Genomic DNA, 68,966 nt, shown 5'->3' on the forward strand with positions numbered 1-68,966 from the left:
CTTTGTTCAAGGAGAAATTGAATTAATAATTCCTCTAGAAATTTAGATTCTTAAAAGGATTCATTTACAAATACTTTGCGTATTCATAGTGTGTGCAATAAGTTAAGGACCATAATTTTTGTGAACATTATTTATATCCTGTGCTGCTTATGAAAGCCTTCACTAGACCGGATTATAGTTGTTTACGTTGCTTACTTCATTTGTTGAATTGTTATAGAGGGTTTTTGTGCTCCTCATTCAACAGTTATTTGTCAGTTTTACCACTGGTCTGCGTTCACCAAACGCTAATTAAGTGGAAATGCAGTGGAAAACACCGCCTGCGAGTGTCGCAACCGCACGAGATCAGAGATAGTGTATTATTCATTCTTATGCCGTGCGATTTTCTGTACATGAAATAACCACGGATGCCAGGGGCCAAAAGAAAATCTGTTTGTCCGCATCTCTCTCGGCTCACTCAGTCAGCTAACTCGTCTCTCCAGAGGGCACGAGAGGCTGATGCAGCAAAGCAGGGAGCGATGCAAGTCACTTAGACGCCCGCTGGAAATTGGAAACTCGCCGGAATCGGGTTTTAGCTGGCGTTGCAGCAAGCAAGGTTAAAGGAGTCATCATAACTCATCATCTCGGCGGCGAGCAAGCAGCCAACTCGTTTTTTGCATGATTTAGCCCTCTTGTTGGTCCCTCTCTTGCTCGCTAGCTCTCGGTCTTCGCCTTTTTGCGGTGGCCGCGCGGCACCTTCATTATTTAGCCGATGATGAAGCACGGGCTTTTTAAACACCGCGCTGCCGTTTTTTCGCATGCGAGAGAGTGTGAGTGTGTATACGCGCGCAATTCATGCATGAAGATGCTGTTTGGAAGACGTAATTGCACGCGAGGTGAAGGTCAATGCGGCTTATTAAAATCGCCTCTGCAGCTCTTTTTGCACAAAAGCGCATCAGCGCGTTTCCCTGCCCGAGGTTCGGCTTTTACGGCCCTCAATTAGCGTCAAGTTGAGCAGAGTTTTCAATCGCTTCTTGTTTCCTCTTCCAGCGGGATTCCTGGTATTTTTAATTGTTGCGAAATCGACGTACCCACTGATTGTCAGTGAGTGGTTTTCATTGAGAACACGCTTGGAATAGTGTAACAAATATGACGAGTCTGACGGATGCAGGATTTTCCTGTGGCATTTCTAGCGAAGTCCCTGCGCAGTTGAAGCGGCGGATGGGAACTGACATTTGCTGTTGCACCTCAAAATACTATTTTCAGCTGTGATCTGCCTGAAAAGTAGGCCTTGGGGTTTTCCCGTAGAAAAATTTCTGTCATAAAAAGTGCAAGTGATTTCAAATTTATTTTATTTTTCCACTAGCGTTTTAAAACCTATACAAATATTTGTGTCCTTAATATGAGTATAATCTATAGATCTATAGATTTTATTTAAAGGCAACCATCACAAATAACATGCATTGTTGGCTTCATTGAGACGCATTGTGAGCTGATCGTTGTCTTATTCCGTTTCAATTTTGATTTTGATAAGACAAGATGTATTTTAAGAGCCAGTGCTTCGCCATTTGAAAAACATGCAATCTTTGAAGCCGCTTTTCTTTTTTTAAAACATTTATTGTTATCTGGGAAAGTTTGGCTTAACTCAACCCAAGGTACAAAGGCGGGGAGGAATTTCTCGCTCCACTTTAAAAACCAATGCAACAAGAGCGCACATTTCTTGAGCACAAAAAGGAGAAATTCGCGTCAATGATCATGCGGAGCGAGACAAAAGCTGGCATTGTGCATTATTGGAACTCCCACACACATCCGAGTACAAATAGCGCGAGCAGACCGATTGCGATCATTATTAAGAGCAATGAATATTCATTCCAGCTGTGCGCTGCAATAAAAGCAAGAGCCAATAATAACAATTTAATAGCGAGAGGAAAGAACGACACGATTTCTGCGTGACCCGATTGTAAGTGAAAAATTGGAATGAATATAAAATAATGGAGCAGCAGTGAAATGCCAAGGCTCAGCGTACCCACCGACGAACGGTGCGGAGCGGATGCATGCATAAACTATCCAATACCTTTATGTGCAGTGATAAAGAGCGTTGGCAGGCCTGCGATGCAATTCAAGTCGTGCCGATCGTGCAGCCGGCGAAATGCTGCCGCTCTTGCTAAATATTTCGTCACTCTCTCTCTCTCTATTATGAATGCGCCCCCGATTGTACTAATAATTTGTGCCGCTCTGGCATCTGCGAATCGGCGAGCGAGAGGTTAATGACGATCTTCGCCAATTTGCCTCACCTGCTGTTATCAGGCGCCGATTCGCGAAGGCGCGCCGAAGCTTCCACGCCGACATGCTCGCCCTTTCTCTTTTCTTGCCTTTTAATCTTCTACAATGAACAATAAATTTGCAACTTGCGCTGCCGTGCACAGAGCTCTCGACGCAAGTCGCGTGTTTAGGGACGTGCAAAACTTATATTATACTTGGTTTTAATATATTCTAGTGAAAAGGGGTTCAGGATGTTTCAGCAAAAGTAAATTATTTTCTGGAATATATGAAGCGCGTGATAGACGAGAGATTAGCTTGAAATCAATTTTTAAAGCTAAAGCGGAAATATCCATTCTCAATGCAATGGGTAGCATACCAAGGCAATTCGGTTAACGTGGATTGGAATGGGATCCATGAACTGCAACGTAAGAATTCGGAGGGAATTGCGCGCTTAAAATGACTCATAGCTTGCTACTTTGCACTAGAATCGTATGATGTAGCTTCGCAAAGAAAATACCTTGCAATCCTGGACAGCCCCAGATACATTTTATTTTGTAACCAAAGTAAATTACTGTGGGTAGAGAAAACCAATACATTAATTAATTAACATTGTTTTAAAAATATTTTCGAAAGGAAAAATTTAATCAATAAATCAAGAGAGTTCTCGTTTCTCACTAACTTTAATTTCCCTGCAGCATTTTTTCACACCCCCCATGTAAAATTGTGATTTTATAATTTTGAGCACAGGTGTCAAGATTAGAGTTATACTGAGCAACGCCTCTTTTTGTCCACGAACACAATGGCGAGCTTTTAAGACTTTTTCGCAAAATTACACACATGGGCGGCATAATTAGCATTACAAGTGGGAGCAGCATTGCCTCACAATCACGTGCACTTGCAACATGAACTTGCATTTTATAACATCCGAGCGAGGATGTAACGATGAGGCGACTTGGGACTAAAGCGAGGAATTCGACGCAAAGGTTTGTTTGATCCACTTAATCGAAGCGTGTGTTACAGAATACGCCTGGGATGAGCGTGTAATGTATTATTGCGCTCAAGGCGAAACAAAAATGAAAGGACGCTGTGAAAAAATGCTCTCGACTATTTGAACCAGCTTAAAGCTAGACGGCATCTCTGCCGTTTTATTACATCTAGTCAGCAATAAAAAAACGAAAGCAAGTTTTTGCAATTTTTTGCTTCGGCGGAAATCGCTGCAGGAGACATGAACGACTGCACGCACGCACTTCTTGCGATCATGTAATTTGATTACAACTCTCTCGAAGTGAAAGATGCACCTCTGCGAGCTGCTGATGCGACTTTAATGAAGCAGGAATCACAGAAGTGAAATCCTGGTGGCACACAGGGCGCCTCCTCGACTTTTCACGCATTTGAAGGCGACCGCCGAGAGTCGTCGTCCGTCTGTGGTGATGAGAGAGAAATCTGCGCGCGACGAACAGGAAAGTTTTAGAGCTCCTTAATTTAAAAATCGTTTCATGCCTGTTGATGTATGAAGTTTCGCTGCTGATGTGACCCAAGGTGCTTCTTAAAAAGCATTTTTTCGTTTCAATTTAACTTTTATTGGTGCTGAACCTCTCCCAATTAGGCATTTCAACTGACCACATTCTTGCTTTCTCAATATTTTCAGTGTTCCTTTTTTCATGACAGGGATTATGATTAGAAATAGAAAAACGTTAGTTTTATTTTTATAAACACTAGAAATCATTTTATTTCATCAGAATATTATTTCCTCATACATAATGAAGCACACAAATCAATAATTTTGCAAACCAATTTCTTTCACGTCATGTAAAACATAAATCATATTGCTGGTAATGAGAAAGTGACATTAAAAAAATCAATCGATTCATACTTATACGTATAAGGACCAATCTCATGCTTGTTTTCATACAAAAATAACCCATACACATCAATCGCTTTTATTTTTTGCTTTTTTATATTTTTGAGTTGTCGTGTGAACGTGTTAGGGAAGAAAATAAATATTATGACTATATCTACATCTATATTATCATTATATAAGGCCATATAATAATAACATGAAGCGCAATTATCACTTGATTATTTTTCCCAAATTTATTCTATTTATATGGAGCTAAGAATAAATAGTTCAATCAATCAACCAAGACGTCGGAAGGTCTGTGTTATCGTGATTTTGTTGGAAGCCAAGCAAACAAAACGACATTCGCGAAAAAAATAATATTCAGTGTTTAATTTTTTTACAAAATAAAATAATTAGAACGGAGATAAATATCTAATTTTTAAATCATAAATAATAAGTTATTATAATCATTCTATAAATACACTTTTTCTTACGACACAATTCATTAATCAAGAAGAGTAAATCATTGATCAATACATTTAAATTTCAGTTCTTTTGTATTTCAAAAGTATCAATATCCTTTTTTTTAGAAAAGTGTGAAAGGGAATAATTTATGTCAACGTCTCGTTTCAAATAGAGCTCGTTGCGAATATATATACAAAGGCTGTGGTTAGTTCTTGAAGGGTAACGAAAGCTGAACGAGAGGCGTCCGAGCCTCGTGCGAAAGAAATGACAATTGAAGCTAGAAAAAAATGCATTAAAAAAGAAAAGAAATATAATTATTGCTTCACACGATGTTTATTTACTCATTATATTCTTTCATTTTTTTTTTACTTCATGTTTGTATATATCTTTTTCAAATTGAGAAGAGAGTTAAATCATAAGTTTCAAATATATCATCTATCGAGAGTACAACCTCGATAATCTTTCTTCGGTTTCATACGTCTTTCACGAGTAGTCCATTTATATCCATTTTATAAAATAAATATACACGTAAGCTTGCTGATTTTTTTCTTGATTTCCACTCGCAACTGACTAAATCGAATCCTTTTTACTATTCACTTTTTTTTTATAAAAACACACTCAATCGTAATTATAAGTCATGGCAGTTGACACCATGATGGTAAGAAACTAAACAATGGAATCCCAATTTCCGATTTTGGTCCCATTCATCTTTCCATGTAAAATGGTAGTGGTAGTTCGCTATAATTTTTTAATCAATAATCTATATACATGATATAAAAACATGGCCATTGTTGTGAGGGGTCGGTCGCTATTCCATAGCTCTATAGTTCATATAAATTTGACCGTAAAGTGAGAGGGGGGCACTACATTCTACTGGTTAAACAAAGCGGTGTTTGTTTCATGACGCGGGGGAAAAACTAAAATAAAGCAGCGGCAGATAAGTTCAGTATCATCAATCACGTTTAAAAGTTCACTTGCAAGTGCGCTTGTAATAAATAAAATTGCCTTAATTGTATTACAATGAATTTCGCGGGGGTAAAACTAATCGAATGTCAACCGTTGAGCTACTAAATTTTTAGCAGTGAGACAACTAAAGCAACTGCGCGTAAAACCGTCAGTGAAAGGGGATGGCTTGGCAGGTTGCTGCAGGGTGCTTAAAGGACGATGGGGGCTCACAGAGCAGGCACCCTGCTCAGCTGGTTGAACACGGGCAGGCGCTCGAGCGGGGACGGCGGTGGGGTGTTGCCGTTCATGTCGTCGACGGCGCCGTTGGCGGCGTTTGCGGCGGCGTTCATCTGCAGCAGCGTGGCGGTGAACTCGGGCCCGAACGAAAAGACGTTGGACTTAGGGGTGGCGACCGGCGTGTAGGGCGTCGACGGGAACATCAGATCCGACTCAGAGAAGATGCTGGTCAGACTGGAGGTGGGCGACTCGGACAACGAGCACGGAGGGGAGGGCGACTCACCCTGCGAGCCGCCGTGCAGACTGAACGCCGAGCCGCCGAGGGGCATGGGCTTGGAGCGGCCCATCATGGCGGCCGCCATGCTGGCGGGTGCGGCGGCGGCGTTGCGCACGCGTGCCTCCTCGGCGTTGTGGATGAAGTGGCAGCGCGGCCCGTACGGACAGAAGCCGCTGGTGTGGAACGTGCGGCACAGGTCCGTCTTGTACTTGGGGTGGCGCGCCAGATTGCGCAGCTCGTGGGCTCCGTGCGCGAACTGACACTTGTCACCGTATTTGCACGAGCCGCTCTCCTCGAAGGGTCTGCACAGCTCCGTCTTGTAGCGGCTGGTGTTGACGTTGGTAGGTGACGTGCACGCTACCACGCTTTTGTCCACCGGCTCGCTGTGGCACCGGTCCAACTTGCGGTGGCCGTTCAGCTGGTGCTGCACCTGCTGCAGGGCGATGTGGCTGCTGCTGTGGTGGGCGCTGCCCATTGACTCGATCGTGATTGACGGACTAGCGGGTGGGACGACGCACGCAGCCATGCTGCGTTGCGGAGGCGTCGAGTTGCGTCTGCTCAACGGCTGGTGGCCGTTGCTGGAGTGGTGGTGCTGCGTGTGGATGGGACTGCCCACCGCACGGTTGTCCAGCTCAAAGGTCACTTTGAGGAGGTTGTGCGCCATCACGTTGTTTCCGTTCTGTGAACAAACACGAGGACAAATCATCAGCCAATTGCTCATAGTTAAATCAACAAAAATGGTAAATTAAATCAAATTTTTGAGAGAGCGAGAGATTAAAGCTTTTTATGGGAATTTCTCTTAGCAGCCCACAAATTCCGGTGAAATCGCCTTCTATTCAACACGGGTGAAAAATTTTGAAGAAACTAACCTTTCTTTTCATTACTCTGTACTTATAACAGGGCCTATTAAATCTTACTTTAACGGACTTTTTGTCGTCAATTCTATACACTGCATACATCATAAACTCATAAAACCTTTTTGAAGCAAACAAAGGCCGTTACGCTTAATTTTCCACTGAAAAATCTAGCTCAAATTTTACTCGCAAGCGTTTTCTCTTAGCCCACGCGTTACGCGTTTTATGATTTATGATTGCTCTAGGTCAAACTCCCTTAGGCAGTTAAGGTCACACACTTGTGCGAAAAGGCTACTCCTTCCTGTGGGACGCTTCACAAAGCAAACAACACAGACCAGCATTGTGAGCCAACTTGAGGAAGCGAGCATCGCACGGCCTAAAAGTGGCATCTCTCGTTTATTTGCTAAACAGAATTCGGTTGTTTAATCGAACCCTTGACTGATAAGGTGATGGAGATAACTCGAGAGCGGCAGCGGCAAATTAAGAGGAAAAAATTTTCTCTTCAGAAGAATAATCGCTTTCGCATCTTATCGAGACGAATTGCGCTTCACGAAAATAGCAGGCAGCGAATTAAAGCGAGAGAAAGAAATCGGCTCACTGCATGCTGGCCGCACCCCGGCGCTTCGCACGTGACGCCGCTGCTAATTTCATCATCGCCGCCCGCCCGGCTGCCTGCCCGACAACGTGCATGCTGATAAGCTGACACCACGCTTGGATTTTCTCCCAGAAACAAACAATTCTTCACCAGGAAAACTGATACGAGCACCAATGAGTCACCTATGAAAGGCCGGGAGTGAGCAACATGCAGCCTTGTTTCAGAAGAGTGACAATTACAGACCGCGGGCTCTATTAAAGACTGAATTAATTGAGTAGTGGAACTAAGGGTTAATTAGCGACAGATAACAGTAACAGATGGTAACTGTAGACGGTCTGATTGATTGACGTTTTTTAGATTGCTTCGTAAAAGGTTTTAATGAAACTATAAAATCAAAGCACGTTTCCCACGTATCATTTTTTACCCATTATTATAGAACGGGGGAGTTCCTTCACGCGAATCGGCCATCGATTTCTGTGAAGCTAAAGGGGAAACGACACCAGCGGGCCAGGTAGCACGTGTTGCTTTTACGTTACATTCGGTGCTTTTTGTCGATTGAAATAGGAAGTGAAATTGCATTCGGGGCCGCGCGCGTCCGCCAAAGCGAACAACCGGCTCGTTTTGCTGGTCACTGAGCGAGCGAGCGGACTGCTTTTTGCTGCCAACGCTTCCTTCTCCGTCGGGTTGGCCAGAGTAATAAAACGACAGGGCTATTATAGCAAGAATATGAAAACCAACCGGTGGCCGGTCGGGAGTCAGGGCAGAGGTGGTCCCCGCGCAGGTGGACGCGCAAATTTGCGCGCGGCGAAAGAACGAGAGATCGAGCGTGCTCATCACTATTCCGTGGGCGAGCGCGAGTGCGAGTGCGGTGTTGCCACGTGAAGGAGAAAGCCTTTTTCCAATTATTGCCGAGCACAACAATGCCCGCTTTCTTTCAATTAAGTTTCCTGTCAGAAGGGTCACTCGGATCACGAGCGGGGAAAACAACCGGCGGGTCGGGCGACACTTTTTCGTTCAGGGCCTTGAATATTTAATCAGCCGCCGCATTTGGTGGTGGACCCAGCACCAACACTCTGGTGGGATTATAATACCTCTAATGACGGTTTAATACGAGAAACGGCCCTTGCGCCCGGGATACGAGGATGCGTCGGCCGTAAATTGAGATTAATTGAGGAAATTTTCGAAAGTGACAATGCTAATGGAAATTAGAAACAGGGAGTGCCTTAAACCGTGACCTCGGCACTGCAATTGGAAGAAACAAAATGCTAATCACGGTATTCAAATACATTGCATCCTCTTGTGCATTTTTTGGACGCGTCAGATAGCTTCCATTGTATAAATATGCGGCGAATTTTTAATTTAAAGCATGTCCAGTGTCAGACGTGAGGCAGCTCGTAATTACTTTTATGACTAATCCAAAATTTACCCGCATCGAAATAGCCACGCTGTTAATTAGTCAGCACAAGTGACTCATTTTTCTGCACTTTTTTGCTTACAAATCTCGGGCAAGCGGCAGAACCGCTCGTTTTTTCCTCTCTCGCTAGTGCCCCCGAAGACAAACAGAGGGGCAGCCAGCGTTGATAAACGGCTTTTATTCTTGGAGATAATTAAATGCCGCTGCGTTTCACGCTACCATAAGCAGCGCACGTACGAGTCGTGATTCGCGGCGCAATGCATCGAGTGGCGTAAGGCAGGCACCCGGAACCAGCAGCGGCGGCTAAAAAGCCCACAATCTACACCGGCTCACTCTGCGTATGTATATACCTGCCTATCAACTTTCACTAGGCGTGAAGGTCACCTACAGACACACACCTATCCACTCTGTTCATGCCGGTTTCAGCGCTAATCCGCCGCTCGCTCGCTGCGCTGGCTTCAGAATCTCGCCGTCAATTATGATTTATTTACGTGATTACGTTTTGTTTTTTCCCCGCCGGCTGGGAACGACGACGGATGGGAGTAATTAAAATAAAAAGTTATCGCGTATTCTGCAAGCTTGCACGCCGGTGCGCACACGTTGCATCTTTCCTCGTTCTGCCGCCTCATCGCAATTATGCGTGTTGTTTGCTGCAAAGTTTCTTCTGGAACCGGCTATCGGACCTGCTGGCCTCTCGATTTATAGACTAGAATTGCCGTTTGCCTAACTATGGAAAATTTTCTACTTCCTTCAGAAGCTCTAGAAAACGATTCTGGAAACGTTTTGAGCCTCGACGGAGAAAATATCCCTGCTTATCGAATCGGGTGAATAAAAGGAAATTACTACTGATAATGGCAGCGAAGAAACCCCCCATGTTCCGGTCTAGATTGTATTAAAATGTTTTGCTCTCACGGCTGAAATCGAAATCCTCGCCAATGGTGCAGAGTCGGTTGAAAAACAACGCGCTCTGCGGAATCGAATCTTTTTTGCTCTTTCACTCCGCTCGCTAGCGTAGCCATATTCCGGCACGATTTGCAGCCTTGTCAGGCGCCACTGCCGGTCATTTTTCATTCAAAAAGCCCCGAACGGACAGCTGAAAACACGAAAAGCCGAAATCCAATATGGCTGGCAGCGAAAAATGACCTTTACAGGACGACGGGAAAATTGATGGTCTTGAAATGGCCGGCAGAAAATCGCTAATTTCGTGAGTGGTTTGCTCTGCTTCACGAAAAAAGGGAAATTTTGAAACAAAAGCTCGTCTATTATCTCAAGATACCACTAAGTGTCTATGTTCGAGCCTGGAAGTGACTTTGAAGACACAACATAGACATCGTAAATGAATGTTGAAATGGTTTGAATTGCTGCAGGCCGTCCGTGAAACCCCCACAAGCCACTGCTCTCAGCTCAAATACAAAGCGACAGCACGAAAATTAGCTCTAAGTACGTGCAAACTGTTTGTGCAAGCAAGACAAACAAGTTCGAGCGCATTTTGATATAAATTTGACTTGTTTTTCGCTGCAGCAGCAGCGGCGGCGGCGAACCCCTGCTTTGTGCATGTGTGCGTAGGTAATGCCGGTTTCCGCGTGTGCAGCAAGCGCGATAGTAAATCAGGCAAACGCAACCTTGGGCAGCCCTGCCGTACGCTCGTCTTCCTGATAAGGTGGGTGCACATAGGCAGACCTGACCGTGAAAATAGTCGCGCTAATGACGAGCAAACAGCCCCCTGGATCAGGCTGGCAGTGTTTGCTCCGAAAAAATATTTGTCCTCCCGCCGCGAGCGAGATCTATCTCGTGCTCGTTTTTAGCGGGTTCATTTTCCAGAATGCACTTTGCTCCTATTTGCGGCCGAGATGTTAGTAAATGAAAAATATCGAGGCGGGTAACAATTAAAGCTTGAAAAGGACGCGTGATACTACTCCGAACCTTTTTGTCGACTGTAGATGGGAAAATTTCGGGTGTTGAAATATTTTAGGAGGCTTGTGGAAGAGTGCTTTTATCACAGAAGAGCACAAAACAGCTTATATGTGGTTGATCCCTAGCTTGATGAAGTGATAATATCATCTAGGTACCGCGTCATATCAGCACATTTGATTTTAAAACGACATAGCTTTTATCTCCTGAATCATCTTCATCGTGTTGCAGAAAATTCAACTATAGATTATCAAGGGCTCAAGAGTTGAACTTGGTACTATCAATTAAAACATGAGATATGCAAAAAATGATCAAACACGGCTGCAGTAAAGTTGGATCATGCTTAATTAAAAATACTATGACTTTCCGGACTGTGAGCGAGTTTCTATTCCCAATTAAATAAAGATTTCCATTTTCCTCCTCTCTTTGATAATAGAGTTTTTTTTGCAATTTATCACTTCACACTGGGGCTTTCGAGTAGAGTGCTGGTTGCGTATCACGCACATTGACTCGGCTGAGACGTGTGTTTTGCTTTGCGCTGCAAATAGAGTGAGCGCGAGTGCAATTGCTTCATGTGCTAATAACGATGATGGGCATGGCGCAATTGCAAACAGAGCCACCGATGCGCTAGCGACGTGAGCAAGCACTTATCCTCCGCCCTGTATGTGCACTTTACACATGTATGTACACTTGTGCGTACACTGCTGCGAGTGCTGTTGGCAGGGTATTGATTGAAAGCGAAAAAATGCGAATTCAGGATGCAGCAGAGCGAGCCGGCGGCGGGGCCTTGAACGTCCATCATCACCGCAATTACGCCGCTATTTGCAAAATCATCCAATACACGGATCGGTTTTTGCTGCTGGGCTGCTGGCGGAATTGCATGCAGTGAGTGAGCGAATGGTGCACGTGCCAAAAGTGGACAAAAATTTGGTCGAAAACGATAAAACATCGTTTGACAAATGGCCACGGTTATCTTTTGTTTATAGACTGGGTACAAATCCTTTTGGCAGACAATTAATTTAGATTTTCATAAAAGCGGAAATATAGATATAATTTTTTAAATTGATTAAATTTGTGGAAGGAAATGAAAACTTGTGGTTGGAATAGCTCTCATGAGTAAAATAATGAATTGTATATTCTACATTTCATAGTAAAAACGATACGAAATTCGGAGAGCAAAGACACTTGATCCGTCAAGTCCATTAGAATAAAGAAAAAATAAAATTACGCTACTTTTCCCCTAATCCAAACAGTGACTGGCCCTGAGAACGGTACAAGCATCTCAAAACTGATAGAAATGGGACCAAATAGCACTTTAAATCCAGTCAATCAGGATATCATTCCAAAGCAGCTGATGACAATCGTCATGTTTATTTTGACAGCTCGGTCCTTTGACGGAGATAATTCTCCTAAAAAATATTTACACAGGGCTTGTTCTGTTTGCAGAAAGTTAATCTTTCCGAGGGTAATCTCGCTGACGGCGCGCTCTGCCGCTTGCTCTCTCGACTGCCGCTGCAAAAGGAAAAGCGAAATCTAATTTCTCCGACGCGGTTCCGCTAATCGCCCACGCCGCGTCCTGCGTAACCGTCGAGCAGGATAAGCGAGCGAATGTATGTTTGTAAATGTGTTAGCGTGCTGTTCACATGAGAAAGAGAGAGACGGAGACGCACCACACATCCTGGTTGGAAAGCAGCCTTCTTCACTTCACCGGCAGGAAAGAAGACGCAGAGAAAGGGACACGCGGCGGTTTGCTCATGAAAATTCTCTGATAACGCCGGCAATCGCTATTGTTTCATAAGCCAGTCAGGCTTAAGGTATCGAGTGTCGGTTCCCTCAAGGGCAAGGCCAGGGTAAAAAAGATCTAGCCGATTTTAAGCCGTCAAATTTGTAGTTAAAGCCTAATGAAGATTTAATATTTTAATCAATGCTTCAATTGTTCTTTGAATTATATCATTGAAAATGAGATAAAGTCCACTTCAAATTAATCAAACTTGAAATTTCGGCTACTATGCGGTGCAATATGGCTGTTCCAAATAGTTTAGAGTCTCTGACTCACTATGGATTACAAAATTGTAAAAAAAAATCCAATTCCGAGAGCATAAAAAAACACCGCATCTTTTTCAAGACTACTTCTTGTTCTCTGAGAATCAAAATCATTGTTGTTCTCTTATTCGTTCGCTCTATCAACCATGAAATTCAGAATAAGTTGAACTTCAATTATGTTGAAGCATCCTTGGCCTCTTTCGAGCGAAAAACTAGCCTTTTTAGTGAAGTCAGAACACAATCTTCCCAAGAGGTATAACGTCTCAACTGTCTGAAGCGGTGGAAAAAGCTGTGGGTCGCGATTGGCAGCAACTTTTGCGGTCAAAAGCACTCGTCCGACGCACAATGAAATTAATATTCTCCAGCAGCCGCACACATTTGCATACCACCGCTTGCTTATATTTATTGTTATTAATCATGCGCTGCAGCCAAGCAAGCGAGCAAGCAGTGTTGCGTAATGTGTGTCACGAGAGTCGCGCGGTGATTAATTTTATTAATTCTGTCGCGGTTATTCCATTAAATAATTACACCATAAGTCAGTCAGTCAGTCAGTCATGTGGTCACGACGCCGAGTTGAAAGGAGAGAGAAAAATGTCCGTTCGAATAGGAGAAAAACAGCATTCCGGTGCTGATAGTTTAGAAGAGAGTATTTTTCTCCTTGCAAGAAAGTGAATCTGACCATCTGGCTGTGACGAAAGCAGAGATTTATTCCACGTTTCTCCTTTCTCGCGCAGAAACGACCAAGCGCGCGTAATAACAAGCAACACGCACAATGCACCGCTCCGCTGATTATTATATACTCTTTCACTTTCCATTTCGCGTCGCAATCGAAAGGAAAATCGCGCTCGACCACGTTAAATACGGTTTTCCCTGAAAAGGAAGAACGTGCGTCATTGCCCGCGGCGATTTTGTGTTTTCTTTTCTCCGCATCCAGTCGTGAATTTCTCTCCAGCTCCAGCAGCCAGCCGAGAGACTTAATGCATATGAGCGATGCCCAAAATTGGGGATCTTTTGGCAGGCCTTGACGCCTTCGTTTAAGAAAGAGGAAAATGAGAGTTATGCAAATTGCCGCGAATCCAAGCGACCTTCTCGCTTCTTTTCTCAGAAAGGTGATCAGGAAGACGTGATTATCGTTCCTTTTGCGTGCGCACGGCTCATTTCCTGCGTCCGAACATGTGCACGCCGCGCCAGGTTCAATTGCATTCTTTTAATTAGCGAAAATGATAATCACGATACTTGTTGTTCATTTGCATTTCAGCGCATAAATGGAAAACTCCTGTCTGTCCACGTACACATTTTCAACGTCAAGATAAATTGGAATATGAAGCGCCCGTGTGGAATTGAGCGCTGTAAAAGTGTGATAAAAAGTAATGAAGTGCGCAGACGGTGCGCCATGCTTGCTTTTACTGATAGTGAGGCGAGTCAGCGCCTTTTCTCTCAACTCTTGATATTTCTACCCTTATGAGAATTTAAAAATCAAAAATATTTTATTTTAAATTAAGAACTTTGCAGCAAATACTTCAAGAATAAAATTTTAACTTAATGATTTTCTAAACGATAGCTAGAGAAAAATCGCGAGTGACGAATGTAAAACTTATATGGAGCAGCCTCAAGAAGAAAAAAGTATTTAAATGGATATTGTTTTAACTCTGGTAATTGTTACATTAAAAAAGAACCATGTAACGCTTCCAGAAAAAAATTCTGTCTTGGGAAATCTTTTAAAACACACATTTTCTCTTTATTTGAAACACAATTCATCAATCAAGTCGAGACTCTCCAATCACGACATTGTCAAATACTGACAAACTCGTACACGCTTTTGAGCCTTTCAAGAGACTGAAAGTGCAAGCTAATCACTGCATTTTGAAACAAATTGTCGCAAGTTGCAATACGCCAGCCGCCGCCGCGATAAGTCGACTACTCAAGCGTACCAATAATACGGACGGCTGGGCCCACGTGTTCTCATTACTGGTCCGAGTTAATGAATGGAACGAGCCGCCGCCGCCGCTCGTTGGCGTCGAGGGCGTGGGCGGCGGAAAATGAGTGAAAAATCTCGGGCCGAGGAGAACGAGAGGAGAGTAATAAAAGCAGCAAAGCGCGTCCGCGCGGCTGCCTCTCCTGCCGTGTTAACCCAGGTCAGGGGAACAATAACACTCGCTTTGTGCACCGGTCACAAGAAGGAAAGGGAAAAGAAGGAGTGCAGCTGTAGTCAGCGACCTAACCCACCCCTGGCGACTTGCCACCCTTGGCCGCACAACTGGTCCTGCCGGACACGTGCAGAAGAAAAGAATGGCCCTTTCTTTCTTTCTTACTCTCTTTGGACAGCAAAAATAATAATTCCTCTCCTTCGAGAACGAACTAACTCGCGCTCCGTGAGACAATGTGGAACAACATCGAGGGCAACCTTGACTGATAACCACTCGCGCGGCTGCAGGATGTGGTCCATTGTTGCACGGCCATTGTTGCACCGGCACTCGACTGCGAAAACTTGCGAGCATAATGCGCGCGCTTTTCGCGGTTTCGCTCTTGAAAGGGCTGCAGCTGCGAAAGCACTTCGCGATTTAATCGTGCCGTTCGAAACTTCTTCCCATCGCTTGTAAAGAGTGAATTTTAAATATGCACGTACTTGCAGCAAACGAGTGCAAAGAAGGGAGGATGTGGGAATTCGCAGAGTTTGTGAAAAGAAATGCACGCAATTTCGCATCGGAATTCCCCGTTCGAATGGCTCGAATTCACGCCAATCCCCGTGAAAGTTGGCGTCGAGAAAACGCACGAGGAAAGTGTTTGCAGCGCGGTCCAAGGTTTCATCTCGGAATTCGCTAATAATTATCTCGATACCGCCCATCACTGGACTAGAGTTTCGAATCTTCCGAAACGCGGCAAAGTGTCGTCCAAAGTGCCGGGTTTTGGCGGCGCCCACCTGTTACACGCTCCACAATGTTTGGAAGCCAGAAATTCCGACCCTTTGTTGGCACCTCACAATTTCACTAATTTCAGCCCGAAATTTATTTTACACTATGCTAGTATGACATTCAGTTGCAAAGACCTCAAAAAATGTGTAAAGGGCAGGACGAAATAGCATGTTGAGCTCCCCCAGACCGAAATTGTTGTAATTTTTAAGGCCGAAAGTTACGAATTGGTCAAATTCCAGAAGGGAAAAAGGTGAGTGATGGGGCATTTGTTCAAATTCTAATAATGCGAGAAATTCTAGCAAAATTACGAGCAAATTTTTCAAGTTCCAAGCTATTGTAACCCGCTTGTTTTAAGCTTCCGAGTTGGAAGTCTTGCAAGTTTCCTTAGCAATTTTTGGAGAGCTTAAAAAGTGTCTTATCCTCTGGCTGTCAGTCGGGTGATAATATATTCGGCCCAAGGATGGAACAGACTTTCCCACCTGACTAACACTAACTCTCTCTTTGCTCCTCATTCTGGGCGCGCTCTCACCAGCCGGCACACAGGCCTACTTCAATCGCTCCTCCCTTTCCAATCTGGATTTGTTTTCAAAAATAAAAATGAACCAAATCGACACCTACCTTGAAGAGCATGTCTCCAAAATCGTAGTTCGCCGAGGCATTCATCACAGCAGTTGACATAATAAATGGAGGAAATTCACACGACGACCAATCGGGTGCGAAAAGCTTCTCTCACCCACTCGTAGGAAGACAAAGGGTAGTTCCAGGGTGCACTCGAATCTGTCAAACCGCTCGTCAAACTCGACACACCACCACCGTGAAGGTCTATCTGTCGTCGACGTCGGGAGCTTTGTGGTTGGTGTCGTGCGCCTGCCAACCGGTTAGGTACTGATGATCGTGTTTGCGAGAACTTCAGTCGGTGCTCGGCCGAGCCTTCGCCGCTGTGCTGCGCCGGAGGGAGAGAGGATCGGAGTGGGGCTGCTCGTTGATGGCCGAGTGTGCCGCCAGAGGGGACTTTAAACAAGGAGACTGACTGATGCGAGAACCCCAGCTCTCGACTGATTCAGCTGGTTGTCACAGCTTTCAAAATTATTTGCCGATGGATTCGCCGATTGACGTCTGGGTCTGGATGGCTCATGCAACTGGCCGCCGGCAATTCTCCCAGACGATGAAATTAAACTGTCTGGTTGCGTATTTTCTCCACAAAATCGCTCCTTACCTACGTCATTAATGGATGTGTGCGCAACAATCTTTAATTTGTATATAATATTGCACAATACATGGCAACAATTGAAATTGATGACTTCAGTAAGCAAAAATTTGTTCTAAAATGTGCAATAGATAAAACAGGATGTTGCCATGCTAAGTAAACATTTAAATTTCTCCCAAAATTTACAGCAGTTGGCAAATTTTCTTGACAGATTTCGATTCATATCATCGACACCTACCCAACGGGGAATACACTTTCTGGGGAAGCCCTTTTTTGTGTAATAGAATTAAGAGACAGTCCTCGAAATTTGAAAAGCATGCTAACTTTGCAGCCACTTTTCTTTAAAAAATATACTACGATACCTAGGTCAATTTTAGCTTCAACTATATCATTAAGTTTATAAGCATTGAAAACACGATACTTCCGGGATTTAGCTGTATGAATAATACCCTCTATTTAGATTAATGAACTGCAACAAAGATAATTTGATAGTTAATGACGATAAATTGTGGGCTTCGATCATTTTCACTGTAGATCATGTCAACCGAATCTTGTTATGTTAAAGATATTTAATTTCTTAAGTTCTCTGAAGTACACAATAACAAAGTTTCTTATTTGGTATTTAAGGTAGTGAATTCCTGCAGACCGACATTACAATTTTGTGAAACGTTAAAAAAAGAAAAAATGAGGCATGATTCAAGATGTGCACCATCTAAAGAAATGGTATCTCATTTCACGAGAATTAAAATCGTAAAATCGCGCGATAGATGATGAGAAGCATCTACTAATAGAAGGATATATTATTTCGTTGAAACTTTTGACGCCGCTATTACGCAGAGTTAGACTTAAATTTCATCATTTTAATTTTTGACATCGACTTTTCATAAGTTTGAGGGAGAGGGGGGAATGACTGAGACTTTTGAAAGTGCCAAATAAGTTGCCACCTAAAATTCTTTTTACTAATTTTTATTTATTTAATTTTTTTAGTTTATCGGTTAATATCGTTGTTACCTACTTTAACAAGTTAATGTGCTTAAAAACGCGTTTAAATATTATTTGAAACAAATCTCAATCAATGCGAATCTTGCTATTTTGATGGCGCACATATAAAAACCAATATGTATGAATATACGCTCTAAAAGCCTGTCAAGTTTAGCTCATCTGATACATATTAGCCACTTCTGAAAATGATCAGAGGGCGCTAGTGCTCAGCCAAACTTGGAACGTGCGCCTGATTGCTACTGCGCACCGCTGAACACAGAGCTCAAGCAGGTTGCAGACAACTCGCAGAGTGAAAAAACAGATGCGTAATTCAAAATCATATATATTTATTTATAGTTCTGATTTCTTGCAACACTGTCAAGATTGTGAAATGTAATCAAGTACATAAAATAAATTGCAAAGATCAAAGGAGGAAACATAAAGTCGGCTAGATTAGTCAATCAAAGCAATGAGCATCCTCTTAAAGTCGCCGGAGCAGTCATCCTGGAATTTATTCCGATATTACACTTAAAAGTGAAATGAAAAAGAAAATTATTACCTCGATGGCCTTGATCAGCGGCTTTTCGTACTTCTTAGCGTACGCTTCCTTGATGTTGCCCATGTCGAACTCCGACCTGGTGACGACGGTGCGGATCAGGGCGCGGTTGTTGGTGCCGACACCCTCCATAGCCTTGTGCAGTTGCCAGGCGAAGTAATCGCTCGTGTCCTCATAGCAGCGCACCATGGTCACAAGGGCCTTTTCGGTGTCACCTTTGAACTCCTTCTCAATGACCTAAAAATATGATTTTTATTTGAATAAACTAATTCAAATTTAAGAAGATAATTGAAATTAAAATAAAATAAAAATTAGATCAAGTTTAATCTTTGATTAATATGAATAGATCACCTTGTAGAAAGGAGTGTCATATTTATTCTTGTACTCCCTGAAGAGAACCTGGAGATGAGCGAAGCTGCGCTTGGTCAGGATTTCGATGAAGACTTCCTCGTTGGTTCCGACCACGTTCTCTCCAGCGGCGTAAAGAGCTTCAACGTCTGTGACCACCTTTTCGATGTCGACCACAACGCTCTCGTCCCTCTCAGCGTCCAACAGCGCCAGCAGTAGCTTCTCAAAGTAAAGCTCAGTGTCGCGCTTGATGTCAAACTCTAGATCTCTGCCGAACACTTGGTAAAAAATATTAAAAATTAATTTTTTAAATTTAAGATGGGTGCAATTGAACTAAAAAATTTATTTTACTGTTTTTGTAAGTCTTCTTAATAAGTTTGAGCCAATCGTTGTTGAGAGTGCAGAGAATTTCAATGAGAGCGTCTTCCCTTGTGCCAAGACCATCCATGGCATCGTGCAGCTCCTGAGCGAAGTAGCGGTCGAGGGACATCATGCAACCCAAAGTTACATCCTCAAAGCTACCTCCCAATTCCTTCTTCAATTCATCAACGAGTTTCTGGCCAAATATGAATAATCGAATTACTTTTTGGTCTATATGTTATTCTAAAACTCTATTTTATAAACCATTTTGTAATGCCACAAATAAGAAAATATAAAAATACGCATTGAATTGATTCATTTAGAACTTGCCCAAGTTCAATCATAAGCCAGATTTTCCCCTTTAGAGACAACAATATTATTTGTTTTAAATTAAAAAAAATTAATGATTTTTATTGGGTCAATTCAACTCTATAAACATCGTAAATTTTCAAATAAGAAATTGATACAAAATAGTGAATAGCGAATGAAATCTACAAGGTATATGATATGTAAGGAAATTGTAAGAAAATATGAAGTGCGTTCTCAACAGTTAATCATGCAGACGAACTAATATTAAACAAAGACAAGTATTTATTGAGGAAAGTGATTTTGCAATGTGCTTCGCCCTCGCCCTTAGATGTTTTGTTAGCAGTGGATTTCCTTTGAGTGCATATATTGCAATTACTCATCCCGATGACGAATACGCAGAAATTACCTTTCCAAACAGAGATTCAAAACGATCCGCGATAAGCAGGCGCTGGCCATTGGTACGGTTGGCCAAGATGGTGATAATAGCTTCCTCGTTGGTGCCAAGCCCTTTCATCGCCTCGTGAAGGGCGTTAGCGTCGGCGTCCAGTTCAGCCTGCCCAAAAGGCACTTTGGGCTTGACTGTAGGCTTTAGCTATAATATTGAACAAACAAGTATCGGAGCTAATCAGAGATCAAACATTTATTTTTCTATTCGATCTTAAAATTTTTTATCTTTTTGGAGTAATCCTCAAAAGCAATAAATTTTGGCTTAAGGTATGTAGTACTCTTTCATGCTTACCCGCCAAGTTTAGCGTTTCTTGATTGGCAAAAATCGCAAAAACATAAATCCTTTAAACGATCACCACAACCAAGTTTGCTATTTTCCTTATTTTCAATTGAATTATATTTATTATTAAATATGGAGACATTAAAAGCTGATATTACATCAGTATGCTAACACATTCTGCCCTGTTAAAGTCGTGAAGCATAAATGTGTCGCAAAAGATAGCTTAATATACAAAAAGTGTTAAAAGAAAGAAATTATAGATATCTGTGAGCGAAATAGTTTACTTTAGAAACTTAAAACATAAATTACGCTACGACTGAAAAATTAAAAATCATGTATGGGGCAATTTAGTTAATAATTGATTTCAGAATGGCTTTCTCCCATAGGTAAATTAATAGATGGAAGGCTAATTAGTTTTAAAACTATCAAAATAAAATAATATCACACGCTTTTGTACCACTCAGCAGCTGTTCCGGCCCCGCAGGCCTCATCAGCAGTTAAGTTAAGTTATATTTATTTGTTTATATATATATATATACAATTTAATTTACCTCCAAAACAAGATTCATTTAAGATGATTCATTTTTTTAAATTTGATTGTAAACGTCTTAAATGGTAATTGCTGCAGTTAAAAAGTTCACGGAAATTTAAACTATTCATATGAAAATCTAACTAATCTTCAGAAATGGTGAAAATGTAGTACAAATCTACCTGGAACTGACTTCCAATGGAGCTCATGTTGGTGTGATTGTCTGGTAAAGTCGACGGACTGGACTGGACTGGCGAAGGCGCGTCTTCGGGTCGTGCCTTAAGAGCGTCTTTTGCAGGAAACATTAGAGATGAAACTGATAATAGAGAAATGCGTCAAACTTTATCAGTTCCAGGTAACTGAGTTATATGAGGACGCGCCCAAAATATTTGAAGACTAACTATAAAAATTGTTTAAGTAAATTTATTGCTATCTTAATCCTTTCAAAAATGTATATATATATATATATATATATATATATATATATATATATATATTATATTATAATTTTTTATTGAAAATACTATGAAATTTAAAACTTTAAAATTGAAAAGAATGATCCCGCAAAAATTTAGGAAAGTTTGAATTCAAACCAGCCCGCTGGCTCGCATTCTCAGGAGTGTCAGTTCGGGGATACCCAGTGTCAGAGATGGTAAATATTGGCAAAAGGTGGTTAATTATGCGACTTTTGAAACGCTCAGATAGCTCAACGGGCTGGAACGCGCACCGACACCAACTCGCCACTTTGTTATGGTTTTCGCACCTTTCCAGCGGCTTTAGGGACAAATATCTGGCATTTCAATCAAAGACCTTGGTGCGGGGAGGTTAATAGATGGCCACAATGGGCCCAAGCTCCTCAGCAGCCACATAAAAAACTTGTTTAAAAATTCAAAAGCCAAAAGAATATTACTTGGGTTCAAATAGAGTCCAGGTTCAAAGGGTTCAAATAAATATATCACACATTTTGTTAAACACCAAAATAATTTTTATTAGCACCGAATAATTTATTTAAAACTTGCCAGATTAGATGCTGGCAATTTACATTCTCAGTAATCACGTTAGAGGTTTTTTTAAATTGTGCTAGATAATGATCCGAAATATAGTTCAAAAGTTTCGATATTATCCTCTAAGAGCACTCAGTGCGATAATACACGTGCAATCTAATACATATATTTGGATCGGAAAAGTTAATTTAATGGAAGAGTTAAACTCTTTGAATTTCTTGGTTTCAAAGCTCAGGCCAAACATTAATTTATATTTATTTTGAAAATGTCATCCAGCGCTACAACGCAGGAACAAATATGATTGGAAGGATTTAGGATTATAATATTTATGTCGCATTTTACATAGGGGTGACCATTGCAACCAGCATCCTCTTGTAATCACCAGAGCAGTCACTCTGAAAAACGAAAATTTGACAAGACATTTTATTGGTTAACATTAAAATATCCTCTTTTAGACTCGACAAAAATGTAACAAAACTCACATTAATGAAGCTCTCCAGGCTCTTGCCGTACTTCTGCTGGAAAGCCACCTTGATGTCTCCCAGGTCGCACTCAGATCTGCTGACGATGATCCTGATCAGAGCCTTATCCTTGGTGCCTGCACCAGACATGCTGTCGTGCAGACGCTCAGCAAAGTACAAAGAGCAGTCAGTCATGCACTTGACGATGGCGAGCAGGCCAGTTTCAACTGAACCAGAGAACTCGCTCAAGACGACCTTTTCAAAGGGTTTGCCATGGCTCTGTTGGTACTGTTTGAACACCTCCCTCAAGTGGGGCAGGCTGCGTGACACAAGGATAGCGTTGAAAGTGGCCTCATCAGTTCCAATTTTGTTTTGTCCTGAAAATAATTTTATTTATTTTTAAATTTCAGCACAGACTGAATGGGCAGGGTTTGGGATAAAAACTGCACACTTGACAAAGATTTAAAGCGTTTGCCAGTTTTCTTTTTAACGTTTTCGGATGATCAAATAAAATTAATTTATTCATATATGAGCTATTTTCCTGCCAACTTTGTACATTAAACATTACTTATTTACATTACACACTTCATCTAAAAATCCTAAAATTATGGAAGGAACACGAACCATGGTTTTAGTTTCAAAATAAAATAACATTGGATAATCTGTTGCTTTTCTAGACGCAAAAACCAGATCTACATGCTTATGTGTGAATGTGCATGATATATCGAGCAAAAGTAGCCCTCTAAGATTGGAAAACTTAATATTTGATGGATTTACGGATATTCCAAACATCACGTAAAAATTTAAAATTACATACCAGCTTGGAAAAGAGCCTGTACATCCGCTGCCACCTGCCCTGGGTTGACTGTGGGGTTTTCATCCCTCATCCCTTGGCAAAGGGAAATCAGCAGACGCTCAAAGTAACCAGATGTGTCGCCCTTAATGTCAGACTCCAAGGACTTCTTGTACTCTATAAAGAGCATATTGTTTAGAATTTCAGTACAAAAAAAAAAATTAAATATAGTGCTCACTTGTCTGATAAGCGTTTTTGATGGCATGGATCCAGGCATTGTTAAGGGAGCACAGTACTTCAATCAAAGTAGTTTCATTGGTGCCAAGACCAGAAATTGCGTCGTGCAGCTCTTTGGCGAAGAACTGGTCAAGAGGGGTCATACAGGCCACAACCACATCCTCAAAATTACCACTCAATTCACCTTTCAGATCCTTCAGGAGGTCCTATATAATCATGCCAACCGTGTTAATGTTGTTATTTCACCTGCGGATCATAACAAATATGTTACCTTTCCATACAAAGCAGTGTATTTGCGTGAAATCTGTAGGCGCTGTGCGTTAGAGCGGTTCGACAGAATTGCGATGATGGCCTTTTCGTCAGTGCCAAGACCCTTCATTGCTTTGCGCAGTGCGGCTGCGTCTGCCTCCTCCTCAGCAGGGCCATAAGGCTGCTTTGGACGGATGGTTGGAGTGAACTGCAACACGCAATAGTCAACCTTTCATGCAATCAACTCCGCAATAAACATTTCAAATTTCAAAATTTGCACAAGCCACAAAAAAGAGATGCAAAGTCAGTCATGGTCGACGAAAAGGTTATTTTAATTAAAGTGTCATAATACTCGCATATTATCCTGCGTGCAACACAATATTAATATTGATTTTTTTTAACAGATAACGTGTTACACGCCCATAAGGGTTGTGAGGATTGTGAGGCAGCAAGAGAGATAAGATATCGTTAGCAAATGGCCAGGCCAATGGCAAACTTTAATCTCACTCTTGGGAGTCCGCTGAATAATCTAATGAAACTGTAAAAAACGCCTTTGACGCTTTTCGTTCATGATCAAAATCGTTTATCAAAAAGTAGATAATCATATAACACAAATTAACTTGCGTCATTTTTACCAATAAGCATTTAGTTTAATAGTTTTCCTTAAATGAATTAAAAATTGCTGCCACACACTTGTGGTGTAAAAATTTAAATATAAATTTTTAGATATTATTAATTTGAAAAAACTTGTAAGGTGAATTTCATTCAACTGATTTTACAATGTCTACTCCCACAAGTAAATATCAAGTATGGAAGGCTAAAAATTAGAAAAATAGTAATATCACATGCTTTCGTAACGTACAGCGGCTGTTTCGGCCCGCAGTACTTTACCTCCAAAAAACATGGTGTTATTTTACAATTTTTCGACTTAGTAGCCTTATACATGCCTGATTTTAGCATGTGGGAGAAGCCATTTTAAATTCAGTAGAACAAACTTGTTCTGGTTTGAGATAATAATAAAAGCAACAAACACGAAAACTGCAATATGTTTTTTGGCAAGCGATACAAAAAATTATCAACCCTTGCAAACCAAGCTTTCTTCGACCTTGTTAGGAATCGCAAGGGCTGAGATACTTTACCTTCTTCAGGCTAGTAGTGGTAGTGGCAGTGGCACCACCCCCGTAAGCATGCTGTTGACCTGTCTGGGTGCTACCAGGATATGAAGAATGCGAGGGAGGAGGTGCGGAAGTGGGAGGTGGTGCGTACTCTTGGACAGGAGCATAGGTCTGAGTGGCAGGTGGGTATCCCGCAGGAGGATAGCCAGCGGGAGGGTACCCTGCGGGAGGGTATCCTGCAGGAAGGTATCCTGTTGGAGGGTAACCTGCAGGAGGGTAACCTGCAGGAGGATAGCCTGCGGGAGGGTAGCCGCCCGCCGCAGGAGGATAAGGTCCCACATTCTGAGCGGGGTACATAGGGTTGAAGCCCACCTGGGGCGGTCCTCCAGGGTAGCCGCCCTGAGTGGGGTAGGGTGGCATCTGGTTAGGGTTTGGGTAAGACTGCTAGTGGTAGGATAGAGAAGAAGGAAAATAACCATTAATACAAAGAAATAATATTATTTTAAAATTATTATCAACAGTTAGTTGAAACTTAAAAGATAAAAAAGCAAAAAACGATTGGCGTACTTAAAAAAATGGTTGCAAGTGTTGCAACCCTCCAAAACCCATGACACTCATAACATATATATGGACTGTTCAATCAAAAACACAAGTTACTAATATTTAAGTATAGAACAGTGAACAGTTGATAACTATTAAAAAATGGTTTTACTATTCCAATTTGACAAGCCTAAAATCACGTATAAATTGAATTATATAACGCCTATAGTATAAAATAGATATAAAAAGCAAATGATAAACAGTTAAATACCTGTGGTGGGTATCCTGGGTACGACATTCTTGGTTCGTGCTGGGCTCTGATCAGAAGTGACTAAGACGTATAACAGTCAGCCCTAAAATAAATATATATGAGATAGCAGTAATCATGAAGAGCGCATCAGAACAACATTCGTTAGAGTGGGGGTATACCCACACATTCATGTTATCGTCATACTATTATTAAGTTTTACGTCATTGGAGTGACGTGCGAGAAACTCTCACAGGGCCTGAGCCCAGGTGGCCCTGCAGGTTGTGAGTCACATTATCACATGAGAAATTTAAAAGCTTAGTTGTCCCTGTTTCTAGGTCGCTTATTCACGTTTTAAGTGGTTCCAGAATGCTTCTTAAATGTGGAAAATAATTAGCGCACTGTATATTTATAAATTAAAAAATTGAAACTTACGATTTTGTTTCAGGTTGAAACATGCAAAAATATTGCTACTTATACAGTACGTGTTTCACTTGCAGTTTTAAGATCAATCAAACGACTTAATCTTTATTGCTCCATATATATAGGACATTACAATGTATTTATAGTCTCTTGTCGTTATTAACATTTTTGATTTGATCATTGTTTATAACTTAACCTGTTTAATTGTTCGTGTATTAATTTTACGTTTGGCTTACAACATAACAATGTACAATATTATGTTACTTTCTTTACAAGCAACTTATATTTCCAATGCTTTTACTTGTCTGCGGAGTTGATGAGTATTGCACAGCTTTATGAGTGAAATATTCAGCACATTTACTGAGCCACGTGTTAAGCGTGTAAACGAACGAATGTTTATCTGAGCTTATTTTATAAAGGCATGCTGTTTCAAGAGCACTTCATTGCGTGTGCTATATCAACATCAGGCCTAGCCATTCTCTAATGATGGTGCGTGCTCTACTATATTAAAGAGGACGAGCAACGTTGAGCAAAATTTTCAAACTAGCAATATAAAAGGAACAGGAATTTCAAGCAAACTAATTTTTAAAGCGATGTTTTTATGACTTTTCAGAGGGAAAAAAATCTGAAGCTTCAAAATAGGTTCGTTTTGGTGTTTGTATAAACCACATCCACCCGGCACAAAGATAACAAATTTTCTCTGTTTTAAATGCAATTTTTCTTCAATTGTTTAATTAATGCTACAGCAGTGTAGATTAAAACTATAATTACCAGCCCGTTGGCTCGCATTGTTAAGGGCATTCTCAGAAGTGTTAAAGCAATGGGAGATATTTAAGCATTTCTGGGCTCAATTATACTGGCTGCCCAATGCTAGAGTGGCAAAAAGTGGTTCGCTAAATAGCACGAAATGCTCAAAAAGCTCAACGGGCTGGGGGGCGCACCAACGCTGACTTGCCACATACTGGTAATCGCACCATTCCAGCGGCTTTACATAAAAAGTCTGGCGTTTCAATAAAAAGACCCCCTTTGCGGTGAGGCGAAAAGATGGCTAAATTGGACCCAATCTCCTCTGCGACCATTTGGGCCCCATGTTATCCAGCCGCATTCTTAACCAACGTGGAAAAATTTCCCCTTGTTTTCAGTTAATGGATAACAAAACTTGCTCATGGAAAAAATCAACAAGAAAACAAAATAATAATTTCTCGCGTCGCATCAAATTTTAATTTTAATTTTGGTAAACTATTATTTGTAACCCTGAGAATGAAATTGGCGGCTAATTTGACCAGCATTTCTGTGTGTGTAGTCAACATTTATTTTACTAAATGGGTTCTTGCTTTCAAAATAAATCTTATCTGCGGCCAGCCTTTCGAGATAATAGATAATTCCAGCACAAGAGTACATTGTGGCTAGGAGAGTGATCCAATGAAAAGGAACGAGTTCTGCAATATGACATCCGCTTTGTTTCTACTATTGAATATTCTGAGCAGTAGTAAATCAGTCTCATTGAATCATTCGTAGTTTTATAGAGCCTATATAAAGAGTAAAACAAGCCGTTCTTCTACTTTAGGCTTGAGAGTGAGAGAATTACAGCACAAAGTTAACTTTTCTTGCTATGAGAGCTGTCCAATTGACCAAGGTGCTGTTCTCACCATTAAAACCGATGTTGTGAGCGAAAAACAAGCCTCGTCGCTTGTTGTCAACAAGCTCCATGCAAACTAATCTAAATTTTGCATGCAATATTCTATTTAAATAGATGGAATTCACGGCGGTAAAATAACATCAACTTTTCTTTTGGAAACACGGCTCAGTCTCGGTGAGTCGAGATATTATCAAGTATTTTCGCTTTTGCCATATTTTGCTATTTCTTGAAATATTTTAGTTAATTAATCAAATGTAATTAACCGATCAATAATAAACAAGTATACGATTAATATCTTGAAGTTCTGCGAAAGAATTTACAGACCTATCTTAGCACTGTTCAAAATAGATTTAAGCTATGTGATTTTTTTTATTCTGAACCCTCGCAAAAACAGGCGCAAATATTTATACAGGAACCAGTGGCCTCGTTTTTTAAATGGCTTAAAATAAACAAGATAGGTCTTGTTGTAGCCAAAAAATTCAACACAACATATAATCATTCATGCCATTCTTATATAAATATGGTTAGAAGAGAGAGAAACTGCGAAATTCCTTACGTTCTGTTTCTCCTGAAAAAACTGTGTTGGCCCGGTGACTTTCAACCCGCTGCAAAAGGCGGAGAACGATTCTGTTTCTATTTGTTGTATGACGTGTCGGCTATCAGCCGCGGCACCACCGCGTTCGCCGGCCGACGCACACAACTCCGGCAATTTTTGCTGGTGCTTGCTGCCTCTGACGCCCTCTCCTGGACTCATTCACTGGCTCCAAACTCACTGCAGGCTAGATCGGTGCCACTGCTCGGCCAAAAGACGAAACAGTTTTCTTGAGAGGCCCGTATGCCGCACCTCGCAATTATTATGGTTTGTGCTTTTCTCTCAAATAATTTCCATATAATTTTCCAAAAGCTTGTTTTCGATTAAAAAAAGAAAGATAACAACCGTAAACATTTCCTCTTCATTTCATTGGAATTTATTAACAATTTTTATCGAATATATTTTCAAGAAAAATCTTTTTTGCAAGTTAATTAATCAATAATTTAATACTCTTAATCGATTTATCCATTTATCTTTTTTTTCACAGCCTGTTTGTTTTCGAAGTACACAGATTTTTTATTAGGGGAATCTCTGATATATTAAAATTAATTCGGTGCTTATGCAACCAGCGCATCTTTTGCGTTTCACAGAGTTGCCTAACCCAAATCTACGCAGGCGCGCTCAATAATCTTCACAAATCTTCGTGTAAGTGTTAAAATATGGAAGTTAGAGTATAACTTTTTTGTTCCGACTTATAATTTGAAAATTCTATTTGCTTTGAAAATAATCCTAACGACATGTGGTCGCTTTAAGGAAAATGTTTAAATTTCAATTCTTAATTTAAATATATGTTATTATACATATTCATAATAAATAATAGTTTAGCTAAATCAAAATACAATAGAGGTTGCCTTTAAATTAGCTTGGCATGATTGTTTTTACCTTGTTTTCGTTTTATTGTAGAATATTAAATGTGAACATATTTTTACCATAAGGAAAATCTAGTTAATATTTTCTGATAAAAAGCTAGAAACATCTGCGGTGTGGCTTATTTTAAAAAGTTTACAACAATACATCACAACCAAATTATATTTTGTGAATGATATTTGACATTTGAAAAATATTATGTGGTTTTCAAAATTGAGGGTGTTATCAATGCCAGGAGAATTCTCTTGTAATCGCCGGAACAGTCACCCTGTTGACAATAAGTTTGTTGCTTGCTATTTGAGGGAATCATTTAACTTTAAAAATAAACTAACCTCTATGAACGACTCTAAAGTCTTGCCATACATGTGCAAAAATGCGACTTTGATATCTCCCAGGTCGATCTCCGCTCGTGAGACAACTAGTCTGATCAGGTCACGATCTCTGGTGCCAAAGCCACTCATGCTGTTGTAGAGACGCTCAGCAAAAAAACCATCAGAGTCAGACGCAAAAGTGATCATTGCGTAAAAAGCCTCTTTAATTGGTGAAGGAAAGGAGTCCTTGATTACTTTCCTCATGTCACCATGGAGTAAGTAGAATAAGTCAAAAATATGCCTGAGATGATTTAAACTACGTCGAGTTAGGATGTTGGTTATGAAGTTAATGCTACCATCTAATGATGCTGCGTCTGTATGGTTGCCTGAAATAAAAGTGTCACACGGATATTTATGATCAAAGATCAACTCATATATCTCTTACAAGCTTCATAAATTGCATCAACGTCCTCTTCTATTTGAATTTCTTCTAATGTTGCATTTTCACCTCTCTGGCAGCCACATATTTTCAATAGAAATTGTTCAAAAGCGTCTGGAAATTTCTTCTCTATGATGTCTGCCTCCAACTTTGTTTCGAACGCTTGCAACAAATAAGTTATTTTACGCAATGTCGAAGCAAAGTCATGGGACATCATTACATTCCAAGTAGCAGGTTTTGACTAACAACAGTGAGTTCATATCGAGCGAACACAGGATCTCACACAGCGTCTCCTTGTGGTTGCCAAAGCTTGCGGTGAGCGCGTACTTCAACTCTCTAACGTAGAATTTTTCCAATGGTGCCAGCAGGGCGACAGTTGTATTCACAAAATCGTTTGAAATGAAAGAGCTCTTCAGCTCGTCAACCAGATTCTAGGATCAGCAGCATTTTTACGAAAACAAATAAATGATAAGTTTTTAAGCTTTTACTTTTGAATAAATAGAGAAAAAAATTGCAGCTATCTCCAGACGCTGCTCGCAGGATCTATTTGCAAGAATACTGATGACAATTTTCTCGTCTGCCACTAATCCTTTCATTGCTTCTTTCAGGCTTTTCGCATCGGCCTCGCCACTTTCAGCTGTGTACAATCTTTTCGGCAAGACTGTGGGCATCTGGTTAAGAGTATTTAATCAATAATGGTATATTGGTATTAATTATAATTTTAAGCTTAAGTTTCAAACACTCCAGTACTATCTCAGCGTTTAAACATGATTTCAAAAGTATTTAATACTGAAATATTCTGATTATAGACGCAACAATCAGGTAGTTTTCAGTTATTCCTAACTGAAATGTGGTGGGCGTTTTACTATTTCAAATTAGAAAACCTCAAGCATTTATAAGATAGTTTTAAAGAGTTTTGAATTCCTAAGAGGATAGTGAAGTTTTTTTACCTTATGAAAGTGATTGAACAGTTCAATTGACTGCGAGTAACATGGACGCATGCTTGCAAATGAGAAACAAAATGAAAACTGAACTCCAGGAAGTAAAGGCATGGAGCGATTAGAGCCATGCGTGTTGCTGTTACATGCAAGGCTCGTCACAACTGTAGGGAAGTTGATAAAAAAATTTCCTTGGATATCTACCTCCCTTTGAAAGGAAACAAAGATAATTCACATCATAATTGCTAGTCATTTTATTTTTATTTTTTTCCTAGTATATACAGTTTGCAACTAATCAGATTTTACGCTGGCAGTTGTTTTACAAGCTATGGAACTAAATAATGTAAAGAAAATCTTAAAGACAAAACTCATTCACTTCATCAAATTGCAACCACTGTGACAAATATGAAGATGACACTCTAGGTGCTACCAAGTGACACATATTTGAATTTAAGAATAGTTTTTTTAACGGGAACTGCTAGAGCTGGAGCGGCTGAAGCGGCGCCTACGTGCCGGGCTGCGTGAGCGAGATCGGCTACGACGCCGCCTGACTGGGGATCGGCGCCTGACAGGCGACGGGCGACGTCCTCCCCCTCCACCACCACCACCACCTCCTCCTCCTCCTCTGAATCTGCAAAAACGAAAAATTTGGGTTGATTTTAAAAACCTACATTGACTCATGGGATACTAGAAGTACGTGTCCAGTGCTCATTTTGCGTTAATTGAAATAAACCTATTACTGCATCTCAAAATAAACTACTTCTGTACAGCCGAAATAGCTTCTACAATGTCACGTTCCTCACTGAGAAACACACAAAAATGCCCAATAAATGAAGCTCTTTTAATTTATGCCTTCTTGTTTGGTTCAGTAATAGTGGTTAGTGTGCAACACATTTTATATTGTAATTTAATGAATATGGAGTTTAGTAATAAATAAGATTGACATGTTACTTGATTAAGGTTGCTGAATAAAATAATATAAAATAATTTGTCATTAATCCCAGACTATACAGAAACGTAGAATTCTGATTCCAAAAAGGTGTTTTAAGTCCAGAAACCGCCTATAAAACATAGTATCTAGCTATCCAAAATGGAATTAAGCGAATATTTTGGACAGACGCTTGCAAAATGATCATAACAGACAAAATTAAAGCCAACTTTAAATGGGATTTTTTTAAAGACCGTCCTTGGCGAAGTTTCTGAGCGCACCAATTGATTCTTGAGGTTCGAATTAGGTAAAGTGGATATTTTTCTGACCAAAGAGTCCAGCGCGACGTGCGTACCACAAGTAGAACTTTTATACCGCCAAAACTATATGAACCTATAGAACTGCGCATGCGTCAGAGCTGGCACACGCCTACCACCAGCTGCTAGCAGCTGACGGGACGCCTCTCCTCAACCACAACAGCTCTGACGCATGCGCAGTTCTCGCATATAGGTTCATTAAGGTTTGGCGGTAAAAAAGTTCAACTTGTGCTACGCACGTCGCGCTGGACTTTTTTTGGTCTGAAAAAAATCCATTTAATCTAATTCGAACCTAAAGAATCAATTGGTGTGCTCAGAAACTTAGTCAAAGACAGTCTTTAAAACTTTTCATGGATCACACTGCAAGCTCAATAAAATAATCAACTTTGGCCACTGAATTCATATCTGTAGAATTCCAAAATCCTACTTTCCGCTTATAACACTGAAATTTAAGCTCAAAACATATTTTTGCTACTGTACCTTTGAGGACCTCTGTTCCACCTAGGGGGAGAACGACGTGGTGGTGACCTTCTGATCGGGGGGCGATTCCTGACAGGTGGCCGTTGGACAGAGAGAACAGGGGCGCAGGTTATCTCTTGACCGTCTATCTGCCCACCATCCATGTTCTTCATTGCATTTTCAGCATCTTCAGGCGAGTTGAATTCAATGAAGCAATAGCCCTTGTTGTTGTTCAGGCGGTCAACAGCAAAATCGCAGAATTTGATTGTCCCAAAGGTGGTGAAGATTTCAGTGACATGGTCCTTGTTCACATTCCTCGTCAGATTGCCAACATGAATCTTCACGGGCTTTGGGGTTGGGGAACGCCTGCGTTTTGCTGCTGCAGCTCTCTTAGCAGAGGTAGACCTGATTAAAAAATATCAAGCTGTAGCAAACATAAGACGATAGATTTGACAACACAATACCTTGATCTGGACCTTGAGCGAGAGCGTGATTTGGATTTTGGTCTGCTCTTGGGCTTTTCTTCAATCTTCTTTTCTTTTTCCTTGCTCTTGTCAGCGACAGTGCCTGATTTCCTCTTGTCCCCAGGACTGTGACTTCGGCTTTTGCTGTCCCTGAAATTTTAAACAAAATTATAATGAATAAAATAGGCTTTTGATGAAGGACAATTTTATCGTTTTACACTTTTTGAGGGCAAATGCACAATTGAGCTGATTCAAACACAAAATGTTTGCTAGCAAATATATGTACATAATATGGTGGACTCATACTTCTCGATTTACTCCATAAGAATAACATTAAGCGCCCTTTACTGCAGAAAATCAAAAGTGTGGCCGAGAATTGTGAGTCCTTCATCATATTTATCTCAAAAACAGTGTACTGTGTACAATTCTCACACCTATGGATTTGCACCAAAAATGTGTGTAAATAAACAGATAGATGTTACATTTTCTTGAAAGTTTGTATGTTTCACGATGAAGAGCGAGAGCAGTTGTTATTCTCCATAAAGTGTATCTTCATGTTTAATGGTGAATCAACCAGCCCGTTGGCTCGCATTGTTAAGGCATTCTCAGGAGTGTCAAAGCAAAGGGAGGTATTTGAGCAGTTCGGAGATCTAATACTGGCTACCCAATGTCAAGAGATGGCAAAAAGTGGTCAGTTTAGTGACTCGAAATGCTCAAATTGCTCAACGGGCTGGGAGGCGCACCGGCGCCGACTCGCTACTTGCTGGTTTGCACCTTTCCAGCATGCGTGATTTGGCTTCACGGGACAAATGTCTAGCGTTTCAATGCAGTCCTCGGTGCGGAGGCAAGTGGCCCTTGAGTGGGCTGGGTCCCTGTGCGGCCTGGTGCGCCCATGTTATCCGTTCGCGGTTTTATTGGGACCCGGGTTTCAGCATCCGTGCTAGTGCAGTGCGCGCCCTTCCCGGTCCTCGGACAGGGATAAAAAAGAGCAAAAACTAGCACCCACTCCCATGCCAAAATTTATTTCATGCTAACACAAATTACTCTGGTCAAGTGGTTACTAATTGAGTCACGAAAAAGAGTAAACTACGCATAATTTTTCATCATTTATAAATCAATAGCTATTTTAATTTTAACGGAATAAAAGGCATAATAGGATTTGTAGCAGATTTAATTTAACTTACTTCCGCTTCTGCTTGCGTCCTCGTCTGGGAGAACTGGAGCCACTGGATGAACCAGAACTGCTGGAACTTGATCTTGAGGAGGTTCCAGATGAGGATGAAGAGCTCCTCGAGCTCGAAGATCCACTAGATGAACGAGAGCTGCTGCTTGATGAACTGTAAAATTTGTGTGTAACGTTAATTCTATGAATTCAGTATGTTGTCAGTACATACTATTAACATTTCATCGAATTTATGCTACATCATGAATTAAATATAATAATTCAGGTAGTAAAGCAATGTTATACCTGCTGCGAGAACTGTCACTTGAAGAAGATGCGTTCCTCTTCTTCTTTTCTTTGTCACGTCCTCTTTCCTTTTTATTTTCTTTGTTGGACGCCTCTGAGTCAGAACCGCTCTTACCGGCAGAATCCTTCTTGTTTTTAACCCTGAAATAATTATTAATTACAAATTTTGCAACACGTTTAAGGTAACCAGATATAAGAAAAAATGTCGCTTTCTACGAATTTAACTTCAAAATGCTCGTAGAGCTAAGGATGACCAAGAAATATTAAGATTTTACTGACATGTCGAATATTATTCTTCCGTTCAGAGCTCCACAAAATGTAACAGAAGTAAACAAATAGCATCAACGCGCACAGCTTTATTTTGACAATGCTGCCAACATAAAATCATAAATAACCCCTCATTTTGAGCATACAGGTAGATAGCTGTCATGTTGGTAAAGTTCCGTCTGTTAGCCCGTCTTTTAAGTGCGGGAAAATAACAGGAACTTTTTGCTTTTTGAGCCATGGGATGGAATGCTGCTTGCTCTTTCTCTTTAATGAATCCGAATATCCCTGATTATTCGTGGTATGATGGGATTTTTTTGTGAGGTCGAATAGTTTAAAAAATGTCGGGAGTGAAAAGTGAGAAATATATTGAATTTGACGTGCGCAGAGGAAAATACCGCAGGCACAGACGTGTTGTACCATTACCATGATATACGTTTTCTTGATCGGCCGGTGACTCGCCTGTGTTGTCCTTGGTCCTTGTGAGAAAAAGAAGAGGAAAGGTGTCCGCAATTAAAGTAAAAAGATGGAAATTGCGGCAAAATCGGATTTTGGGAAATCTATAAAGAGGCCTTTGTAAGATCGATGAGTATTATAATATTATTAAATTTGCTTTCATTATGTAAAAATTTTGAAAATTATACTTTTAGTTTTCGCCCCCCAGATAATATAATATAATATTACGTATTCTTTTTAATTTTATATGAGACTCTCATAAGAACTGGCGAGGATGTGTAGCTCTCGGCGGTAACTGTAATTTTCCCCGCTATATTTGTATTATTCTCTGCTTTGGTTATCACATTATCACTAATCAATAAAAAGTGGACAATTGAATAAGTATGAGAAGTGTAGATGACGCGTAGAGGTATAAGAATAGAAGTTTAAAATTAAAAATTTGGAAAATTTATGGAGCGCGATATTTTACATTAAACGTTTTATTTTATGTTGATGATGCTCTTTTAAAGTTTCTCTAACTTTCATCTTCATCTAGAGAATATATATAAACTACTTTAACATTTATACTGGCACATATATACGTAAGAATTTCTGAAATCTGACCTTGGAACACGGTTCCAATAGATTCATAGTTGATTTTTCTCAAAGCTGCTAAAAAGCGAAACTTTAATTTCCAGAACTTAAAAGCAATAATATAACAAGTTGCGATAACACTGACTTGCATTTTTATAATTTTGTTATTTTCAGCAATGCAGTTATGTTTCAACTAGAGATGAAGAAAATGATCTCGATGAAATATCCTAAAAGCTTAAGAAATTCTTGTATGGATTTTATACGGAACAAAAAGAGTACTTTCATAAATGGTTCTAGTAACCCTTTCAGTGTTCTTCGTAAGGAATTAAAATTTAATCTTTTGAAAAGTAAAATAAGGTATTTTTAGCGGACTGTCTGAAGACCGAGTTAATAATGTCAAAAGATGAAACGTCCTGGGGAAAGTGGGAGGAATGCTTGATCAACAAACAGATGAACAGCTTGGTATTTTTCTTGGAACCATCATTAGCTAACGTAAGGGAAGCCTTCAAAGTAGTAACGGACCTGTTCACAAGTCTAGACAAAGTAAAACCAAAAGTTACGTGCTTCCGATGGGAGGACAACAGTGATTATAGTCCGATATTGAGCCCAAAGCATTTGAAAGAAACTACTTTCTTGAGTCCTGAGTACTACACAAGTCTGCAGGAACTTAAGATACATTGCGTTGCCAGTGATGAAGATTTCTTAAGAAGGATTGCTTGCCGTCTTAAAAACCTACAGTAAGAAATTCAAAATCATAATAATTAGGTTTGGAGTGCCATTTACAATTGGGTAAAATACCCTCCTTTCGACTGGTTTATGGTAAAGAAAAAATGTACTCATGACATAAATTATTGATTAAATTTGTTCATTTTCAGAGTTTTGGACCTCGTGTTAGCAGCAGTGTCTCCTCAAGGGCTGTCCTGCCTTACTTCCATGAAACACTTAAGGGTGTTTTTATTCACTCTAGCCTGTGGAACATATTTTGACTTCAACAACGAATATAACATATTATACAACCAGTGTGTGCAGCTCATGCCCAAACTTCAAATAATAGGAAACGAAATTGACTTTAAGATACTTCAAAGTGACTTTGATAGTAGTAGTTTCAGAAATATAAGAATAGCTATTCAATTTGAGTCATTGCCAATCCCAGTCGAGTTAGGGCTGAGGCAACTGACGTTGCACAAAAACGGAGCTATCCCTAATGGCATTAATTTGCCAAATCTGAAATCACTCTTGCTATGGAATCCTGTGCTGAACTTTATGTTTGATGACCGTTTTGCTAAGGTCACAAGCTTAAGTCTCATTGATATTAATTTACTAGAGATCTTAGGGATTCTGAACAAGTTAGGAACTCAACTTAAAGTCCTCCTTCTCATGACCGGGCAAGATGACTTGCAATTAGATTTAATCTTAACCCTGTGCCCAAATCTGGAGGAATTTCACCTTCCCCGCTGCCCAGCCTATTTGACCATGAACGATGATCTTGAACCCAAAGCAGACCTCGAAAAACTGGAAGTTCTCAGGGTTGAACTAATTACCCACATAGACGGTGTCACTCCTTCCTTCACACCGGGGGTGCTGGTACAACTTCTTAGGGCACCCAACCTCCGCGAGCTCTTCCTCCACTGGATTGACTTCACTCAGGAAGAGGCGGAAGACATAGTCAAATTGCTGTTGGAGGGTGAGATGCTTCAGAAACTGGAGAAACTTGAAGTGGAAAACTGGACGATTTTGGAAGGCCAGTATCACAATGCGGAAATTGAAGAACGATTTGACTTGGTACTGACATGCATGGCCTACTGCTGTCCTCGATTTATCCACCTACTCATCCATGATTTTTCAGCCTGCAATATAATTTGATGGGCTATATTTTTTTGCAAATATACACTTTTCCTATAAGGTTAATAAAATACCTTTCATGATGATGAAGATTTTCTTGATTTTTTTTCTCAATATCCCTCTTGAAAATCAATAGATTTTGAGATCAAATTCATTGTCTTATTAAGTATTAAGATGAATCGAGATTTTCATAGGAAGACTTTTTGATGAACTTATCTAACTAATAGTTTCAGGCCTTTGTGGAAGAAAAATAGAAAGTTCCATCAAAACAGTTTTGAGATCTTTAAAACTGTAACAATATTTATTCAGAAAAGATAATATGCTGGTTAATCAGAATCTGAGCTTGAGGAAGGTTCTCGTTTTCTTTTTCTGGTAAAATCATATGGAGCCCAATCTTTAGCGAAAGCTAAAACTTTACTCCTTTGCGCCTCAAAGTTTTCATTGCGCCGTTTCCTCCACAATTGATGGTCCAGGTCAAGCATTCCTCCGATGATTTCCTATCAATATGGAATGGATGAGCTACTTCAAAACAGCAGCAGATATTATTGAAAAAAAATATAACAAACCTGGGCAAAATTAGGAGGAAATGTGTTCTCATCTTCCACAACGTGACCAAAACCGTCATCGTCCCCAAAGTTGACTGCAAAATATGGCAATCCCTTAGGAATGGAGCGCCGAAGGCCTTTTGGAGCGAGATTCACCAGCTTCACATTCGTTGCCCATTCCATTTCGCATTCTTGAATGGCTTTCTGCAAATTCAATCATTGGATAAAAAATTAAATGGCTTCTTTCAATACAACCTTGAAATAAATCGGAGCCATTGCACCTGAGTCCCTGTCCACAGGAACACACTCCATAACCATGTGTGGAAACCCTCTGATATTTCTTGCGTTCTCAAAGAAAATAACATCCTCGTCTTTCGACAGAAACATTTTTGTCAAGATCTTTCTGAAATTCTGGAGATAAACAAAATAGAGAAGATTAAATAATGACCACGATATGCAAACCTGCATTTCTTCCCAAACATCCTCATCTAGCATTGTTCCACAAGTGGCATGAGATGTGGGAACTAGAAGACAGTGACCCTCTGTCAAGGACTGATAGGGCGGCAAGCACAGATATACCTGTCAACAAAGAAAACTTATATACAGTGCAAAATTTAGAGTGCATGAGGCAACCTTTGATCCTAGCGCAACAATTAGGTGTTTTAGCATTTTCTTGCTATCCACACACCACTGGCAATGGTCAAGGGCGTTGTTTACCCTTTGATGCTCTTTCACCGCTTGGTCCCTTTCTCGAGCCTGAGTTTTCGCGTCAGACTCCTTCATCCTGGCCTTTTCTTCAAACACCTCGTCCATGTCGAATTCTCCTTTGCCTGCATGCTTTGTTCCCTACAAAATTAGAAGTAGAATGTACAAACCGCTCTATCATCTTGTAAATGTATCAAGTTACCTTTGTTACCATCCTAGCAAATTCGTTGTTGCTGTCCTCCACAGTGTTGAGTTTTTCACGAGTGTACTAAAAGTTTCAAATAAATTCATTTGAGCATTCAACGAGAAAATACTATTACAATATCCTGGAGAGAGTACTTGTCATCAGTGGCAAAGTACCGTTCCCTTTCCCCTTGCTTGTTGTGGGTGGGAACCTTTTGCTTCCTCCTCCTACCCCCCTTGGGCTCTTGATACTTTGGCTCCTCAACCGGTCTGGTAAAACCTTTAGAGTCTGTTCGAGTGAGGATCACAACATCTTCTTTGTTTTCAGACAGTTTGGATAAATTGACACCTGAAGCCTTGGCTTCTTCGCGAGCTGTTCTCGCTTCTTCAAGCTGAAGTTTCAGTTTAGCTGCTAAACCCTGAAATTAAAATATCCTGAAGTGATTAATGATTTTGTAATGGCTCGACTATCGATTGTATACTATTTAATTGGAAAGTATTTTACAAAATGAATAGTAAAAGTATTATATCTTACTTCATTTCCTAGAATTTCAGCCTTTACTATCTTCGCCCCAATCTCATTCATTTCTTTCTCAGTCAACAGCCTTGGTGCTGGTTCTGGTTCTGGCATTTCTTCCTCAGAACTAGAAGATGAGGAAGATGGCAACCTTTGGTTGCTGGAGCTAGCCTTCGCCTCTTTCATGTCTCTCTGTTCCAAGCTGGGCTCTTCTCTCTTTTTCCGCCAACCACTGCTGGAGCTGCTTGAAGAGGCCGACTTATGTGATCTTGAATAGCTGAAACCGTCATCGTCCTCTTTTGGCTTTTGGAATTTGCCTTTGAAATCGATCTTTTCAGCCTTTTCAAAGTCTGGGCGTCTCCTCCGTTCTCCTTCATAGTCATCGTCTCTTGGTCTTTGGAACCTTCCAGGTGATTTTCGTTCATCCCTTCTCTCCCTCGACCTCTCTGGCGACCGCCTTCTTCGGTCTGGTGACCTTCTGTCTCGTGACCTTTCTGGTGATCTTTCATCCTTTGAACTGTCTGATCGCCTGCAATTTTTGAAATCTTTGTCATCTCTTGGTTTCCGATAACCACTTCGACTAGAATCTCGATGGTCTCGGTCTCTAGATGATCCAGGTTTTTGATCATCAAAGTCATCAGGCGGGCGAGCAAACTTGGGTCGATTTCCTCCTCTGCCTCCTCTTGAATACCTTGAGAAACTCGCCCTCACTTCAGATCTTTTTCGACCCTCAGCGTCAGCTATCATGTCCTCAAGTTTTTCTAAAGACTACAATTTTTATTTAAGAATAGGCAACCATTTCATATCTTTGCAAACTTACACCCCACCTCTCAGCAGCAATATCCTCTGGACTCTGCCCAGTTTCTTCAGCCTGCTCATAAATTCGCTGTAAAGCTTTGCGAAGCCAGCTTGTGCCTTGGTCTCCTACAGTTTTGCTTGGCAGCTTCAACTCCTCACTTTTCTCTGCTTGAGGCAATCCACTTCCTCCATCTTTCCAATGTGGATTAAGCTCTCTTTCATTTTGCCCAGGCTAGAATTTGAAAATTTCAGAAAAAAATTATTTTCAATAACCAATAACGTGAGTTACATTGTCAAGAATGTTTCTCCTATTTGCTTCCGCCTCCTGCTGTTCTTTGGGTTTTCTACTTTGCCTGATTTCATCCCTGGTGGTGCAGGGAATTAAATCTGGCAGCATCATCCAGTCATCTCGGGTCGCTTTTGAGCTCTCTCCCGCGTTTTCCTGAGGAGTTTCTCTTTTCTTCTCTTTTTTTGCACCTTTCTCAACCCATCCGTCACCAGAGTCACTGCTACTCTCACTCTCCTAATGGGAATAATTTAATAATTGAAACTTGTACAAGGCGGTAAAACAGAAAAAGACCAACCGATGAGCTAGATTTCCTTTTGCTCTTCTTCTTTTTCTTCTTGTGCTTTTTATCCTTTTTGTTTTTCTTGCTCTTTTTCCCTGGCTCCTCTCGCAACCGGGCTTCCACAGATGCCAGCATCCACTTGTCATCTCCTCTTTCCCTAGCCCTTTCCTCTTCAGCGGTTCTTCTGTCAAACTGAGCTTTTGCCTGCCAAATTTAATTTTAATAAAACTAAAACTAAACGCAAGTGTCTAACCTTTTCCAAGACTCTATCCCGGGCTTCTCGAAGATCCTCCCTTGCTTGATGCTTGTCTCGGGAACTTTCAAACTGCACTGGAGTAATTGGCATGGTGATGATGTACCAAGATAATCTCAATCAAATTACTTCACTGCCGTAACGAGAAAGAGAAATAAAAAATTGTTGCAACTCAAAACACAGTCAATCAGCTAGCAGCTGAGCAAGGTAAACAAAAACCAAAGCTCGCGCTGCGCCACGATCAACAACGCCACTTGCTTGGTGGCAGCAAAGCCAAACACAGTCTTTGAGCCAGCATTGGAGAGAAAGGAATGTCAAAACCTCTTGCAACTTGATGTTACCCTAGTATCCGGAAATAATTTTGTGCTTGAATTGGGGACGATACAACGTTGATGTTCGTCATTCCGTTCGCATCCTCTCTTTTATTTAAAGAATATAAAGAAATAACTGTTAACAGATTTTAATTATTAATCTAAACCCGAGTTTTTCACTAAACTGCATCTAAAAATGCGAAAAATGCTATACACAATTAATATAAATAATAGAAAACCTCTTGAACTGCGTGGAATTTAAATTGAACTTTAATTTTGTATGTATTATATACACCGTTGTAATTATATCTCCTGTGCTTTCTGAGCATAATTTGCAAACATGTAAAAATTCACATTTAAATAGGATAAATATTTGGATACATCACCTTAAAAATTGAGATACTATTTTTTATTCATATTGTATAATTTATTTGAGCATTCGCTGGTATTTTCTGAATTGAATTGTGTATGATATTTGTATCAGTTTCAATATTAAAATTTAAACTGTGGTGTCTGCTGGTATATTGTTAAAAAAAGGATAGTTATTTCAAAGACTTTTCATTTCGAAACTTGCATTTACTATCTCATATATGGGAGAGCTCAAGCAGAAGAAAGCTTCGCAGGATAGAATGAGAGGAACACTAAATTGTAGCTCGAACTGAATCAACATAGAAATAATCATAATTATAATTGTTGCACTATTTCATTCATGACTCCCAAAAAATGAAGAATTGGATAATTTGTTATTGATCTGATGATAGATATTCTTAGCAACATCAAGGACACCAAAACTATATTGGAGATGCTCTTTTATTTGTGCTAGAGGTCTCAGCCGCGTAATTTTATGCGATGGCTGGCTGCAGCCGAATTTTGGGCCGGTGGCGCACTTTTGCTGTAGCTGACAAAATTTTAAAAGTGAAGTATAAATTACAACGCCCAAAGCGCCAGAGACCAATTTTTTCTCCAGCACGGTTTGATTTTTGCGACTTTTTGACTGGCGTGGCTGACATCACTAGCTTGGCCAAATTCACGGCGGCTGGTGGCTGACTACATACGTGACCCAATAAGAGCCAACTGGCGCGGCGTAGTGCGGCTGGTTGAGACCTCTAATTAGTGCTCTTAGTTAGACACTATTTATTTTTAAAACGTGAAAAAATGTCAAAATTTGCTTGATTTATTTTAAATGAAATATAATCTGTCCACCTAGAAGATTTCTCAAGCAGTGCCGGACAGGGTCCAAAATTCAACAGGGCGCTATCATTGCGGCTGGGAGCGCCTGGCCAGAGGGGTGTCAACAACGCCCATGTTATATGTTTGAGGGGCGCACCAGGCGAGCGCCCATCTCTTCCGTTTAGCTAGTTCGACATTGGTATTCAAATTTGTTCAAATAAATAAACCGCAAACCAAAAGGAGCCATTGACGACAGCATTGAGATATTTTTGCTAACTGCCATTGAAGAAGGGCACGTCAATTTGGTTCGCTCTATATCGCTTTCCCAATATTCCACGGCAATGCACACAAACCTGTGAGCCATAATCAATCGTTGGCGGCCGAGATTTTGTCCGCCGGCCTGCGATGATTTGGTTTTATCAGCGCGGTGAGCGTTGCAGCTCCTGCCTTGTCGGGCTACGAGCTTATCACGCCGCGTTATCAGGCCCAATATGGCCAGGTGGACCTCAGCGGCGGCTTGTGCCACAGCCTTCAATCATCGGCTGTCTGTCTCGCCCGGCACACTGGAGCATCATCAACACCAAGCCACCCCCTCGCACTCCAGGGGCCACAAGCAGTTCTTCGGCAACAACAACTTTGGCCCCATGTACGAGGAGCACTTTGCAGAACACATGGACAACCACTCCTGGTCCATGGCCCAGAACGACTTCAGCGGAATCGAGGATGACTACAGGTCAGTGCCTTGCAATGGTCTTTTTCTTGACTCGTCTTTTAGAATAAATGCAACTCGATCTCACAAGAGTTTTTAATGGCAATAAGCTTTAATGGAATCTCTTCATTTTCACATTTAAAATTTAAGGGGTGATTTTTTATTTAACGGAATTGAATATATTAAAAATAAATATCTGGGTCGGGAATATTTTTGTGAAAAGTTTTTCATGTTGCAATTTCTTACATTACGTGTAGGGTCAGCTATTTCACATGCTTAAAATAGAAAAAAACTTAACGTTTTGCTTGTTAAAAAAGAAAATTGTTTGTATTAAAATGTAGATTCCAATGGAGAATTAGATACATTTTTTAACCAAAATATTTGTCATTAAATGTCTGCGCTCGAGTAGCCTAGTCATTAAATTCTGATCGTTTTTCTTTGTAAAATTTTCGAATTGGCTGATAATTGATAGAACTTGTGGCTTGATTAAAGAAATTTAAATTTTGTACTATTGCCGCTTTCACAATTGCAATGCAATCAATCAAGCTCGTAAGAAACCGGAATTATTTATGCGCAGCTCAATAACAACACATTTTTTCAAATATTTTGATCACCTAATCATTCACAAAATTTAAATTAGTAAAGGTAACATTATGCTTTCTGATCATTGGCCATATGCCCGAAAAATACTCTTCCGCCCCGCTCCAAGTTGAAATCTGCGCCACACTCAAATGCATTCAACAACTTTTATTGAAAAATAGAGACAACAATGGGCGCAAGAATGACAGGCAAACTTGATGAAACCGCGTCCGGCATTCAAATAGGCTATTTTGATGGACTATTTACTAATCGATTAGAAAGGAAGCAGCAGCAAGTCTCAGGATGCTGCGGGCGTTCTATTTTCATTGAAAGCTTGAGTGACGGCCGTACCTGGCCGAAGAATTAAATTCGCGTTTTAGCCAGGCTGCATGCGAGTAGGATAACAAAGCATAAGTGCTGCTGGTGATCAAAACACGCTGATGCATTTTGTGCTCTTTTAGTGCGTGGCAAATCATCTGTAAACGATTCACTCAGTAAGGTGTGAGATGCAAACAAACAAACTCTTGGTGGCTGGCATAGGACGCAGGTGTGTGGCCCGCTTTTCATGCAGCGGGCGCATCATTACACTCTTAGCACTCTCATACTTTATTTAATAGCCAACTCCAGCCGCTATAGCGACCACCAAAGCCACGCAGACACTTTTCTACACAACCGCAGTTATTGACAGCACGTCCGCCTGATAGCTTTTTCTGGCACTTGGTTCTCATCATTTGGGCGTTTTGGCCGACACTGCGGTGCGAAATTAGATAAACATTTATTTCCAAAATAAAACAACAACATTTTCCTATTAAAATTCTTAGAGCAATGCGGTCATCAGTTTGATATTTTAGAAATGAAAGACCTATTTAAAGTTCATGTATGTAGCGAATTTATTAGGTTGTAAAATATTTTAATTGATACATATCAGTATAAAAAATTGCTTGATTTTTTGTCAGGATATAAAGTCTTGTGCTAATTAAAATTCAATATATTTGGTACTAGGGCAATTCGTTCGCTGCTGGCAAGGGAAAAGTGCATATGAATTTCACGAATCCTTGTTAAGAGTTATTTATTTTAAAAGAGCAACAAGATCATTCCAAAGATTTGTATGCTGCGGTTTTCACTCGGTGGAACCAATCACCTATTACAAATTCAAACATTTTTTAAATATATATCAGAATAGTGCCCGCAGCTACTTTTTGTATTGAATTTTATCTGTTATTTATTTTTTTGCTGAATGGTGTGAAATTTTACCCCAAATCATCTCCATGAATACAAAAATTAATCACTACAAATTTACACACTTTGGTAGCATAATGGGAAAATTAGTCAGTTCACTTTTTCGAGTTGTTATCCGTTACTTAGTGCCAAATTCTATTTTCCATTTTCTGTGCAAAATATTCTTTGGATTAATTTTGTGTCCATTGGCGGATCTTTTCTGTTGCGATATTATGAAAGAGTCGCAGGTTTCAAGAAGAATTCAAATATTTATGTTGCTCCGCACCACGCTCGTGTAGAGCACGTTGCATACAATGAAGAGCGATATTTATGATCGATCGATCACACATGCTAGTATCCATATAAAAATGCGGATTTTTGCTTGAAGAGTAAATATATTAAACTCTGTAGGCACAGGAAGTGAAGAAATGCAGATTGTTTACTTTCAATTATTTCAATTACATTTTTATCATTTTTGACACCATAGAAACAAAAAATGCAATCGCAAATCAATTGCTCACATATGGCATAAGAATTAGGACAAAGACGCACGAGAAATTTTGTTTGTATCAATGCAGCCATGTGATATCAGTGAAATGTCCACGACGATGCTCAGCGCATTTGTTGTTGCTCGCGTCGGGGAGGTCCGTCGCGCAGCACTTGATGCGTCCATCACTACACACATTACGTGGACTGTTTGGAGGAGAATTAGCGATTCTCACGGCCGTGCTCAATGCAATCTGCCACGTCAGCCGCGTCGCGCGTAATGAGCCTTTTATTCCGCTCACTTAGCCGCCATCAAACTCGCATTACGACGAAACACCGCCTCTAAACGCGCCTTGTTAACTCCTTTGACTAATGATGTCTACCTGCTACTGGAAGACGCGCATGAAAGGACAACACGCGTGCACAAAAACCAACTTGGGAAGGGAAGCATTAAGAGAATCAATGCCTTCTGTAAATATTTAATCTGGGGGTCTGATATAAATCATTTGCCTCTTAAAAATAAGGATTTGTTTGTTTGCGAAGAAATTGTATTAGGTGCACCGACACACTTTTATTGAAACATTTTAATATAATTAAAATGCTATTCTTGAACCAGTCAGCTTAACAGGAAAATCACAATAGCAATATACAAAACTTTCTAGGAAATTTAAAATGTGACTGAATTACTGGGAGTAGCGTTTTTGATAGATAAGTTATTGCGCGCTTTTCTGTATAATTATAAAGGCGTCTGCAAAAGAAGATAAACACTCGCTTAATGCACACGTGTATAATATAACACACCGCTGAATAATGCAACTGCCTGATTATTTTTCGAACGTTTGTGTATAGCATGTGAGATTCGGCATTTATATATGTATGTATATATAATATACGCTTTTACGTGTGTCGCCTTCCTTCAAATGATCGCTGAGCGTGCGCTGCTCTGAAAACTGATAAGAGCGCTGCGGCATCGAAGAGTGAAATCGTCGCGTTACCTCGTCGATTTCTGCTCTCTATCAGCCATGCTGAGATAACAATATTAAAAATCAGCGTGAATCAAGTTTGATCAATATTGGCTGAAGGCAAACAGACTGCTTTTGAAAATTTTAGAAGCAAAAGACAAAATTTAAAGCAAGCTTGATATCAACTGTTCTCTGTATAGACAAAAATTAAATGTGAGTTTCAATTCATTTCAATTCGTTTTTATTTCTCCAAATAAGTCAAAATATTTTACAAACGTTTAAAGTCAATAATAATCACATAAGAGAAATAAGGCATATATATGTAGTGTTAGCGAACAACTCGCTGAAACTCGTGAATAAAATGGTAGCAAAATTTACCACTTACTTTAAACACACACACACACACACACACACACACACACACACACACACACACCACAGCCTATATATAATATAATACATTAAATACATCACAACATTTGACATCACATGATCACATACAATTTATTTGGAAAAATGGGAACTCGGACCCAATTTAATTCCATGTTTGTTAAAGTTGCCAGGTATATTATTTTTTTTACTCAGCAAAAGCACCAACATTATTCATTGTGATTTTATTTATTATTTTATTTTTTGGTGAAACCACCACAATTATAGTACTGCTTACAGCCATTCACAGTGTTTGTTGGAAATAAAATAATGGCAAGGACAATTCTAACTTAGCAAATAAATCTTCACTTTATTGATTTTTGTACATTAAGTGAGAAGTTGAGAATTATTTTAAGCTTTCGTTCTGCTCACATTGGGATGGACGAGAATATGGCAAATAGATTAAAGCAGTAAAGATTTATTTGGATGATAACGTGTGCTTGATGGGCAGAGTACTCGACTGTTAGCCGGAAAGTTCATGAGTTCGCTTTTTCATCCCTTTCGCAGAACGAGAGTGTGTGTTGTAGGTAGACCTTTTAAAATTGCTCGGCACGTTTCACGTGATTTTGAAAAGCGTGTCAGAGTGTGCATCACGTAACCAACACCCGGCGCATTCACACGCGGTCCCCCGCAAACGTGTACTAATATATTTTCACTGTATTTTTTGCTGCTCGTCATTTTATAAATAATCCTGTCTTTGAATGTTAAGGTTATGATGTTTTAATTGCTCTAAAACTCAATTGTCATTTCCTGGAGGTATTGGACCAACTAACTGTTGAAAGAAAATGTGTCCTAATTTATTGAAATGAACTCATACACAAAAATATTGTTATGTAAAATTCACAAGACAGCATTTTAAACATTTAAATAGTTTCTAAATAGGAATAAAAACTACAAACATAATTTTGAATGATTGCGGAATGAGATCTGAACTTTTTGTCGTTGTTAAAATGCTTTTTATTTTAATTACATAATTTGTAATCTGGTTCCTATATAATCATTGTATAGAGTCCATCACGAATATTTTTGAAAATAATCTTTGATGATATTTATGATTAAAAATATTACTAAAAAAATGTACCAACTAAAATAATATGAACAAAGGCAAAAAATTACATACAATATAACATGATAATAATATATGAAACAATAAATCGTCCTGGTCCCGGCAAAATTGCGCAACGTTCAACAAACACCCAAATTTTCAATGTCGACCTTTTTCATTGTGTTGACCTTTTCTTGCAACAAGGAAATTCGCGTTTGGTTGTTGAAAGTTACGCAATTTTGTCGGGACCAGGACGAAATTTTATTGCCATTGCCATGTGCCACACTAACTTTAATAATTCTGGTAACAAAAAATGTCGTTAAGAAGATTTGTAAGATTTATTTTTGATAAAAGTTAGATACTACTGTATGGTGATAAAATTTCGTAGTATCCAATCAATCAATTTTTACAATGTAAATTTTCCATGCTGCCCTGCTATATAAGCCATTCATGCGAAATCAACAGTTATGGTATACCTTCAATGGAATGGCTATTGCACCGCTATCATACAATAACCTGAGCAGGGGTATGAATCAAAATCTGATACGCGTATTGATATCCGTGGTTCGGCGGGGTCATGAGAGAATTGGCCGCGCGCAAGTGCCTCGCCAGCCGCACGATAAAAGTCAGAAGTATTTCCTGTTACACGCGCGCCTTTCTACTGCTGCCTCTATATATCCTTCTGATCTTTTTTGATATATGTGAGTTGTATTAATGCCGCGTGCATGCTCGGCAAAAAGTTTATTTCGAGGGTGGGAATGTTGCGTTGTTGCATCCTTGTATCAATAAAGTGGCAAGCGGTGGCACATCAAACGTGAATCACGCAACCCACTGAGTTTGCGGCCTAAAACGCATATTTAAAAAGGGGGGGGGGGGCGAACAAAATCTTCCCCCAAAAAATTGAACCACATAAAATTTACCCAACCCCCTCCCAAAAAAGCAGCAAAGAAAATTGCAATATTTTTCTGGTGCTAACTTCAGAAGTTATCCAACCAACAAATTTCAGTAGGACTGCGGGGAAGTGCCCCTGAAGCAGTCCTAAGTATTGCCACGAGTATATAATTGTTCAAAGCTTATTTGTTCATTGTTCAAGCAGGCTACAATGGGCCTTAAGATATCCCACGCCGGAAATTTCAACTTTCGTATCAAATTTTACGTTAAAGAGGTCTCAGTGCACCGCGCCAGCCGGCTAATTTTGGGTCTAGTGCGGTCAGAAGCCACCCGCTCCGACCTTTTGAGAATTATAAAATGCTGTGCCAGCTACGCCAGCCACCGGTTTGAAAGTCGAGAGTTTCATAACTGTCACGGATTGCAATTGTTCTTTTGAAATAATGTTTCTATATGCTGATGGCTCAGAACAATGAACCAATAAGTTTCAATAAACCTAAAAAGGTATTTTGAAAAGAATAACTATTTAACAAACACTTTTCAAAGGAAACTCAGTAGAGTATGTATGTTATTTGTAAGTATATAGTTATTCTTTTCAAAACACCTTTTTGGGTTCAACTTATTGATTTATTGTTTTGAGCCAAAAGCATTAAAGAAACATTATTTCAAAAGAACTATTGCAATCCGTGGCAGTTATGAAACATACGGAAGAGTAATAGTAAAAAGAATAAATCATATAATAACTAATATGGTTTCAATTGAAAAGAGAGAGACATTGAAAAAACCGCGTATATATTTAATTGTGATAGTAAAATCCCAAGCAAAAAGTATAGGAACCTTTAATGTATAGCACTCTTGAATTTTAAGAATTCCTCCAATAGTTTCTCATAATAATTAATCGTCAAATAATCACGAACAAAAACGCAAAGGATTTTTTGAGAGATCCATTGAAGAGAATTAAATAATCTCGATTGATAGCATATGTACTGTATAGTGATGTACCATTTCACTACACGTCCTCACTAATGCAAGGAGCGGGACACAAAATTCAAATTTTCAGTTTTTACGGGTAATTTTACGATTCCCAGTATTAAGTGAGGAGGATTAAACCTGGAGACCGCATTAGAAGCTTGTTTGCTTTGAACTTAGAGGTACTTTACATATAAGAGCGAGATGACAAAGCAACACTCAAGAATTATTATCAGCTTTAATCCAACGTGAAACATGGTGCGCGCGCTCTGCCTCTGATGGGAACGGAAAAGGTGGCGAGTTGCATTACAAATGTGCTGGCTTTTTCATTCATCGCGGCCACAAAAGGCAAAAAGTTGCAGTTGCATGCAGTTTTACTCGCTTGCACGAAACGGTTGCTTGTATGAAATAGAACATTATATTATATATAGTTGCTGGGCAAAGCTCCCCTTTGCAGCGCCTCCTAAATTGCTTCATAAAAAGCGTGGCGGGAAATCATATTTTATACACGAACGAGCGGCAGAGGAAAAACGTTGTCACAATTTGGCAAAAGGCAGGGTGTGCGCTATACACTTCTGCACCCTTATTGTGTGTGCGTGTATTCGTTTTCTCTTTTACGAGCAAGAAAGGGGTTAATTCATTGCATCAGCTTCATACGACGTTTTGAATATTGCAATCAAAGAGCGATGAAAGATTATTGCATCGATGGTAAGCACTTTTGGGATAAGTGAGTCAATTTGTTTCGTCGGAAAAATTGAATAAATCGCAAACTGATAAATTGTTTTATAACATTTTTATCGTTGTTAATATATTAATAAAAAATGGTTAAAGCACGAACTGAATAAATATTCATCAAAGTCAGGCTAATATTAATTTGTGGAATGTTATAAACTAACTGGGCCGAAAATAAGAATGCTTTTAAAGCAAAAGGACTGAATGGTCCGGCGAATTGTTTGGTCCTACGTGGGACTATTATTTGGTCCTACGATGGACCGGATGGTCCCTGCAAAATGGACTGTTTTAGTCCATTATCAAATCGACTCTGAAATTTTTGTTCCGATCGAACCGAATTTTTTGACTGGGTTTTATGAAAACAAATTGATAATATTTCTTACTTGGCAGACAACTTTCCATTTTCTTGCACGATTAGGAAACGAAAATTAAAAAATTGTGCAAGAGGAGATCAATCATTATGGTTTATTATTTTAAATTCGGATAATTTCAAGTCTCATCAGAAAACCTGGCCCTGAAAATACTCGCTATTTTTAGTCTCCTCTGTTGGTCTCCATGCACTTTTTGAATTTTCACTTTCCGCAAGAAATTAGAGAAATTTCCAGAAAATTAGTGAAAAAAATAAAATATGGCATTTACAAAAATGTTGTCAATTTCTTATTGAATATTAAGATATATAATAATCCGATCACTTAAAGCTTGTAGAGGAAAAAGAATATCAACTCAGGGTATAGTCAAATTTTCTAAATCATGCAAACGCACCTTGAGTGTCGTCCAAACTTTCTTCAAAAGCGAATAATGTTATTAATATAATTTTAGCATTTGGAAATCAAGATGCGCACTTGAAGAACGAATCACTTCCAAAAGCACGTTTTTCGCCTAAAAAGTGGAGATTTAATGCGATATAGTAAAATAAAACTTTAAGTTTTTGTATGGTGTCTCCTCAGGTTCTAATTAAATTCCAAGGTTTTTGTGTTTTTTTTTCTTCATATTTTTATTTAATTTGCTAGGCTTTATTGACGATAAGTTAACGATATTAGTATATATGACATTCAAAATGAGTTGCCAAGAATATCGAGATAGAAATGAAAGACTTGAAAATTGATTGACAAAAGCGACCGACCCAATCTCTTGCTTGCAAATAAACTTGCGTTAAGCCTCTGTTTATTTTATCAATAGCATATATGGATAAGACCGTGGGGATAGGCCAAAAGGCGGCTTTTTTCTGTTCACCTCCAGCAGCCAGCGGCTATATATATATAGGGAAAAAACGTGTAATACACATCAAGAGAATACAACAACGAGCGCGGTCGTGATGAGAGAGGCGCAAAAAATCAATCGAGCGCCTCACGCCACTCCCCGCGTGGCTCCATTGGAGTCGAGAGTCCCGCCTCCGGCGCGGCCCCCGCGTGTGAGGGAGTGGGGCCACTCGTGCCCCCTCCCTCCTCAAGTTGGCCACTCGTGTGAAGGGCAGGCAGCAACCCCCGTGTAAGAAGAGCACTCGTGAAGGTTGAGGGGAGGCACTCGATCAGCCAGCTCGCGGAGATTTCAAGGAGCACACACTCACTCGTTCCATGACCATCGTCGTGAGTGCCATGAGTGAAGCAAGTGACAACGACGCACCCTCGCCCAACCCCAGTTCCCCGGCCGGCTCCGAGAGCCGCCACAGGAGACAAGACTCGGAGGACTCGAACTGCTCCATCGAGGTGGACGTCAAATCGGACGTGAGCGACAACCAGCGACCTGTCGACCTCAAGGCCTCCGTCGGGCCACCCCAGCCCCTAACCGAAGAGGCCAGGCTCTCCGAATACTACAGCAACATGTTAATGAGGCAGCCGCCCGATTTCCGTCTCGCGTTCGCCATGGTGGCCCAATATCCGCAGCTGATGTCTCCTCATTGGTACCACCTAATGCCGGGCTTTATTCGACCGCCGCCACAAGTCATTCCGTCGCCCAGCAAGAGGGCAAAAACTGCCTCCAAGACAGGGTCAGTTTTATTATAGATTTAACACTTTTTTACTTCATGGGCGAGTTGGTTAATAATAATTGTTTTAAGACTTTTGTTCTTTGACGGTAATTTTTATGTTCAACAATATCCAAGCGCGGTTGGACCTGATAAAAACACCTTTGCATGCGAACTGCCCATAGAGCTATCTTATATAGGGGAGAAAACTGCTAATGAATTATTATTGGATATAATTGTTTAATCATGCGATAATTCGTTAATACAATCATTTAAAAACATCATATATAGAATAGTTAAACGATACAAAATTACCGTACTTAGTCTCAATTGCTAACTCGTAAATAGTGCCTTTTGCTCAGGAAAGGAAAATTTAGCTACAACTCATTGTTAGGTATAATATAGAAGGTCGCTCCACGACTTTACCATAAAAGAATTAAGGATCGTTGGCTCGAGAAGCACTTATACCATGGTACTTTTCCATTTTTAAAGTATTAACAATTAATGCTATAGATTAAAACTTAAAGCTTTTTTAGCATTTTGCATAAAATATTTTAAGATCAGTATCGTCTAGTGTGAAACTTAAACAGACAATGCAGATTACGTATTATCAAACAAACCTTTAGCCGCAGCAATAAGCCTCTTGACACTCAACAAATAGCGATTTTTCTAATGCCCGCTTTATCTTTTCTCGCTTTTAATCTCATCTCTCAAGTGTACAATATTGGATTAACTTCTTGAGTTTCAAGTAACAATCGATTAGTTTATTGCCACTTGAATTTCTAGCACGCTCTCGCAGTTTACTGAAGCATTTGAGCAGCACTCGTTAAAAACCGTGAAATGATAATTGTGCTTGCGCAAATGTGTCCAACACCACACATTTTAATATTTGATTAACGGCTGAAGAGCACAAACTGAATTAAAAGAGCATCAGCCAGCAGCAAAGAGTGCGCTGTTTGTGAGTATCTCATATGAAAGCAATTTCCAAGACAGGCAGCTCGTTACGTCAAAACTGAGGGCTATGATTGATGAGGGCGACGCAAAACAAATATGCGGCCATGCACGTCTTGGAGCGTTAAAAGCAATTAATATGATCCTAACATTTCCTCTACTCTTTTGTGAAGCACACACTGCATGTATATAATGGCCACCCGTTTGGATATATTTAACACGTTCTATAGGGTCATTTTTAATCAACTTCTACATTTAATGAATCACTAAAATACCTGAAAAGGAAAAATTTATTTTCACAAATTGCATGTATGTAATAGTATCTTCTATTATATACTATGGACGATTGTATAGGCGTGTAGTGTGGCACGCATAATTGCGTTTTACAAAATAAATCGTTCAAAATATTGTAGTATTTTGAAACACTTTTTCCGATGAGAAAATTTATCTTAAATTGGACAAATTATCTTTTAGACCTCAAGCTCATGCATTAAAAGGTGAACTTGCTTTTTTGATCGATGCCGCCGTAAAGAATGGTCAAGGAGTCTCGGTCACATAAAAAGTGAAGAGGTTCAGAGAGCGTTATACAAAAGAAGATCTAAATCCCCCTGCTCTTATCTTTCATCACGTACGGGTATCAAATAATGTTTTTTCGGCGCATTTCTGAAATACACAACAAAGAGCGACCTGCAACAAGCGAACTCACAGGTTATTTACCACACTTGAGCTCTCTTAATGTCCACCCTCTATTCCAACGCACATGGGCAGTTCACGAAGTATTGATAAATTCTTGAACGTGACTCTTGAATATGGCAATATTCTTAGCGCCTGTATAACAGACGTACAATATCGGGGATACTTCACGTCAAGTGAATTCTTTGTGTACGACACGTTTTTGAAAAAACAATTCATTGTTATTTATTTCTCTTAGCGGGAAAGAAAAATAGTTTTTTTGCAATTGTTCTGCTAAATCTTCTAGTTTCAAAGTAATCTTTATTATTGTTCTGCAGGGCTATTGTGCCCCATTGTCATATCCATAGACAAAATAAATTCAGTTTGTACATGATTGTTTAAAAGAGATATTAGATCAATATTTCTTGAAGAACTTTCTTGTAAAAATTCTTTGAAAGCGCTTTGGTTTTCGTTGAGACACAAATGCGGAGGATAAAGTTGAGGATTAGTTTGAGCATCGTGAGATAAATAACACAAATTCCTGCTGAAAAACACATTTTAAACGATTTTATATATACATATATATATTAAATCCTATATTGGAAGTATAATTTCTTAAACAAATAGGAGAAAAAATATATAACCCCTTGGAAATACTTTCTTGGGGGGTAGTTGCAAAAGCTACACCTCATTAGAAAACACATATTGAAATATTCCACTTCAATAGTACTTGGATTATTTGTTCAGATTTCGCTTATAAAACATCGATCCTTATATTTCTTAAAAAATCAAGCTACTCTCTATTCAGGTTGGTTTCAAAGGCCGATATTTCAGCTTGTTTTGCGTATATATAGTAACGCATAAGAGGAAGTATAATATCATTAAAAATATTGGGAAATGCAAACTTCCGGCAATCAGCTCAATGGATGGTGGCGAACAGCAATTTAATCTTCCGCCCTCGCTGTCAGGAGGCGCGCTCGCGTTGTTAACTTCATCATCACTCTTCATTACGGGGTGCGCGTATCACAGCAGAGAGCATGATATCGGCGCCCCGCCACACACAAAACTATAATGTAGCCGCAGCAGTGTCTAATACTGCAGAAAATAAAAGCGCCTGGCCACCCATATTGCCAGCACCCTGCGCTCTCTCCCTGCGGGAGCGTGGATCAAGCGTGAGAGCTGCTTAACGTAATCGTCACCTCTTTTTGCTAAAATAAAACACTTTTTCCCTTTATTCTTTCAAGAGATATATAGCCTCTTAAGTGTATAACAATGGGGCTAAATTTATTGAGCCCTCATTAAAACTCTGCACTTGCTTCTCTGTTTACAGTCGATTCCTGGATGGGTCAGGAAAAATTATCTCCGGCCGACCTACTGCATTCCACATCAGTGACATTCTTGAGTTGCACGACCCTGCGACAGGCACACCCAAGCCAGGTGACCTGCCCGACCACGTTTCAACCCTACCTCCGCAAGGTGAGTGACACTCGACAAATAATTTTATTACAACAACAGAGTAAACAGCGGATTTAATAATAAAAATCAACCGCTGTCAAAACAGATCGATTGCTCGTCGCGGGAATGCTTTTGAAATCGAGATATATTTTTGTGTGAAGGCGCGGTTGTTGCATATTTTTTACGCTCTCTGCGGTAAGAAAAGAGGCGCAGAGATCTATTTGCGCAGGGTTGACGTGCGGGCGTGCTCTAGGGGCTTTTTGCCCACCATTAACCCCCGATCTAATTGCGTTTGCTCGTAGCGGTCCCAAGTAAATATTTGGCCGGTGACGCGCGCTTGTCAACATTTCCGACGCTTTACCTGGACGTGCGATGGTGGTCGACAGCAGCAGTTAGTTTCTTTCAAAATTGTTCCTGTAGCTTTCTAGAATGACTCCAAATGGAGACTGAATCATCTCTTTCATTGAGTTATGCAAATTAATAAGGGAATTACTCAGGGAAAATTATTTTCTTTTAGTGTTATTTAGATATATCTCTTTTGATTTTAATTAAACAAAAATCAATAAAAAATACCGTTCATTGGAGCGCATTATTCCATTTTCTCAACATTCACATGGTTTCTGAGAAGAATTGTTCAAAAATTTGTAAAGTGGAGCATATTAGGCCAAATTTTATAAAAGACCATTGAATCAGACAAATTTTTTAAATTTACATCACCGCAGTTCTTCTCAAATACATATATACTTTTTGCATTGCTAAATGTTTTCAAATCAGACAGTTATGTGTGTTGTTCAGTTTGCTTTTAAGCTTTTAGCTTTTTGATCTATTTATTGTCTTTTTGAAATTATATAGCTTTTAAGTGATTCCGCAACACGAAATTGTTCACCTGCATAATTGTCGTGATAATTGTTTCACAAAAATCTGGGGAACGCATCTCGGACAGCAGACACTTTTATCACAGGAAATGCATCATTTCATGTTCGCCGGCATTATACAAAAGTTTTTTACATATTGCCCTATATATGTATAAATTATTTCAAGCGCACATGCGACGTTTTTATCAGGAAACTTTTAATTTTGGGCGAGCAAACGCACTTTAAACGTGAGAGTGGCAGAGGTTGTTGCTCGCGCGCATTTTAAAGAGCACAATCGATAAAACGTATTATATTCGTGTCGGGACATTTCATTTGGACAAAAGCAACCCTTTCAACAAGTCTCCAGCGCATAGCTGCGCCACACACGCATAAACCAGACATTAAAATATCCTCTAATTGCTGTGTCAATTGAACTTTTTTTGTATATGCCACGCGTTTATGTGTGTATATATAATATAGAATAATTGTTATCTGAGTGAGTGAGAGGGAGTTTTATATGGCAGTTGTTGGGTGTTCTTGTGAAACAAGCCTGCCGCCATGCTGTGCCGCAACACACTCACGCCATACGCACACGTATACACGCAAAGATAGGTATAATTAAAATAAGGGTTAGAGTGGCGAGGCCGGCCGACTGAAAATTACACTTTTGTGCCATTTGGAAAGATAGCGGCATGCAATCAGCGGCGGAATGGAAATTCCGTGCGTGACGGATAGCCTTTTAAAGCTAATGTGTTGCTCACTCCAGCACTGTCTCTGCTTTTATCCTCGCGGAAAATGCGCGACGAGCTTTCATTTCAACTTTTCCAGCAAGATCGAGAGGAAGTAAGTCGTGATGAAATTTTCCAACGATCACTCTAAGAAATTGCCTCCGATTTTCTTTTTACTGTTATTACTTGCCCAATTTGGAAAAATGTCGTTTGATTTTTATCTTTCGTTCGCTCGCTCTCGTGCCGTCCCATTCCCCGCCCATGGACAAAGCAGCGTTTTTATATTCTGACTCGCTGCTGCGCATTTTGAATCGAATTTTTAATGTCAAAAGTTATCTCGCCGCTGAAGCTTTTTATCGGGAAGCAATTTCGTGCGATAAAAACCACTTTGTAGGCACATTAATGACCCTCCTAAAACCAAAATTTCACTCGAGTCCTGATTCCTGGGAATCAAGTTGTCACATTTAGTGCACGATTTTTCAAACCTAATGCTGAACAAATCGAATTTCATGACACGGCGAATTTTCCTATGGAAAAGTGGAAATAAATTCCCATGTGTTTTGCAGGCTCTCTCACTGCTCCCGATTTCCATGGTTTGCCCAATTACGGACCTCACTTGTACGGCCTCCTCGGAAGCGAGTCTTTCCACGGCCCTGGCCGCTGGCCGCACCCTCACACAATGGCCACAGATTCCCACCACCACCCACCTGGTAAGTCAAATTATTTTTTACTTCTTCTGCTATAAGTTATCAAATAAGTCATTTATATCAGAAGAATCATTGTGCGCATTTACCGTTTCTCATAATGCCATTAACTGTTACAAATAAGTACTCGAGATTTGATTTTAAAGACTTTATCTCTCATCTCATGAAGAGCATATTTATATTTACAAAGATTGCGACGGTTGCTTTTTTTAATCTGCACTTTCTGCACCCCCTGTGCGTTTCTGCCACTCCAAGTTCTCGCTTGCTCTATTTGTCTTCGAAGAGAGGAACGAATTTTCCATTTGAGAGCTCTGCTCCGAACGTCACCCTTCGCGCGGACATGCATAGGAACAAACAAATAAAACTGGTACAAATCTTTTGAGTGCGTATCATGGTGGAGAGAGCGACCGGATTTATTTTCATTTTATTCGACATTAAGTCAGCTTAGCCGCACGTTTGAGAGCTATTTGCTCGCGTGATGGGGCCATGTTGGATGCTGAAGAGCAGATGTTGCCGCGGGCCCAGGGGCACGAGGGGTCAAACCGTGAATTCAGCCTACCCCGCCAATCAGCATTTGCCGAATGCAGCTGCAATCACGCCCTTGTGTGTATTATTATCACTGCTGCAGTGTATACGATGCTGATGCTGCGTGTCATTGTGCGGCCCTTTAGCAAATGTGGCCGCCTGCATTCAAATTACATGCATAATTTGTTTTATAATTTTCATCAATCATCGGCCGCGCTTTGTATGCCAAACGAGAGAGCGTTAACTTTTATGGATGCAGTGGGGGGCGTTTTCATTTAAATTTTTTTATTCAAATGAATGCATTTTTTTGTTTTCAAGTAAGCAAATATATTGAGTTTATAACTTTTTTAAATAACTATTTATTTGAGATTTTCTCAACAAGGTTTGGTCCAGATGCAGATGAAAAGCCGAGCCTCGTAATCCTTTTCAACCCTTTTCCTTTGAATTAAAATCGCCAGAGAAAGTCAATGTTTGGTGACAAAATTCCTTCCTTTAGTGCTAGTTTTTCATAAAGCAAAAGCTGATTCTTGATGGGGCAAATAATAAAGCTTCCACTCAGTCGGTAAACTTTCATACATTTGAAGCACAATGAGTGACGGTATAAAACATGCACAATTTATGGCTGCTATGCCATATAGCTAGGTTTTAGAGCAAGTACATGATGCCTTGAAGCGCGGCTTTTTCTGATATTATTAACTGAAGAGAGGGGGATGTCACACACACAATACATTTCTGCTCAGTTTGGCATGAGACAAAAGCAAGCTGGTTTCCGCCCCTGTTAAGATGAAAGGAGGGGCGAAGGGCTGGTTGTCGAGCCGAGGGGCGGCGACACACATCAACCCTCTTGTTCGCGGAAGTTGCACGAGAGCAAGCCGAGCATGTCGCGAAAACTTTTCAACCGGCGCGACAGAGAGAAAAGCGACGCTTTGCTCTTCGCCGAACACAAGAGCCTCTTCTACTTCTTACACCAATTACAAGCGTGTTCTAATTTAATTACACTTTGCCGCTCGAGAAGATAGATAACTTATCAACTCTTATAATTAGATGCAGGCTTTCTTCAACGCCTTGTCAGATCGTTTCGTAGAGATTGGCCAACAAGCATGGTGGATTTTTTGGCAATATCTTTTCACATTTTTATTTTAACTTGCAAACATAGTGCGGTTTATGGTTTATCCACAGAGACACCCATCAAATTTTTAATCTATGTTAATAATAATGTTAGATTAATAATGTTAGATTAATAAAGGATTGCAAATACGACTATCAACCGACAATCCATTGACCCCAAATTTTTTTAAATCCCTGATAAGTCTAAATTTGACTGGACTAATACAAATTCTAAAGATAGAGGCTATATATATGTTAAACTAGATATTCCTTTCGTGGCTATCATTTCCTCATCTGTTCTCATAAATGTTTTCACCTTCTATTGTTTTAATCAATGTAAATTGTAAATGTATCTATTTTCATTCTTCGCTTATAGCATGACGTATCATTTACTTGACTGTGTCAAAAAACCTTTAACATTTTATCACAAGCATCGACCCTGTTATATAAGAAAAAGACTTGTAATTAATTCGTAAACCGATGGTGTCCGATAAATTAATAATAAAATTCGTTTGAAAGCCTACTAGCTCTATATATAACTAATCGAGATGTCACTCTTCCTATTATTTAATATAATTACTAATTATTTTTAGCAGTTTTCCTCACATTTTCAAGCATTAAAAAATGTTAATAAAATCGTGATTTCTTTTCTATTTTACTTTTTCTTTTCTGTACATTGCATTTTAAACAAAAAAATTGAACGCAATTGAATAGAGGAGTGAAAAGGAATGAAAAAAGTCAATTTAATTTCTTCGGTTAAAATAAATATAAATCGAGGAGATTTCCGCAGATAAGATCCGTTTTGCACTCAAAAGCACTCTACTTGGAAAGTCAATAGCATACGTTAATGAGACACTAATTAAAATTCGGCCGTGAATCGGCGCACTCAAGATTAGAGAAATCTGAGCGGCAGACTGTGAGATAGCGCCTTAATTGGTTGTTCAAATCGAACGCGTATAAATCATCATCTATAGAGCGCAGATGGAAAAGCTGTGTCAAACAGGCCGTGTGCTTTCCTATATTTGCGCCTCTGCGTGTGTATAAATATTCTGTGCGCGGCGGAGGTTCTTAGTAGATTAGATTTTGAATTAAGCATCACTCGAAAACAACGTGATAGCTGCGCGGAAAGAGGCAAAGTCTAAGGCAAGCGCCGATGCAAAACAATAGCGCAAAATTTGCCTTATATCGCGACGTGTGCGATTGCCTGCAGCAATGACTTCTCCATTTCATTCGTCATTGATGAGTAACATGATTTTGGCTCTTTTGAAATATTGAAATTTCGCTTAGTCAACGCCATTCCAGCAAACTGCAAGCAATTTAATAATGTACTATACTTTTTGTCAGTAAAATATGCAAGTCAAACGCAAAAAATGGCCCACTAATTTTTACTGCCAATTTACAGGATATATATTCACGATAAAAGTTAATAAATATAATAGAATATGCATTTTCTGTAAAACCCGTTGGCTTGCATTGTTAAGGCATTCTCAGGAGTGTCAAAGCAATGGGAGGTATTTGAGCAGTTCGGAGATCTAATACTGGCTACCCAATGTCAGAGATGGCAAAAAGTGGTTAGTTTAGTGACTCGAAATGCTCAAATTGCTCAACGGGCTGGGAGGCGCACCGGCGCCGACTCGCTACTTGCTGGTTTGCACCTTTCCAGCATGCGTGATTTGACTTCACGGGACGAATGTCTAGCGTGTCAATGCAGTCCTCGGTGCGGAGGCAAGTGGCCCTTGAGTGGGCTGGGTCCCTGTGCGGCCTGGTGCGCCCATGTTATCCGTTCGCGGTGTTATTTGGGACCCGGGTTTCAGCATTCGTGCTAGTGCAGTGCGCGCCCTTCCCGGTCCTCCGGTCCTCGGACAGGAATAAAAAGAGCAAAAAAAGCAAATATCAAAAATTCTGTAACACTGCAATCAAAATGCACAGATTCATGTAATTAATTATTTTTTGGCAAACCGATTTCTGCTTAAATGTAAACTTGCCCACTGCCTTCTATAATTGCTTTATGCACGAGAAGATTTCGTTTTTGTGGCAACACCCACAAAAAAATAATAAACCAAAAAATGACTGAGCTTAACTATATTTTAAAATCAGCAAAAACTCTACAAAATCTCGGCACAAATAATGTGCGAAGGCGACACACATTTTTAAGAAGCCTCGTTTGGAACAGAACGTGCGGACTCAATTGATTATGCACCCTCGCACTCCCGTTTCGCTGGTTATTGCTCATTTCCCACCCTCGCTAACAGGAGCATGCGGCGATGGTATACAAATGTGTGTAATATGCTCTCTCTGCTCGCGAATGTGTATCACTTACAATATTTTCAATTACCAGCGAATGATATTCATGACCTCTCTGCGTGGAGGGTGCAGCGGCGTGCCGACCCGCGCGTCGCAGATTGTTTTATTTGCATGTTATCACCCTTTGATTTTCGGCGGCTTATCGCTGCCGCTGTGCACGTGCGAGCACGCGGCGGCGGCCGCCGACACATTTTGCTCTTTCAAATGTGCAGTGTGGTGAAAAAACTCAATATACATGCTCTCTTCTCTTCACAAGTATATATTTATTCTCCCAGAGGTTAACACACAATTTTTTGTAAATGTTTTTTTAATTTCTCATTGCGTCAATGAATGTTACTTTTTGTTCACACGGTGAAGATTGTGAAAAGGATTGGGTAATTTGCAAATTACTCACTCAGGAGTAATATCTTTGGTTTTTTTTTCAAAATTCCTCTTCAACACGCTCTTGAAAAATTAAGCATTGTCCTAAATTAACAACTGAAATATATAGTGCATCGTACACGTAAAATGCAATTATGTTCAAACTGATATTATTTTGTCTGGATATGGCAATGTATGGGGCAAAATAGCCCTGCAGAACCATAATAAAGATTACTTTGAAACTAAAATGCACTCTCTATACAGTCATGCATATACACTCTTCTTTGAAGCATCTCTCAACGACTTCAGCATAACATGCTTTATGAAAATGTTTCCTTTTGGAAAAAATGAAAAAATAATTATTTTCCGGACTTTTTAATTAACTGGTGCTTAAAAAAACTTACAAAACTTTATAGAGTCAAGAAATTAGCGAATCAAATTGCATTTTTACTCTCTCTAAATTACCCTACCTAAGAAGAGGGAGAAAATAGTTTTGATTTAAAAGTTAGCATATTTATTTATCATTCTCCAACTTAGTTACTCTTTTCTGTGAGTTTATTTAAAGTACATATATATATATATATATATATAGGATATGGGCTGCCAAAAAAAACAATTGAAGAGCAACAATTATCTCGCACGTTCTAGTGCTAGACAACCACTGTTCCGCCCCTCCCCCAGTTGTTCATTGTGAACTTATCATTAATTTAATATTAGCCTCTTCGTTTTTTTTTTTTTTTACTTCAAAGCTGATCATTTTTGTGGTTTTTGTTCGAAGGTCTTTGCAGGCCAGGGCTGGTTCCCGCCTCCCCGAAGCAACCGAGTCCGGACACAACCTCTCCAGTCGGCAGCAGAAGCGGCGGCGCCCCGTTCGACGGCTACCCCGGTGGACCCTTTGATCCCGCCGCGTCCCCCTCGTCGGGGGCCATGCCTCCCAGTTCGTCCCCCACTAACTCGCCGCGGAGTCCGAGGCCGACCGTGGACGCGTCGCGGCTCAACGGCGGCGTGATGGGAACGTCAACGCCGCACGACCTCAGCCGCACCGACGATGACGGTGAGGGCGACTGCATCGAGGAGGACATGGACTCGGAGGAGGAGACATCGAGGAACAATAGCTCGGACCAGCAGCAGCCACCGCAGAAGAAGCGGAAGCGACGTGTTCTCTTTTCCAAAGCACAGACCTACGAGCTTGAAAGGCGATTCCGCCAACAACGGTACCTGTCCGCGCCCGAAAGGGAGCACCTGGCCAGCATCATCAGACTCACACCTACCCAAGTCAAGATCTGGTTCCAGAATCACAGGTAAGGAAAATTTAAAAAGGATTTTTCCCTTTACTTACATTCTAATCTGTGGATCGCGGGATTAATAATTTTAAACATCCGTTTCGGAACGAAGTATAAAAAAATCATCATAATTCATTATCTATACTTAAAACAAAAATTTGGCTTGGACGGGTACGCAAATACCAGAGTTCGCGTAACAGAACTCGAGGCCATAAACCGTGATTATTTTTGTTATCGGGCTGTGTGATGTCATGAGTAAGGCAGTTGGATGATTGCGTAAACTTTGATTTGCCTGCGCGTCTTAAATGGCGCTCATCATAATAGTATAATAGTTCAATTAAAAAATATTTTTATAAAACAAACATTACAATTAAACTGTGCTATAGCTCTATCAATATTGGTGTCGAAGTGGTCCTTTGTGTCTGTTACTTTGAAGTAATCACATAGGACCAAAAGAAGCAATCAAAACACAGACTTTGCTATATAGTAATTCTCTAAAGTACGACGTGGCTTCACCAAGTGTCTTGGATAGTTTCAATACATCTCGTCAAGATCTTTTCAAAAATTACATGGTTTCCATTTACCGAAATGAATTTCAAACATATCCTGCAGGCAGACTAAAAAGCAGTGATTGCTTCTTGAAAAACAGCCGAATTTCTCCAAAATGTAATGTGCATCCCTTAGTATTTTTAAGCTTTGACCCTTTTCATTATCAGTGAAGTCAAATAAGATTTACCTGAATTATGCAATTTAACTATCAACTTTTGTTGCATGAGTTTTTAATAAGGTGGAATTATCATTGCCTCATTTTAAGCAAGAAGTATTTTTTCTTGTGAATTTTAATAAGTTAAAATATTGTCATTAAAATGACAATAACAAAAAAATCAAATACCAAAATTATGAACGAATGAACCCATTGAAATTTTTGTCCAAATACCAAGCCTCGCAGAGCTCTGATAAGAGTTTTCAGATAGTGCACTATGCACAAACAAAAAAAATGGGGAATTTTAGCTCATTACAATTCATCCCGATATAAAAATTCCAATAGGTTTAAAAGTTATAAGTTTGCAATCTTTTTATTCTGACGAATAGAATCAAAAACCATTTTCACGCTCATCTAACGTTCGAATCTGCAACTTTGTTTGCAGATATAAGACAAAGCGAGCGCAGCTGGAGAAGGGAATGCAGGAAGCGTCTGCCACAAGCACATTACCCTCCCCTCGTAGGGTAGCCGTGCCTGTGCTGGTCAGGGACGGAAAGCCGTGCAGCGGCGGTGGCAAGAGCCAAGCTGAGATGTGCCTGCCAGGTCTGATGAACGTCAACATGGACATCAGTGCCCTGCAGTTGCCCCCGGTCACCCTTGCGGCCTCCCTGGCCAACAGCAACTGCGTAGGTTCTAGCATGGGTGTGGTGCCGCCCACCTACACTCACACATTTATGCAACAAATGCAACAGGCACGATGGTGGTAGCACACACGAAAACCCTGCCCTGAAAAGAACCGGTCCTTTCTGCCGAATTCATCCTGCCGTTGAATTTTGTAGAGCTGAAAGGGCCAATTTTCCCCCACCTAGTCGTCCTATACCGAGAGTCAGTTCCTGCCCCCTATTATCCTTGCTAGTACAAGAGTGCTGTCAAATGCGTAAAGTGGGTGTCACATGTGAAAAATCAGACAAAAAACTAAAACAAAATAATAATCATTTTTCACCATGGAAAATTTTCATAAATGCAGCCTTCGAAATTTAAGCGCTTATTTACAGGTTAAATATAAACAAGCTTATGTTTCGTTTACTACAAGGGGTGTACCGAGACTATCATGCCGCTGGGTGCCGGTATTTTTTTGTTAAATACTGTTTTGCTGCCCATGCAGGCAATCTCAGATGGTAAAACTTTCCTCGCTTTGCGGGCAAAAAGCATTTGGTCGTTTTTATATCCGGTCACGGACCTAAATTATTGCTCTCGTTAAGTTATAATAAATTACTGACCCGCCGCTATAACTGCTCAACTTCTGCCATTCCGCCGATTATCCCATAATCGGCGGTGGAAATTGAGCAATCGCTTCTGCGAGGGGAAAGTTTGTCCATTTCTCTCGGGCACCATTAACCCACTTTGCATGAAGGCAATTTTGTTTAGCAGGAGTTTATTACTTATAACCAGATCTCAAATCTTGTATCGCTAAATTTGGAAGAAACTTGAAAATTCGCAATGTACCAAATGAATCTTAATTTCAGTTGCTTAAAGTGAAAAATGAGAGTGACTGGCTCTGTTGATGAAAAGTGGCCAGTCGACATTGAAATCTTCAAATCTGTGGAGAAACTCGCGACTTCTATTTAAATGTGTTAAATTATTTACTGTGGATTTAACTTAATTACTTTGATTGCTAATCCAATCTATGATTTTTTTGTCTATATTAATAAACAACTGTTGATAATAAGCCGCGTCTCGATGAAATTAACTAAAGCATCTCTAGAAAATCTGAATATTGTCATCGGCTGGCCACTTTGAATGAGGAAAGAAATACAAGTGTTCATTTTAGAATTTCATCAACGGCAATTTTTTAAGAATTTCATTTCAAAGGATTCCTTATAACAAGAAACTTGAATAAAATATTTATAATATTTAGGCAATTTCATCTACAAATAACGAATTTTGGTCATCAGTAAGTATATACCGAGAGTTAAAGTGCAAGAATCGGATAACGTGTATAGGAAAAATAACAAATTAATATGCGCACACAAAATAAGGATTCCTTAATAATTGTGAATGTAGTGTTAAAATACGCAACTCTGAGAGTGTAAAAAGGATAATATTGATTCATTTCCTTTACTGTGATGGGGATGTGTTTCATCAAAATGTGTACGGGCGCCACTGAAATAATAAGTAAGGAAAAACAATAAAAAATATCTATTGAAATTTGAATGTCGTCTTATTTCACATATATATCATTTATACTGTAAGAGAGTATTTAACAAATTACAGAGATTTTTGCAAACATCGGAATATTTGAGCTGAGTATATATTGGGAGCACTACAGTTTTCTTTTTAAAGTTTTTTAATTGATCTTCTCCTGAACTTCCTCCTTTGATGTATTCTAAGCTTTTAGAATCTTTTGTAATATAGAAGAAGCAGATTTTAGCTCATTGAAAAATATAACAGCTCTTCAAATAAAGGATGGATTTTGTTACATGAGGGCGAGTGACGGGGTTTCACATATGGTATCGTCTGTATATTGATCTCTGAATCGTGCTTATAAATATAGCAAAGATGGTAGATGATCGATTTAAAGACCATTATTTATTATACTTTTCTACAGGTAGGATTTCGTTTTAAAAATTAATGCTGGTGAGGCCATGAGAGTAAAAAGAGTGCAGTCTGACTATAGAGATGATTTTCTCAACAAAATTTCAACCTCTTAGCTGCCCATCTTTAAAGTTAGTACGTGCAGTGATTTACTATTTTCTATATTTTTTTTCTTGTTTTCTTTCATTGAAATACAACCAACCTGAAATTTATGTTGTATTTTACCAACCAAAACAAAGAGACAATAGTTTAGTCGTGGGCAGCGAGCCAAGTTTTTAATTTAATTCCTCGCGTCCGGTCGTCGATTAGCAATCGGAAAAGCTGTTCTGCTCCCCCAGCATGTAATGATTATTTGATGGTGCTCTGATTTACGGCCGCGATATTAGCCCGCGCCGCTGTGCACACATACACGATGCGGAGACTTCGCCGAACAACCCCACTGGGGTTGACAATTAAGTGTTGCATGACTCGGAACCGCGATTCCCAGGACCTGCCGGTCGTCGTCGGTCGTCGGAGACGCAGCAGCGAACGGGGGTGAGCGAAAGCAAGCGCACCCCCGAAGCGGGCGCACGCGTGGGCCAGCAGAGAGCATAGTGTGCGGCCGCAAAAACCAGCGCCAGTCACGCACCGACTAATAAAGCGACTGCCGACGCTGCGCTTTTTATTATTCTCGACTGTATTACTGTGATTAACTCGATTTTATCGTCTCTGCTGCCCTCGTAAGCCCCGCCGGATTACTCTCCAGCGCGTTTTGCTGTGGTGTGCTCTGCCGCTTGGCGCGATGCTTTTTATCGCGATCGTCGTTTATCACGCGTTCATTATATGTTATGCTGCATTGTTGCATCTGTGCCGGTTTATTAAAAACAACAACTGTTAGATTGATTAAACAGTAAGCGGTCAATGAAATCCGAGTCTTGTTCTTCACATAAACATTTATCTGCTGTTTTTGTGTCACTCTATTTTTCGTGTAACAACTTGTATCGTAATATTACCGAAGAGGCATTCGAGGAATCATCAATAGAAAAATTAAAAAACCACATCGCTATGGTTAAAATTTAAATTCAAAAATGCTTAGAGATTTTTGAGGTTGTTTATACATTTTTGATTCTTTTCTACATCGGCGATTGCAGCAGCCAACATTTCACACGACTTTCTGCTACTTTTTCCCAAGATTATTCCTTTGCGCAACACATCCTTGACTGCAAATTGATTCTGTAACTTGAATCCGCCATATTTTTATTTATCCTCCAAGAAAAGACGCGCACACAAAGCGAGTTGAGCGGCTCGTGCTGCACGATAAGATAATTATTGCGATAGGGAGCAGTGTATTTTTGTCAAATAACGCAGTGACCGCCGAATGCCGCAGCTTTGTGAAGATTTGATTGGTCCTGTTGGTTTTTCAGAGCCGACAAAGGAAAAACAATGACACCGGCATATAGCCATTGTGTGCCGCCGCAGATAGGCCTTGCAGGGATTTTGTCAGTCGGAAATCTGTGCGCTCGCTTCTGCTCGGCACTTGACGTTTTATTGCCAAAACAAACAAACTTTTGACATGTTTGATCGGCAAACTAAAATCGATCAAAGGTGGGAAACTGATCGAACGGAGTGATAGCGGTGTGCAACGAAGAAGACACAAATTTCACAGAGATTCCCCAAATCTGTGATAGCGAATTTCACAATATAAATTAACTTTAATGATTACTCAACGTTTGAGCAAAATATGCTGAACTTCTCACGAAAGAGCTTTGCATGAACTTCACTCACTGCTTGAAATGTGGTTAAAATAAAATCACACCAGTAAAGAAAATGTAGATATAAAAATATATATATACACTCGAGGTTGGATAAAAATATTTTCCTTGTTACGTATACTTTTGTTTTTCTCACAATCAGCAGCGTAGCAATTACCCGAAGTTAAAAATAACCATATAAGCCCATACAGGATGGACCGTTTTATAAATTTGAGAAAAATAATTTTTTGATTGTCATTTAACGGAACAATTTATGTACGTCTGAGTGAGAGCTATCTTAAATAATAATCTTAAAATTGAGTTCTGCAAATTTATTTCTTGCCATTATTTGCTAAAGTTCAGTTTTCCTTTATAATATTTTATCTTTGAAAGATTATTAAGACACTAAGAGATTTAAACTAAAATTTAGAAAAATTTAATGGTTATTCCAAACAACTGCAGAGATATGAACAAATTATTAATAGAGATCTCGAATTCAAGATTCGTTAAATACATTTTCCTTGAAGGGTGTTTGAACTATTCAACTCTGAAGAAGCAGAATAAGCATTTTGCTCAGTGCTGAAAGTTCG

At 39.9% G+C, this 68,966-nt stretch overlaps 8 protein-coding genes across 10 annotated transcripts; 2 read left to right on the forward strand and 6 right to left on the reverse strand.

The window, feature by feature from the left end:
* Positions 1 to 3,936: 3,936 nt before the first annotated feature.
* On the reverse strand, positions 3,937 to 16,646 carry Tis11 (Tis11 zinc finger protein). Its single transcript, XM_065487294.1, has 2 exons — positions 16,350 to 16,646; positions 3,937 to 6,681 (listed from the first exon to the last, which is right to left on the reverse strand). The coding sequence occupies exons 1-2, from the start codon at positions 16,407 to 16,409 to the stop codon at positions 5,716 to 5,718; spliced, it is 1,026 nt and encodes a 341-aa protein (XP_065343366.1). The 5' UTR covers positions 16,410 to 16,646; the 3' UTR covers positions 3,937 to 5,715.
* A 1,598-nt stretch (positions 16,647 to 18,244) lies between these two features.
* LOC135943606 (annexin B9-like) lies at positions 18,245 to 21,085 on the reverse strand. Its single transcript, XM_065490233.1, has 6 exons — positions 20,931 to 21,085; positions 19,899 to 20,084; positions 19,175 to 19,379; positions 18,827 to 19,101; positions 18,479 to 18,712; positions 18,245 to 18,423 (listed from the first exon to the last, which is right to left on the reverse strand). The coding sequence occupies exons 1-6, from the start codon at positions 21,051 to 21,053 to the stop codon at positions 18,373 to 18,375; spliced, it is 1,074 nt and encodes a 357-aa protein (XP_065346305.1). The 5' UTR covers positions 21,054 to 21,085; the 3' UTR covers positions 18,245 to 18,372.
* Positions 21,086 to 21,710: 625 nt separating this feature from the next.
* On the reverse strand, positions 21,711 to 28,150 carry LOC135942950 (annexin B9-like). 2 transcript variants are annotated; one of them, XM_065489306.1, is made up of 8 exons: positions 28,013 to 28,150; positions 25,419 to 25,500; positions 24,632 to 25,051; positions 23,515 to 23,700; positions 23,245 to 23,449; positions 23,031 to 23,183; positions 22,235 to 22,590; positions 21,711 to 22,147 (listed from the first exon to the last, which is right to left on the reverse strand). In XM_065489306.1, the coding sequence occupies exons 2-8, from the start codon at positions 25,443 to 25,445 to the stop codon at positions 22,091 to 22,093; spliced, it is 1,404 nt and encodes a 467-aa protein (XP_065345378.1). In that variant the 5' UTR covers positions 25,446 to 25,500; positions 28,013 to 28,150; the 3' UTR covers positions 21,711 to 22,090. The 2 variants fall into 2 exon arrangements, with proteins under 2 accessions (XP_065345378.1, XP_065345379.1); XM_065489307.1 differs by lacking the exon at positions 24,632 to 25,051 and having other exon boundaries at positions 28,013 to 28,146.
* Positions 28,151 to 28,925: 775 nt separating this feature from the next.
* On the reverse strand, positions 28,926 to 30,772 carry LOC135943248 (annexin B9-like). Its single transcript, XM_065489700.1, has 6 exons — positions 30,616 to 30,772; positions 30,154 to 30,336; positions 29,886 to 30,096; positions 29,672 to 29,827; positions 29,248 to 29,612; positions 28,926 to 29,183 (listed from the first exon to the last, which is right to left on the reverse strand). Exons 1-6 carry the CDS (start codon positions 30,715 to 30,717, stop codon positions 29,112 to 29,114), a joined length of 1,089 nt encoding a protein of 362 aa, XP_065345772.1. The 5' UTR covers positions 30,718 to 30,772; the 3' UTR covers positions 28,926 to 29,111.
* A 61-nt stretch (positions 30,773 to 30,833) lies between these two features.
* Positions 30,834 to 34,590, reverse strand: RnpS1 (RNA-binding protein S1). The gene is made up of 6 exons (XM_065489701.1): positions 34,519 to 34,590; positions 34,240 to 34,380; positions 33,956 to 34,108; positions 32,772 to 32,921; positions 32,329 to 32,712; positions 30,834 to 31,234 (listed from the first exon to the last, which is right to left on the reverse strand). Coding segments are annotated over exons 1-6 (996 nt in total). The 5' UTR covers positions 34,521 to 34,590; the 3' UTR covers positions 30,834 to 31,068.
* Positions 34,591 to 34,841: 251 nt separating this feature from the next.
* Positions 34,842 to 37,464, forward strand: LOC135943037 (uncharacterized). Its single transcript, XM_065489425.1, has 4 exons — positions 34,842 to 35,079; positions 35,707 to 35,849; positions 35,900 to 36,269; positions 36,408 to 37,464. Exons 1-4 carry the CDS (start codon positions 35,030 to 35,032, stop codon positions 37,393 to 37,395), a joined length of 1,551 nt encoding a protein of 516 aa, XP_065345497.1. The 5' UTR covers positions 34,842 to 35,029; the 3' UTR covers positions 37,396 to 37,464.
* A 168-nt stretch (positions 37,465 to 37,632) lies between these two features.
* On the reverse strand, positions 37,633 to 41,162 carry LOC135943036 (CWF19-like protein 2). The gene is made up of 12 exons (XM_065489424.1): positions 40,945 to 41,162; positions 40,707 to 40,895; positions 40,412 to 40,645; positions 40,145 to 40,354; positions 39,343 to 40,092; positions 38,945 to 39,226; positions 38,827 to 38,892; positions 38,553 to 38,765; positions 38,382 to 38,498; positions 38,175 to 38,330; positions 37,941 to 38,123; positions 37,633 to 37,871 (listed from the first exon to the last, which is right to left on the reverse strand). The coding sequence occupies exons 1-12, from the start codon at positions 41,035 to 41,037 to the stop codon at positions 37,701 to 37,703; spliced, it is 2,664 nt and encodes an 887-aa protein (XP_065345496.1). The 5' UTR covers positions 41,038 to 41,162; the 3' UTR covers positions 37,633 to 37,700.
* A 1,739-nt stretch (positions 41,163 to 42,901) lies between these two features.
* LOC135943483 (homeobox protein vnd-like) lies at positions 42,902 to 66,259 on the forward strand. 2 transcript variants are annotated; one of them, XM_065490026.1, is made up of 5 exons: positions 42,902 to 43,158; positions 55,359 to 55,504; positions 57,632 to 57,775; positions 62,844 to 63,366; positions 64,497 to 66,259. In XM_065490026.1, exons 1-5 carry the CDS (start codon positions 42,917 to 42,919, stop codon positions 64,816 to 64,818), a joined length of 1,377 nt encoding a protein of 458 aa, XP_065346098.1. In that variant the 5' UTR covers positions 42,902 to 42,916; the 3' UTR covers positions 64,819 to 66,259. The 2 variants fall into 2 exon arrangements, with proteins under 2 accessions (XP_065346098.1, XP_065346097.1); XM_065490025.1 differs by lacking the exon at positions 42,902 to 43,158 and adding an exon at positions 51,899 to 52,429.
* Positions 66,260 to 68,966: the final 2,707 nt, after the last annotated feature.

The sequence above is a fragment of the Cloeon dipterum genome, chromosome 4 (assembly GCF_949628265.1).
Source record: "Cloeon dipterum chromosome 4, ieCloDipt1.1, whole genome shotgun sequence".
Taxonomy (NCBI): Eukaryota; Metazoa; Arthropoda; class Insecta; order Ephemeroptera; family Baetidae; genus Cloeon; species Cloeon dipterum.

Excerpts from the sequence above, each read along its gene's own strand:
- Tis11 (XM_065487294.1), bottom strand. The coding sequence starts at position 16,409 with ATGTCAACTGCTGTGATGAATGCCTCGGCGAACTACGATTTTGGAGAC. Across the intron at positions 6,682-16,349 it reads TTGGAGACATGCTCTTCAAG|AACGGAAACAACGTGATGGC; the intron begins GTAGGTGTCGAT and ends GTTTGTTCACAG.
- LOC135943606 (XM_065490233.1), bottom strand. The coding sequence starts at position 21,053 with ATGTTTCCTGCAAAAGACGCTCTTAAGGCACGACCCGAAGACGCGCCT. Across the intron at positions 19,102-19,174 it reads TAAGAAGACTTACAAAAACA|TGTTCGGCAGAGATCTAGAG; the intron begins GTAAAATAAATT and ends TTTTTTACCAAG. Across the intron at positions 18,424-18,478 it reads CGCTGATCAAGGCCATCGAG|GATGACTGCTCCGGCGACTT; the intron begins GTAATAATTTTC and ends AATAAATTCCAG.
- LOC135942950 (XM_065489306.1), bottom strand. The coding sequence starts at position 25,445 with ATGTCGTACCCAGGATACCCACCACAG. Across the intron at positions 25,052-25,418 it reads ACCCAGGATACCCACCACAG|CAGTCTTACCCAAACCCTAA; the intron begins GTATTTAACTGT and ends TCCTACCACTAG. Across the intron at positions 23,701-24,631 it reads CCACTACTAGCCTGAAGAAG|TTCACTCCAACCATCCGTCC; the intron begins GTAAAGTATCTC and ends TGCGTGTTGCAG.
- LOC135943248 (XM_065489700.1), bottom strand. The coding sequence starts at position 30,717 with ATGCCTTTACTTCCTGGAGTTCAGTTTTCATTTTGTTTCTCATTTGCA. Across the intron at positions 30,337-30,615 it reads TGTTCAATCACTTTCATAAG|ATGCCCACAGTCTTGCCGAA; the intron begins GTAAAAAAACTT and ends ACTCTTAACCAG. Across the intron at positions 29,184-29,247 it reads CTTTAGAGTCGTTCATAGAG|GGTGACTGTTCCGGCGATTA; the intron begins GTTAGTTTATTT and ends TATTGTCAACAG.
- RnpS1 (XM_065489701.1), bottom strand. Across the intron at positions 34,109-34,239 it reads AGTGACAGTTCTCGCAGCAG|TTCATCAAGCAGCAGCTCTC; the intron begins GTATAACATTGC and ends CAAATTTTACAG. Across the intron at positions 32,713-32,771 it reads CGCTCAAGGTCCAGATCAAG|GTCTACCTCTGCTAAGAGAG; the intron begins GTATTGTGTTGT and ends TTTTTTAATCAG.
- LOC135943037 (XM_065489425.1), top strand. The coding sequence starts at position 35,030 with ATGGAAATTGCGGCAAAATCGGATTTTGGGAAATCTATAAAGAGGCCT. Across the intron at positions 35,080-35,706 it reads AAATCTATAAAGAGGCCTTT|CAATGCAGTTATGTTTCAAC; the intron begins GTAAGATCGATG and ends TGTTATTTTCAG. Across the intron at positions 35,850-35,899 it reads TAACCCTTTCAGTGTTCTTC|CGGACTGTCTGAAGACCGAG; the intron begins GTAAGGAATTAA and ends AGGTATTTTTAG.
- LOC135943036 (XM_065489424.1), bottom strand. The coding sequence starts at position 41,037 with ATGCCAATTACTCCAGTGCAGTTTGAAAGTTCCCGAGACAAGCATCAA. Across the intron at positions 40,646-40,706 it reads AAAGGAAATCTAGCTCATCG|GAGAGTGAGAGTAGCAGTGA; the intron begins GTTGGTCTTTTT and ends TATTCCCATTAG. Across the intron at positions 38,124-38,174 it reads TGGCTCCGATTTATTTCAAG|AAAGCCATTCAAGAATGCGA; the intron begins GTTGTATTGAAA and ends TTGAATTTGCAG.
- LOC135943483 (XM_065490025.1), top strand. The coding sequence starts at position 52,017 with ATGACCATCGTCGTGAGTGCCATGAGTGAAGCAAGTGACAACGACGCA. Across the intron at positions 52,430-55,358 it reads AAAACTGCCTCCAAGACAGG|TCGATTCCTGGATGGGTCAG; the intron begins GTCAGTTTTATT and ends CTCTGTTTACAG. Across the intron at positions 63,367-64,496 it reads ATCTGGTTCCAGAATCACAG|ATATAAGACAAAGCGAGCGC; the intron begins GTAAGGAAAATT and ends CTTTGTTTGCAG.